The sequence below is a fragment of the Heterocephalus glaber genome, unplaced genomic scaffold (genome assembly GCF_053883595.1).
Source record: "Heterocephalus glaber isolate CG9 unplaced genomic scaffold, H.glaber_assembly_v1.0 deba00000470, whole genome shotgun sequence".
Lineage (NCBI taxonomy): Eukaryota > Metazoa > Chordata > Mammalia > Rodentia > Bathyergidae > Heterocephalus > Heterocephalus glaber.
The window spans coordinates 18,805,937-18,878,025 of record NW_028258145.1 but is presented as its reverse complement, the minus strand read 5'-3'; the positions used below and the strand labels follow the sequence as shown (position 1 = coordinate 18,878,025).

Sequence of the window (72,089 nt, the reverse complement as noted above, 5' to 3'; positions counted from 1 at the left end):
AGATAAGACTATTCATTTTGAGAAAAAGAATAACTTTTTTAATTCATTAAGTTTATTGGTACATTTTAGGTATACACTATAATCACATTCATCATTGGGTATTTGTACCTTTACATGATATATCTTCATTCTTATTTTTTCCCATTCCCTCCGTTCAACCCCTCCAACCCTCCCTATTTACAAAAGCATTGTTTCTGTTCTGTCCTCCTTTTCTCATTCTTTCTTTCCCTTCTATCCCTTTCCCCACCCTACCCCCATTCCACTTCCCCTTTGAACATTGTCTTCCTATTTCACAATATCTATTATACATTTTATTCCTCCTTTGCACTTGTTCCTCTGGTGTGACAAAAAAAGTGTGAAGGAGTAAGAGCATAACTTTAAATGAGTTGCTCAGCTTTGTCATTCTGTCTCCATCTTTCAGCTGTCCACTTGGTCACCACCCATCTCGAGGTGGGTATTCCACCCTGTTCTTGTTCGCTTAGTCTTTAACATAGAGTCTTTGATTAGGACTGAACCATGTGTCATAGGCCTGTGTTCTTAAGAATTGGGCCATGTGTTTCTTACATAATCAAAGACCAGAATAAAAAGAGCTTTATAAGGAAGTTCAACATTTGGATTATTTTTTGCTTTGTTTAAAACTTCATCTTGGCATTAAAGATTGCTGCCACCATTAAAGTACGAAAATAAATAAAACTGAATGCAATGACAGCCTGGTGAATAGTTCGGCTTTAAAGTTAACCAAATCAATGCTTGTTTTGGTTTGCAGACAACAATCCTAGAAACCCTAGAAGGATTAAAAGAGAACAAAGGAAGATCTTGAGGAAGGAGTCCATGAAATTGAGTCAAGACAGTCACATCACTGATTGGTCTTATACTGGGTTTCTCTTTTCGGTTGAGAGAAAATAAAAATAGCAAAGTCAGAAAAAGAAAACTACCAGGTCTTTTTTTCATTCTAGAATTGAATATGGTTTGTTTTGTTTGTTTGCATTTTATTTTATTTTTTCCCCATTAAGTTTATTGGTACATTTTAGGTATAAAATATAGTTACATACATTATTGGGATCTTGTACCTTTACATGAGTATTTTGGTTCTTATTTTTTCCCTTTCCCCTGCCCTCCCTTCATCCCATCCACCCTTCCCTATTTGCAAAGACTTTGTTTCCATTTTTTTTCCTTTTCTCATATTTTTTTTCTTTTCCCTTCTTTCCTTTCCCTTACCCCTCCCACTTCACCTGCTCCTTTAGACATTTACTTCCTATTACACAAAATCAATTATACATTTTTTTAAATTACAATATCAAGATCTAGGAGACATTACCACAGATTTTACAGAATTTAAAAGGATATAGAAAGCATATTTCAAAAATCTGTTTTGAAATAAATTTGACAACTTCTAAGAAGTACCTTGGAAGACAAATTAATGAAACTAACTCTGGAGGAAATATAAAATTTGAATAGCACCTATTAAAGAAAGTATATGCCTAACTTAAAAATCTACCTATATGACAACAACAGGCTCATATACATTTTAACTGATAAATTATATCAAACATTTGCAGCAGAACAAATAAGGAACACTTCTCCCCTCATTTTAGGAAATCAACATTGTGCTAATACTAAAACTGAGTAAAGATAATAGAAGAAAAAGTATGAACATAGATAGAAATTTGTTTAACAAAACAAACTATTAGAAGTCAGATCTGGCAGGATGTAGAAAATGGTTTTATTATAGGGATGGCAGTGTTGGTTCAGCATTGGAAGATCCACCCCCAAAAGTCATCATTTTAATAGAGGAAAGGAAAAAGCCATATGATCCTGTCACTTATTGGAGAAAAGGTATTGGACTAAATTCTACAGCTGTTCATGGTGAAAGCTATCAGGAGACTAGAAGTAGAACAGAGCCTTCTCAACAGATCAAAGACATGGGCTTCATACTTCCAGCAAAAATGCCTTATATGAATGGAGAAGATATGATGCTTTGTCGCTAAGGTGGGGAACAAGGGCAGATATGCCTATTAAAATTTGAAACATAGGCCTAAGCCAAAATAGTCTGGCAATAAAATGACACAACTAGGATAGGATTGGCAAGGTATAAGCAAAATCTTTATATTTAGATGAAATGATCATCTACAGAGAAAATACTAAAAAATCTCTAGGAGGCCCTAGAACCTGTATTTGAATTTAGCAGGATTAGAAAACGTAAGGTATATATAAAAATTCAGGTCTATGTATACTTGCTATAAATGAAGAATTGGATATTGAAATTTAAAAGATATGTAGGAATACATAGGTCCTAGAAAAGTAAAAAGAAAAAAAAACAAAAACAGTGTTAGAAGACACTTAGTACCTAATTTTAAGACTTCCTCTAAAGTTACAGTAATCAAAGCAGTGTTGGTATAAGGAAAGACATATAGATCATTGGAATAAAACAGAGAATCTAGAAATAGAACCATACATATATGGTCCAATGAGCTTTGAAAGATTATTTAACATTAACATTTTATAGAATATAAACTCAATTCAAGAGCAGAGGAAAAGATAGTGTTTTCAGTGAATGGCGCTAGAACACCTGGTATCCATATATAAAAAATTAACCTCAACCCTTTATTTCCATACATAAAAATAACTTGAAAGGATCTATGAACCTAAATATGAAAGATTAAAACTATAAAACTTTAAGAAGAAATTATAAGGGAAAATGTTTATGAATTTAGAGTAGGGAAGAACTTCCTAGGATACAAAAAACATGATGTATAAAAAAAATTGATAAATGAGATTCGATCAAAATGTAGAACTTTAAATGACATCATTAAAATGAAAAGTAGTCCTTAAACAGACCATATTTACAGTTCATATAACCTATAACCAGAATATATGAAGAACTCTTACAGCTTATCAATAGACAACCCAATTAAAAAGTAGACACAAGAAGATGATAAATAGCCAGTACAGCACAAGGAAAGGTGTGCAACACTAGAATCAGAAAAATGCTAATCAGTACAATAACAAGATTGAATTATACACTCATTAGGGAGATGGAGTTAAAAGTTTTAAAAGTCTTGTCATGACTTTTTCTTTTTGTTGGATTCTCCCTCTTTGCCTTTAATTTGTCATGCCTAACAGATTCATTCTGCTGGGCTTCCTGGGGTTGTGATCCTCATTGTCTTTTCCTAGGATATTGCCCAAAATTTTTTGGAGTGTTGGTTTGGTATTCATGAAGTTTCTACGGTGCTTTTTATCATGAAAGTATCTTATTTCTCCATCAATTTTGAAAGATAGTTTTGCAGAGTACATCAATCTAGGTTGGAGGCTGTTTTCTTTTAGGGCTTGAAATACATCACTCCAAGCTCTTCTTGCCTTGAGGGTTTGCATTGAGAAGTCTGCTGTGATTCTGATGGGCTTTCCTTTGTATGTGATTTGTTTTTTTTCTCTCACTGCTTGTAGAAGTTTGTTCTTCTGTTGGGTTTCTGGAATCCTAACTATTATATGCCTATGTGTAGATTTTTTTTTTGATTAAATTTAGCTGGAGTCCTATATGCCTCACTTATCTGTATGTCAAGTTCTTTTCCCCTGCTTGGGAAACTTTCTGCCATCACTTCTGTGAACAGTTTTTTTTTATGTCATCTGCACTCTCTCCTGTTTCTTCATTGACTCCAATCAGTCTGACGTTATTCTTCTTTGCATCATCTAGCAGCTGCTGGATTGCTTTCTCATGGTCCCTTAAATTTTAAAGCAATTTTTGTTTTCCTGTTCACTGATTGCAGTATTATCTTCTATATCTGAAATTCTATCCTCACATTGGGTCATTCTGCTGTGTAGACTTTCAATGGAGTTTTTAATCTCCTGGAAATATTTGCATCTGTTTTATGGATTCCATTTGTTTCCTATGTTGGGATTCCATCATGTTCCTCAGATCCTCTATTTTTTTATCTGTGTCCTCTCCAGATTTATTAATCATGTCTTGCACTGTGGGCACAATCTTTGCTGTTATCTGAGAAATTATTTCTGATTTCATTTTTTCCATATCCTCTTTTGTTTCTAGTTCAGTGAGTCCAGGTGGTTGAGTATCAGATTGTTCCATCTCCTTTCCCTTTAGCGTTACTGTAGGTGATCTGGAAGTCTGTTTTTGAGGCTTGTTTACATGTCTTCTCATTTCCACGGGAGGTGGGCTGCTGCTGCCGCCCATGGAGCTCACCTCCCCTGCCCTAGGAACAGTGGAATGGCGGCAGGGGAGCCTCCTCCTGGGTGCTGGGATTGGCTCACCTCCTCTGCCCTAGGAATGGTGGAATGGTGGTGAGGAAGCCTCCTCCTGGGTGCTGGGATTGGCTTAGAAGTGAATATGTTAATGCGGCTTCCCTACAATTGCAGGAATACAGTGGATGCTAACCTGAGTGATGAGATCCCAAGATACTCTTTTATAAGGAGTTAAGTCTATATGCTTTTTAACTTTACTAGCCCACAGTAGTGGTAGAGAGTAATAAAATTTGTTTTGGTATACTGATACATACATATGACACATTTTAATTGTTTTCATCCCTATTATTCCCTTCTTGTTCTACTCCTCTTTCCTTCAAACCCCCTTACTCACCCCTAGAATTCTACCTTCTAGTTTTCTGACACCTTTTCTTTATGTTTTATATGGCTCATACAAAGAAAGTATGCAATTCTTGACTTTAGTCTGGCATATTTGGCTTAACATGATGTTAACCAGTTTCATGTATTTTTTATTCTTTTTTTTTTTTTTACAAAACACCTTGCATTAAAGGTCATAGTTTACCTGTTAATGTATCCAAAATGTGAATAACTTTGTTCTTTGTCATGCACTGAATTTTGCTGAATCATTGAAAGAGGATGGAGTATTCGATAAAAACAACTTCCACGAAAGGCTCATTCTTATATTTATCAAAGAATTTGACAAATCACGCATCTTTTTTTCTCATTAAGTATTGGTACATTTTAACCATACAATACAGTTACATTCATCATTGGGATCTTTTACCTTCACACAATGTATCTTGGTTCTTCTTTTTTTCCCATTCCACTGCCCTCCTTTCACTCTCTCCTCCTTTCCCTATTTACAAAGACTTGGTTTCCATTTTTTTTCCTTTTCTCGTATTTTTTCATTTCCCTTCTTTTATTTCCCTTCCCCTCCCACTGACCCTACTCCTTTAGACTTTTTCTTCCTATTTAACAATATCAATTATACATTTTGATCCCCATTTATACTTTTAGTTTTTAACACCAGAGAAACTATTCAGTATTTACACTTGTGTGTCCTACTTGTTTCACTTAAGAGTATGGCCTCAATGTGCATCCACTTAGTTATAAATGTCTCTAGTTTCTCATTCTTTATGCCTGAGTAGTACTCCATTTTCAAGAAAAACTACATTTTCTTTATCCAATTTCCAGTCCATGGGGATCTGGGCTGTTTCCAAGTTTTAGCTATTATAAACTGTGCCACTATAAACATGGGTGCACATATATCACTGTGGTATGATTCTTTAAATTCTTTGGGGAAGATACCCAGCAGAAGAATAGCTGGGTCAAAGGGGACTTCTAATCCTAGTTGTTTGAGGTATCTCCATACTGATTTCCACAGTGGTTGCACCAGTCTGCACTCCCACCGACAGTGGAAAGGGGTTCCTTTCCCCCCACACCCCGGAAACATTTGTTATTAGTTGATTTATTTTTATTTTTATTTTTTGGGTACTGGGGATCAAACTTGGGACCTTGACCTTGCAAGGCAGGCAGCAGAACCACTGAGCTCAATCCGTGGCCCTGGTTGATTTCTTCATAGCATCCATTCTTACTGGGGTGAGGTGGAATCTCTGCATTTTCATCTGCATCTCTCAAATGACCAGTGATGTTGAACATGTTTTCATATGTGTATTTGCTGCTTTTACTTCTTTGTCTGAGAAATGTCTGTTCATTTCAGATGCTCATTTCAGATGCCCATTTTTGAATTTTGTCTTTATATTTGAGGGGTTTGATTTTTTTTTTTTTGAGTTCTTTATATATTCTAGATAGACCTTTGTCTGAGGAACAGCTGGTAAAAAATTTTTTCCACATTGGGGGTTGTCTCTCAGCTCTGTTGGTGGTTTCTCTTGCAGAGCAGAAGCTTTTTAATAAAATGAGATCCCTATTGTTGATTCTTTTTGCTAGTTCCGGTACTACTGAGGATTTGTTCATAAAGTCTTTTCCTATGCCAATGTCTTCAAGAGTTCTAAGTAACTTATCTTCTAGCAAGTTTATTGTTTCTGTTTTAATATTTAGATCTTCAATCAACTTCAATTTTAGTTTTGTGCATGGTGAAAGATAGGGGTCTAGTTTGAATCTTCGGAACGTTGAAATCTATTTTTTCCAGCACCATTTATTAAAGAGGCTGTCTTTCCTCCAGTGAGGATGGTTGGCTCCTTTGTAAAAGATGAAGTGGCTGAGTATGTCTGGAGTTGTTTCTGCAACTTCTAGTCTATTCCACTGACTGTTGGGTCTGTTTCTTTGCCATTACCATGCTGTTTTTATCACAGTAGCTTTGTAGTATAGTTGCAGCTTGGGGATTGTGATACCCCCTGCCATGTCTCTGTTACCTAGAATTGCTTTTGATATTCTGGGGCTCTTCTTGTTCCAAATGAATTTTTGGATTGTTTCCTCAAGGTCCATGAAGTATGCTGCTGGGATTTCAATTAGGATTGCATTAAATCTGTATAGTAGCTTTGGAATTATGGCCATTTTCACTATATTGATTCTTCCTATGCAGGAACAAGGGCTGTCTTTCCATTTTCTTATATACTCTTTGATCTCTTTTTTCAGAATGTTGTAATTCTCAATGTAGAGGTCTTTTGCTTCCTTCGTTAGATTCATTTCTAGATATTTCAATTTTTTGGATGCTATTGTAAAAGTGATTGTTTCCCTAATTTCTCTCTCAGTGAGACTATTTCTCTATAAGAAGGCTATTGATTTTTGAATGTTTATCTTGTATACAGCTACTCCACTGTATCTTCAATTAAGTCTAGAAGTCCTTTGGTGGAGTGTTTTGGGCCTTCAATGTACAGTATGATATCCTTACCAATAACAGTTTAACTTCTTCCTTTCCTATCTTTATTTCTTTTATTTTTTTCTCTTATCTAATTCCTGTGGTTAATGTTTCCAAAACTATATTGAACAGGAGTGGTGATAGTGGACATCCTTGTCTTGTTCCTGATTTTAGCGTGGAGGTTTTCAGTTTTTGACCACTTAGTATGATGTTGGCTGTTGGTTTTTCATAGATATTCTTTTTCTTTGTTGGTAGTTTTTTAATTATATTTTCAATTTCACTGATTGTATTTGGGGTGTTTAGACTTTTTATATCTTCTTCCTTCAACTTTGGTAATTCATATATATCTAGAAATCTGTCCATTTCTTCTGTGTTCTCCATTTTATTAGACTATATCTTCTCAAAGTAGGTATTAATGATCCTCTGGATTTTTGCTGGATTTACTGTGACTTCAACTTTTTCATTCCTAATTGCATGTATTTGTGCCTTTTCTTTTCTTCTTTTGATAAGGTTGGCTAAGGGTTTATCGATATTATTTATTCTTTCAAAAAACCAACTCTTCGATTTGTTGATTTTTTGTATCATTCGCTTAGTCTCCATTGCATTGATTTCTACTCTGATCTTTATAATTTCCTCTCTTGTACAAGCTTTGGGTTTGTTATGCTCTTTTTTTCTAGGAGCTTGAGGTTCTGCATTCGGTTATTAACGTGAGTTCTCTCTGTTTTTTATTATAATCATTCACTACTATGAATTTCCCACAAACAACTGCTTTCATTGTGTCCCATAGATTCCTCTATGTTGTACTGGCATTATAATTTAAATGCAAAAACTGAATAATTTCTTTAATTTCCGCTGTGACCCATTGGTTGTTCAGAAGAGTGTTATTCAATTTCCATGTGTTTGTGAATTTTTTGTGGTTTCTTCTTCTATTGATATCCAGTTTAATTGCACTATGGTCTGATCATACACATGGGATAACTTCGATTACTTTGCATTTACTTAAACACGTTCTATGAACTAGTATGTGGGCTATTTTAGAGAATGACCCATTTGCAACTGAAAAGAATATATATTCTGATTTTCTGGGGTTGAACACTCTGTAGACATCTATTTTTGTTGTTGTTGTTAAATTCTTTTTTGGTACATTTTAGGTATACAGCACAATTATATTTCTCATTGGGAATTGTACTTTACATAAAGCATCTTGGTTCTTATTTTTTCCCCATTCCTAGCCCTCCCTTCACGCCCTCCACCTTTCCCTATTTACAAAGACTTTATTTCCGTTTTTTCATTTCTCAGCATTTTTCCTTTCCCTTCTTTCCTTTCCCCTGCCCCTCACACTACCCCTATCCCTTTGGACCTTTTCTTCCTATTTTGCATTATCAATTATTCATTCTAATCATTGGTACATTTTAGGTATACAATACAATGACATTCATCAATGAAATTTGCACCTTTACATAATCTCTCTTGGTTCTTATTTTTTACCATTGCCCAGCCCTCCCTTCAACTCCTCCATTCCTCCCTATTTACGAAGATTTTGTTCCTATTTTTCCATTTTCACATATTAATCCCATTCCCTTCTATCTTTTCCCCTAGCCCTCTCACTTCCTTCCCCTTTGCCCCTTTTCTTCCTATTTCACATTACCTATTATACATTTTAGTCCTTATTTACACTTTCAGTTTCTCACACCAGAGAAACTATTTGGTATTTATACATGTGTGTCCTATTTATTTCACTTAAGAGTATTGCCTCAATGTGCATCCACTTAACTATAAATGTCTCTAATTTCTCATTTTTTATGGCTGAGTAGTACTCCATTTTATAAAAAAAACACATTTTCTTTATCCAGTCTCCAGTTCATGGGCATTTGGACTGTTTCCAAATTTTAGCTATCACAAACTGTGGTGCCATGAACACGGGGGCACATATATCATTGTGGTATGATAATTTTAATTCTTTGGGGAAGATCCCCAGAAGTGGAATAACAGGGTCAAATGGGACTTCCAGTGCTAGTTCTTTGAGGTATCTCCATACTGATTTCCACAGTGCTTGCACCAGTCTACACTCCCACTAGCAGTGGAGCAGGGTTCCTCTTTCCCCACAGCCCCGCCAGCATTTGTTATTGGTTGATTTCATGATAGCAACCATTCTTTCTGGAGTGAAGTGGAATCTCAGTGTTGTATTCATTTGCATCTCTCGAATGACCAGTGATGTTGAACATTTTTTCATGTATTTATTTACTATTTCTACTTCTTTGTCTGAGAAATATCTGTTCATTTCAGATGAGCATTTTCAGATTGGGTCTTTAAATTTGTGAGGCCTGATCTTTTTAAGTTCTTTATAGATTCAAGATAGTAGACCTTTGTCTGAGGAAGAGCAGGTGAAGATTTTTTCCCACATTGTGGGTTGTCTCTTCACACTGCTGGTGGTTTCTCTTGCTGTACAGAAGCTTTTTCATAAGAAGAGATCCCACTTGTTGATTGTTTGTGCTAGTTCATGGGCTAGTTCATGAGGTTTTGTTCATAATATATTTTCCGACACCAACGTCTTCAAGAGTTCTACCTCACCTCTGTTCCAACTGGTTCAGAGTCTCTATTTTAATATTTAGATCTTTAATCCATTTTGATTTTAGTTTAGTGCATGGTGAGAGATATAGGTCTAGTTTTAATCTTTGGCAAGATGAAAGCCAATTTTTCCAGCACCATTTATTAAAGAGGTTATCTTTCCTCCAGTGAGGGTGTTTGGCTCCTTTATCGAAGATGAGATGGCTGAGTGTGTCTGGTGTTGCATCTGCATTTTCTAATCTGTTCCACTGGTCCTCAGGTCTGTTTCTTTGCCAGTAACCTACTGGGTTTTTTTAATCACAGTAGATTTGTAGTACAGTTGCAGGATGGGTATTGTGATACCCCCTGCCATGTCTCTGTTACCTAGAATTGCTTTTGCTATTCTGGGTCTCTTCTTGTTCCAAATGAATTTTTGGATTGTTTTCTCAAGGTCCATGAAGTGTGCTTCTGGGATCTCAACTGGAATTGCATTAAATCTACATAGCAGTTTTGGAAGTATGGCCATTTTCACTATATTAATCCTTCCTACCCAGGAACAGGGGATGTCTGTCCATTTTCTGATAACATCTTCAACCTCTCTTTTCAGCATGTTATAGTTTTCAGAGAAGAGGTCTTTGATTTCTTTTGTTAGGTTGATTCCTAGGTATTTCAGTTTTTTGGATGCTATTTTGAAAGGAATTATTTGCCTTATTTCTCTCTCAGTGAGTTTGTCATTGGTGTAGAGGAAAGCTATTGATTTTTGTGTGTTGAGCTTGTAACCAGCTACTTGACTGAATTTGGTTATTAAGTCTAGAAGACTTTTGGTGGAGTTCTTGGGGTCTTCTACATAGAGTATCATGTCATCTGCAAATAATGACAATTTGACTTCTTCATTACCTATCTTTATTCCTTTTATTTCTTTCTCTTGTCTAATTGCCATGGCTAATGTTTCCAGAACTATATTGAACAAGAGTGGTGATAGTGGACATCCTTGTCTTGTTCCTGATTTTAGTGTGAAGGATTTCAGTTTTTGGCCATTTAGTATGATATTGGCTGTTGGTTTTTCATAGATGGCTTTTATCAGTTTGAGGTAGAGACCATCTATTCCAATTTTTTGTAGGGTTTTTATCATAAATGCATGTTGGATTTTGTCAAATGCTTTTTCTGCATCTATGGAGATAATCATATGGTTTTTTTCCTTGGCTCTATTGATATAGTGTATTACATTGATTGTTTTGTGTATGTTGAAACATTCATGAATCCCTGGGATGACCCACTTGATCAGGGTGTATGATCTTCTTGATGATCTTCTGCATTCTATTTGCCATTATCTTATTAAGTATTTTTGCATCTATGTTCATTAGTGAGATTGGCCTATAGTTCTCCTTTTCGGTTGGGTCTTTCTCTGCTTTGGGGATCAAAGTGATCCTTGCTTCCAGAAATGAATTTTGGAGTATTTCTTCCCTTTCAATTTCATTGAAGAATTTAAACAGTAGTAACAGCAGTTCCTCTCTAAATGTCTTGTAGAATTCAGCAGTGAAGCCATCAGGGCCCAGGCTTTTCTTAGTTGATAAGTTTGTAATTATGTTTTCAATTTCATTAGTTGATATTGGGTTGTTTAGACTTTTTAGGTCTTCTTCATTCAACTTTGGTAATTCATATATATCTAGGAATCTGTCCATTTCTTCTGTGTTGTCCATCTTATTGGCGTATAGGTTCTGGAAGTAGGTATTGATGATCCTCTGGATTTCTGCTGGGTCTGTTGTCATTTCACCCTTTTCATTCCTAATTGCATGGATTTGGGCCTTTTCTTTCCTTTTTCTGATAAGGTTGGCTAAGGATTTGTCCATTTTGTTGATTCTTTCAAAGAACCAACTCTTGGCTTCATTGATTTTTTTGTATTGTTCTCTTAGTCTCCATTGCATTGATTTCTCCTCTGATCTTTATAATTTCCTCCCTTGTATGAGCTCTGGGATTGTCCTGCTCTTCTTTTTCTAGAAGCTTGATGTGCACCATCAGGTTTAATTTGGCTTGTTCTGTTTTCCTAACATGTATATTCACTGCTTTGAATTTCCCTCGTAAGACTGCTTTCATTGTGTCCCATAGATTCTGATATGTTGTATTGTCATTGTCATTTAATTGAAGGAACAGTCTGATTTCTTTTTAATTTCCTCTGTGTCCCATTGGTTATTCAGAAGTGTGTTGTTCAATTTCCATGTGTTTATGAAAGTTTTCCAGTTTCTTTTGCTATGGATCTCCAATTTCATCGCACTATGATCTGATAATATATAGGAGATAATTTCAATTCCTTTGCACTTACTTAAACATGTTCTATGTGTGAGTATGTGGTCTATTTTGAAGAATGACCCATGTGCAGCTGAGAAGAATGTGTATTCTGATTTTGTGGGGTGGAAGACTCTGTAAACATCTGTTAAGTTCATTTGTTCAAGAGTTCTATTGAGTTCTAGTATTTCATTACTTATTTTTAGTCTAGTTGATCTATCTATTTGTGACAGTGGGGTGTTGAGGTCCCCCACTACAATTGTATTAGTGCATATATGACTTTTCATGTCCATTAGTATTTGTTTTATAAAGTTGGGTGCACTATTGTTTGGTGCATAGATATTTATGATTGTCATCTCTTCCACTTTAATTGTTCCCTTTGCAAGGATGTAGTGTCCTTCTTCATCGCTCTTAATCAGTATTTATTTGAAATCTACTTGATCTGCCAAGAGGATAGCTACTCCTGCTTTTTGTCAGGTTCCTGTCGCATGGAGTATTGTTTTCCACCCTTTAACTTTCAGTCTATGAGTTTCCTTTTGAATGAAGTGTGTTTCTTGTATGCAGCATAATGTTGTATTTTTCTTCTTGACCCTTTCTGCCAGTCTATTTCTTTTGATTGGTGACTTGAGACGAATAAAGTTGATGGTTATAACTGAAATGTATTGACTTGTCATGGCCATGACTTTTTTCTTTTTGTTGGGTTCTCCCCCTTTACATTTAATTTCTTGTCATGCCAGATGGGTTCATTCTGCTTTGCTTCCTGGGTTGTGATCCTCAATGTCTGTTCCTAGGATATTGTGTAAAATTTTTGGAGTGCTGGTTTGGTATTCATGAAGTTCCTAAGGTGCTCTTTGTCATGAAAGTATCTTATTTCTCCATCAATTTTGAAAGATAGCTTTGCAGTGTACATCAGTCTGGGTTGGAGGCTGTTTTCTTTTAGGGCTTGGAATATGTCACTCCAATGTCTTCTCGCCTTGATGGTTTGTGTTGAGAAGTCTGCTGTGATTCTGATGGGCTTTCCTTTGTATGTGATTTGTTTCTTTTCTCTGACTGCTTGGAGAACTTTGTTCTTCTGTTGAGTTTCTGGAATCTTAACAATTATATGCCTATGTGCAGATTTGTTTATGATCAAGGTTATTTGGATTCCTATATGCCTCACTTATCTGTATATCAAGTTCTTTTCCCCTGCTTGGGAAGTTTTCTACCATTATTTCTGTGAAGAGTTTTTTTATGTCATCTGCACTCTCTCCCATTTCTTCATTGACTCCAATCAGTCTTATGTTATTCTTCTTTGCATCATCTAGCAGCTGCTGGATTGATTTCTCGTGTTCCCTTATAATTTTGAAGCAATTTTTCTTTTCCTCCTCACTAATTGCAATCTTATCTTCTATATGTGAAATTCTATCCTCACATTGGGTCATTCTGCTGTGTAGACTTTCAATGGAGTTTTTCATCTCCTGGGAATCTATTTGCATCTGTTTTATGAATTCCATTTGTTTCCTATGTTGGGATTCCATCATGTTCCTGAGCTCCTCTCTAGATTTATTAATCATGTCTTGCACTAGGAGCACAATTTCTCTTGTTATCTGAGAAATTATTTCTGATTTCATTTTTTCCAGATCCCCTTTTGTTGCCAGTTCAGTGGGTCCAAGTGGTTGAGTATCAGAGTGTTCCGTCTCATTTCCCTTTGGGGTTGCTGTAGGTGATCTGGAAGTCTGGTTTTGATACTTATTTATGTGTTTTCACATTTTATTGGGGGGGCGGGGGGGTGCTTTTGGCACCTATGAGGATCACCTCCTCTGAGGTGGGAGAGGTGGGACAGGGGCTGGGAGTGGTGTTAGGGATGGTGGCCCAGAAGCCCCTTCTTCTGGGCTGGGAGAAGTGGGAGAGAAGGCACCCCAAAAACCCTTTCCTCTGGGCTGGGGGCAGCAGGAGGGATAGTGTCCAGGTAGTCACTTCCTCTGGACCAGGAGCAGTAGGACAGTGGCTTAGAAGCCCCTACCACTAGGCTGGGAGCAGTGGAAGGGATGGTGGCCTGGAAGCCCCTTCCTCTGGCTGGGAGCAGCATGAGGGCTGGTGGCCAGGAAGCCCCTTCCTCTGGACCAGGAGCAGTGGGACAGCAGCTCAGAAGCCCCTACCTGTGGGCCGGGAGTGGCAGGACCCAGTACCATGGTCTGGTGGTCCAGTGTCCTCTGCATCTTTGTAGTGTGGAACCAGGTGGTTGTACAGAGGAGCGGGGGGGGGGGTGTCCAGTGGATTGATGCTGGGGCACAGGCTGATTCGGCATGCTCTGCACAACTCACAACCTCAGTAGGGCATCCGCAGACCTGTCTGCGGCATGCTGATTCGGTGTGTTCCGCATGACATGTGACCTCAGTAAGGCATCTGCTGTAGACATCTATTAAGTCCATTTGTTCAAAAGCAGGTTCAGTTCTAGTATTTTGTTGTTGATTTTTTTGTCTAGATGATCTGTCTATTTGTGACAGTGAGGTATTAAGGTCCCCCACTACAATTATATTAGTGCTTATTTGGTTTTTTATGTTCCTTAATATTTATTTTGTATAGTTGGGGCATTAGTATTTGGTGCATGTATATTTATGATTGTCACCTCTTCCTCTTGGATTGTTCCCTTTACAGGTATCAAGTCCTTCTTTGTCTGTCTTAATTAGTTTTGGTTTGAAATTTACTTTGTCTGTAAACAAGATAGCTATCCCTGCTTTTTTCCAGGTTCCTGTTACATGGAAAACTGTCTTTCATCCTTTTACTTTCAGTCTATGTGTTTCTTTTTGAACTAGGTGTGTTTCTTCTATACAACATATTGTTGGATATTGGTTTCTAATCCATTCTGCCAGTCTGTTTCTTTTGATTGGTGAGTTGAGGCCATTAATATTGATGGTTATAACTGATATGTATTGACTTATCATTATCTTGTTATTTTCCTGGTTTTGTCTCTTTTTAATTTTTTCTCCCTCTCCTTTTAATTTCTTGCCTTGCTTGGTGGATTTGTTCTGTTGGGCCTCATGGAGTTGTGACCTTCATTCCGTTTTTCTAGGATATATTTTAGAATTGTTTGGAGTGCTGGTTTACTATTCATGAAGTTTCTCCGGTGTTCTTTGTCATGGAAGTATCTTATTTCCCTATCGATTTTGAAAGGTAATTTTAAAGGATACATCAGTCTAGGTTGGAGGTTGTTTTCTTTTAGGGAATGAAATACCTTACTCCAGGCTCTCTTTGATTTGTGGGTTTGTGTTGAAAAGTGTGCTGTGATTCTGATGGGCTTTACTTTGCTTGTGATTTGTTTCTTTTCTATAACTACTTGTAGTATTTTGTTCTTCTGCTGGTTTTCTGGGACCTTGATTATTACTATTATTTTTTTTTTGATCATGGCTAGTTGGAGCCCTATATGCCTCACTTATCTGTATGTCAAATTCTTTTCCTCTGTTTGGGAAGTTTGCTGTCATTATTTTTTGAACAGGTTTTTTATGTCATTTGTACTTCTGCTTTTTTGTGGACTTCTATCAGTCTTATATTATTCTTCTTTGCATTATCTAGGAGCTGTTCAATTGATGTCACATGATCCCTTACTAGTTTTAAGAGATCTCTCTTTTCATGGTCACTGACCACCATCCTGTCTTCTATATCTAATATTCCATCTTCAGATTGGCTCAGTTTGCTATGTATACTTTCAATACAGTTTTTAATCTCCTGGATATCTGTTTCATGGATTCCATTTCTTTCCTATATTGGGTATTCACAATTTCTATTTTTTTTCTTATGCTGGGCATTCATGGCTTCCATCATGGTCCTGAACTCATCTATTTTTTTTTATCTGTTTCTGTTCTAGAGTCTCTAATCATGTCTTTCATTCTGCTCACCATCTCTGAAGTTATCTGGGTAATTATTTCTGTTTTGAATTTTTCTAGAGCCTCATTCATCTGTTTTGTTACTTCCTGTGCTATCAGTTCAGGGTGTCCAGTTGGTTGATTATCAGACTTTTCCACCTTGTTTCCCCCAGAGTTTGCCCTTGGTGAGCTGGAAGTCTGGGTTTGTGCCTTGCTTAAATGTCTTCTCATTTCTATTTTTGTTGTTGGTACTGTCCTTTGTTTAGTTCTTGGGTTGATACTTTGATATTGCTTATTGTAGGTATCTTTGTTGCTTGTATTTAGAACCCTTAAGGAATGATTGCCTCTCAGAGATGTCTTCCAGATGTAGCTGGTCTTAAGGTCTTGAGTCTCTAATGACTCTGGGGGAATCTCATTTTCATTATACCAGAAGGATAACTGATTAGATTGATCACAACACCTTAGCCCAAGTGATACATTCAGCAATAACAATAGTATAAAGTACAGCTTAGAAAATGACAATTTGTGGTAGTTATTAATCTATCACTTTTAACTGTGTGAATTAAATCAAAATCAAGGACCAGCCCAAAATATGTTTATGGTGAATAAACTCCTCAATATAGCAACTTTACCCTTCAGGATGGGGACTTAGAAGAAGCTGGGAAAGGAGGGATAGGTAAAAGGATAGGGAAAGGTTAGAAGTGAGGCCAGAGGACACATGAAGATCATACAAACTCTAAGGAACTGTTGAAGACAAGGAGAAAAGACAAAATTAAGGAACAAAGACAAGAACAGAACAACCTATCCACAATAGGGAAGATAGAAACTGTATTCACTTTCCTTTGAAAGTAATGACAATCCAGAGAAGGAAAAAGAGAGAAGAATAGAAAAAAAAAGGAAGAAATCTGAATTAGGGCAGGAACATGAACAAAAGGGGAGATGAAGAACAATGCGAGAAACCAAGACAATGAGAGTAAGAGAGACAGAAAAGGAAAAAAAAAAGAGAAGAAAAAAAATTGAAAAGAATAGAAAAAAAGTAACTAAAAATTAAAAATAAGAGAAAAAAATAATTTTGAAAATAAAAAATAAAAATGAATGGCCTCCTTTAGGGTATGTCTCTGCTGTCACAATAGAAAATGTGGGTATCAGTGTGCAGATCTAAGTCAATTAGTCTCAGCAAGCCAGCAGCAGATCCCTGAGATTCAGGTTGATTTCTGGCTGCAAGACCCAAGTTGAGCTCTGACCTCCTGCAGGGTTGAAATCTGCAAGGCTCTACTGCAGGTTCCAGCTGCTCTTCCCCTGAAGATAGTCCAGGTTCTGATAGGAGGTGGTGATCCCTCCAATTTACCAAATATGGTGGTCTGGTGTGCCTTTATTGCAGAGATTCTCTTCACTTTTCCAGTGGGCTTGAATTGTCAAGGAGCCTGACAAAAGACCCTCTTTCTGTTGTTCACTTCTGATCTATCTTCTGGAGCTCAGGACAATGGCCTTTATGACTCCGCTGTGCCTCTGGGCTGTGGATCCAGGTACAGGCACAACCAGGAGGCCAAACGCAGGGAAGGGCTGGGGCTGGAGTGGTGCTGCAGGTGCCTGTGTGGCTCCACTCCTCATGGGTGCACCCCTGGCTGGGAGGCCCACAAGGGGGCAGTGCAGCCAGAGGGCTCCAAGTGGTTCCACTCCTCCAAGTCATGCAACTTTTATAAAAGTTATTTCTAATTATGTTCCATAGTTAGATATTCCTAGGATATGCCACACAGGTAAGTCTGTCATTTCCTATTTTTTGATTTTTTGATTTAACATATTAAAATATAGTGAGGAAGCAGGTTGTAACCAGACACAGGAGAAAGGAAAGGCTAGTACTTCTGGGTGGCAGGATGCACACTCAGATGAGAGCTGAGCAGAGGAGGAAGCCACAGTGCTGAATAAGGTTTGGTTCTGTGGCATCTTTTTCCATCACTTTCTTCAGGACTTATCCAGGAAAGGTCCTATAATATATGATCAAAATAAACAATTCAATATTTTAAAATATGTAATACATCTTAACTGGCCCAAGACATCATGTCTGAGACCTAGAATTGCATCTGGCCAAGCTGCAGCCCAAACCATTTGAGTGATGATGTCTTTATAATTTTACATATTTTTCAAACAAGACATTCAATTAGTGCTTATTATGATGGAAGAGATATCTTGGCAGCATATTCTTCCTCCTTTTGCTGCCTCCAAGCAGTCACAGAGACCCCAGGACATCTTTCTTCTACAAATTCATGTGAGACATGTGTTACTGAGCCATTATAGCCATACTGGATAAATCTAGGGGAAGAAAACATTCTGGACTCAAAAATCACAAGTTACAGATGGTCCTATCACACTTCTATTCCCAACACATTTTTCAGGTCTGAAGAGGAAAGGTACTGGGCTAAATGTTTGATAATGGCCAAAAAGAAGTAATTTCCTTTTCAAGCATTTAACTTCCTGTTCTACTGGAGTTTAGAACCAAACAATCAACAATCATACAGATAGCCACTGCCAATTTAGGATGCACCATTTGCCAGGCATTGTGCTCTGAGTTCAACACAGCTGTTGATGTGGCACATGGTGACATTGGTCTTAGCAGTGTCATGAACACATGCTAAAATCGTGAGCCAAGTAAACATCTTCTCCTTTAAGCTCCATGAATTTTGCCCCAGCCATGGGAAGTTAATATAATATTAATGGGGTACCATGTGAATGTATGTGAATTTATTTATTTATTTATTTATATGAATATATGTGAATATATATAATATATAATGTAATATGCAAATTAGGTTAAGTATAGCTATCTCCTCATATTTATCATTTTTTGTATTGCTTTACAGTGAAGACATTCAAAATTTCCTTTTCTAGTAGTTTTTAATATACATATCTATCTATATGTACCCTACTATCCAATAGAACATCACAATTTATTTTTCCTATTTAAATGTAACTTAATACTCATTGATCAACTTCTCACCATTTGTTTTTCCTCTCTTCTCCCCAACCTGTTAACCACTACTCTCTCAACTTCTATGTGACAAGTTTTTCTTAGATTCTATATATGAGATTATTCAATATTTGTCTTTATAGCTCTGCCTTGTTTCACTTAACATACTGCCCTCCAGTACCATCCGTGTTGTCACAAATGATACAATTTCCTCATATTTTATGGCTGAATAGTATTTAATGTATGTGTATATATTCCTATGCATATCTATACATAGTGTATATTTATATATACATATATGTATATATACTGTATATCTATAACCACATTTTTTTAATCTAGCACTTAAGGTTGATTCTATTTCTTTGCTATTGAAAAAGTTGCTGCAATAAGCAAGAAAGTGTAGATGTCTCCTTGACATACACACTTTATTTTCTTGGGCTATATCATTTTTTTCTTTTACATTTTATTTATTTTTTATTTTATTTTGTATTTTTTATTCACTGAGTAGATTAGTGCATTTTAGGTATACAATATGATGAGATTCATCATTGGGAATTTGTACCTTTACATAATATATCTTGGTTCTGATTTTTTCCCCATTCCCCTTCCCCCTTCTCCCCCTCCACCCCTCCCTATTTACAGACTTTGTTTCCATTTTTTCTCCAGAAATCAACCAATAACAAATGCTGGCAGGGTTATGGTCAAAAAGGAACACTTCTCCACTGTTGGTGGGAGTGTTGACTGGTGCAACCTCAAAACAACTAGAATTAGAGGTTGACCCATTTGACCCAACTATTCCTCTGCTGGGTATCTTCCCAAAAGAGTTTTTAAAAAATCATACCATAGCGATATATGTGTACCCATGTTTATAGCGGCACAGTTTGTAATAGCTAAAACTTGGAAACAGCCCAATTGCCCATCAACTGGAGACTGGATAAAGAAGATGTGGGTTTGGTTTTTTTTATTAAAATGGAGTACTACTCAGCCATAAAGAATGAGAAACTAGAGACATTTATAGCTAAATGGTTGCATGTTGAGACCATACTCTTAAGTGAAATAAATAGGACACACGTGTAAATACTGAATAGTTTCTCTGGTGTGAGAAACTGAAAGTGTAAATGAGAACCAAAACGTATAATAGACAATGTGAAATAGAAAGAAAAGGTCCAAAAGGGAATGGAAATGGGGAGGTGTAGGGGAAAGTAAAAAAGTGATATATCATTTGTTAAACCATAATATTCTACCTTATTCGTGCATTCATTTTAAAACCTTGGTGCAAAGTCTAAAATAATAACATTTATTCCTTCCATTGGTTTGGTATATAAATATTTCACAAAATTTTGTGAATTTTGAAACATTTTAAGCTTCTTAAAAATACATAAATTAAATTTCAAATTCAACCTTCTATATAGATGAAATTCTACAGCAATTATAGGTTTAGAAATCTATACTCTGAAGGCTGAAATGGCTATGCTGCCATGGACCATGCAGACAGAGAGCCTCACTAATACCTCCCAGAATGAAAGATCGCATCTCCTTCCCACTGTACACAATATCCTAGCACAGCTCCTACCATACTGCCTTTCCTCTAGCCTTAGTCTCTCTCAGCCCATTTTGTACTTCTGCAATACAATAACTGATACTGCATAGTTTATAAAGAATATAAATTCACCTCAGTTCTGGAGTCTTCAAAGTCCAAGTTCACAGTGTCAGCATAAGCAAGGGCCTTCTTGCCTTATCATCCTTGAGAAAAGAAGGCAATTGAGCTTGTATGGCAGAAAAATGAGAGGAAAGGAGGCTGATCTCATCCTTTTAATTAGGTACCCACTCCCACCATCACTAACTCACTCCTGTGATAATGGCCTTAGTCCTTTCATGAGGGCAGATTTCTCAGGATCTACTCGCTTCTTAAGGTCCCATTTCTCACGTGTTACAATGGGAATTAAATTTTTTCTCTTTTTTATGAGTATATACTTGCAGCAAATTCTAAATACAGTGAACCCTTCACGTATGAACTCTATCAGTTCCCCAAGGCTGGTTGTAACTAAGTCAATACAGCTGATATCTGGATGTTTACCTGGGTCTGTGCTATCAATAACAAGAGGCAGATAAATCTTCCAATAATGTAATTAATCCAAGTTGTTCATATGTCAGGCCAGTCCTAATTTGAGGGTCCACTGTATAATCGTCACCGGGAATTGGATAGAATATTTAATCAGAAAATTTAATGGCTTTAAAAACAGAACATTTTAACCTTTGTATCAAACATGTTTGTTACAAATATTTCTTTATAGTAAATCTTTAAGTTTTTACAAGATATTTGACAAGCACTTTATGTTTTTGCACTGTCAAATCTATTGATTTACCATTTTTAATTCAAATCCCAAAGATACTAACATAACTTTTTAACTTAAAATATTTTTACTCCAAATTGCTTTACCACATGCCTTTTTTAAAAAGTATTTTTCTTTCATACAGATTATGTTTTCTCTTTTCCTGACATTTTATTATTTCTTTGTTAATATATTGTTCTCTTTAACATAATAATTTCTAAGGGAATGCTATTGTTTCACCTTATATAAAAAAACTTTACTGGTGAATTCTTTGTATGTTTATTGGTTTTAGTTGATTTTCCTAGCATTTCTATATTTAAAAAATCTGATATTGCTATCATTTTTACCCTCAACCTTCTGTAGATCATAACTTTTTTACTATCACATTACGCTGATCAGAATGACTGGAAGAAGTTTAAAAGTATTAATGTTAAAGGTGAACTGATTTTATTTGGAAATGTAATGTAACCATTTTTAGCACTTCTCTGATCAAAATGAGACTATAAAAGCTTGATTTAAAAATACAAATTTTGGAGAGAAGAAAAAATACTTTAGCATTCTCCACATTTCTACCTCAGTAACTGTTAGACATTAAGTTATTCTCTAAAAGGAGAGACATTCCACCTACAGACTTCTCTTTGGCTCTGTTAATATATTATGACACTCTCACTTGTCTGAAAATTGCTAGTCAAGGATATACAGCCAAAATTTTGCATATTGAATTTTATAGGCTACTTAAGACCTGCTCAGAGTTAATCAGCAGAGCCATGGTAATATGAACCTTTTAAACTAACATTAGAACACAACACAACTCTTTCTACACATAAATAAACACCTCAAAGCTTATACCGCATAGCACTTCGCACAGTTGTTATTTTCTACTGCTATTCATTTTTATTCAAGGATAATTTGCTCTCCTACCAGACTCTATGCACATTGAGGCCAGAATTCATGTTTTCTTTAATCCCTAGTTATGCCTGTATTAGTTTTCAACTGCTGCCATAACAAATTTCCCTACATTTTCTGCAAAGAAAAATATAGATCATCATAAATTCTGTAGCTCATTTGTCTGACATAGGTCTCATTGGGCTAAAATCAGGTGTCTGCAGGGTTATGTTGCTTTTTGAAGGCTCCAGGGAAGAATTGGTTTCTTTTTCTTTTCTGGCTTCTAGGGGCTCTGTACATTTGATTACTGACTCCCTCTCTTTCTTTAAAGCCAGCAAAAATAGGTCCAATCTTTCTCCCTCAGACCTCTTCTTCTACTTTGTTCATACTTTTATTCTTTATTTTTTAAAGTTTTATTTGTGCATATTTGCCATACATAAATATCACATTCATCATAGGGAATTTGTACCTGTACATAATATGTCTTCATTCTTCCTTTTCTTCCCTCCCCTCCTTTTAACCATTCTTCTGTTTCCCATTTACAAAAGTTTTGTGTACATGTTTCCTTTCCATTCTGTCTTTTTAATCTCATTTACCTTCTTTCCCCCTTCCTTCTCCCTTGTTTCTCTTCCCATTTGAACATGTTCTTCCCACTTCTCAATATCTATTCTCTGTTTTGCTCCTTATTTACCCTTTGGGGTTCTCACACAAAAGAAATTACACAATATTTAAACTTGTGTGTCTGATTTATTTCCTTTAACATTACAGTTTTGATGTGCAACCACTTACATAAAAAAGACTCAAATTCATCCTTATGGAAAAGCAGTACTTCATTTTATATAAATACCACATTTTCTTTATTCATTAATCCACTGATGAGCATATGGGCTCTTTCTAAGATTTAGCTATTATAAATTGTACTGCTATAAACATGGGTGTACATATACAACTGTGGTATGATGCTTTTAACCCAGAAGGCATTTAGAAAGAGTACGGCTGGACCAAATGGAACCTCTTATTTTAGATTTTTGAGGAATCTTTATACTCATTTTATAGTGGTTGTATCAATTTACATTCCCACCAACAATGGAGAAGGGTTCCTTTTTTCTCCAAAGCCTCGCCAGCATTTGTTATTGGTTGATTTCTTGATGATAGTCATTTTCTTTGGAATGGGATAGAATCTCAGTGTTGTTTAAATTTGTATTTATCTAAAGACCAATATGTTGAACATTTTTTCATTTTAAGAACACTTGCAATTTGTGAAAGCCCACTCAAATTATCCAGGATAATCTTTTCCATTTTAAGTTTAGTTGATTATCAATCTTAATTTCATCTGCAACCTTAATTTTCTTTTATATAGCATATTCACAAATTCTAGAGATTAAGATGTAGACATATTTAGGTTACATTATTCTACTTATCACATGCCAAAAATGCTTGGCATAATTGGTACAAAGTGTTGGACAAACGACAGCAATAGAGTTGATATATGCTTTAAATTATAGAAAACTTTCTCAGTATTTTTTGATTTTTGAAAAACTTTTAACAATAATAGCTGAAAGAAATTAATTTTAAGTATCGTATGATTATCAACTTAACAGCATTTAATAATGAAATAATTAATTGACTATTAAACTATTTTATGTTCTTATATAATCTTGGTAATGTGTGAATAGTTGGTTCTTAATTTCTTTAAGATGCTTCCATATATCATCCCAGGCTCCTAGGGCAGTGAAGCTCAGCCAGTCCCAGCACCTGGAAGGAAGCTCCCCCACTGCCATCTCAGGTTCCAAGGGCCAAGAAGGTGAGCTGGTCCCAGCACCCGGAAGGAAGCTCCCCACCTCCATCCCAGGCTCCTAGGGCAGAGAAGCTCAGCTAGTCTCAGCACCCAGAAGGAAGCTTCCCCACTGCCATCCCAAGCTCCTAGGGTAGAGAAGGTGAGCTGTGTGGGTGCCAGAAGCACCCCCCCCCGTGGAAATGAGAAGACACATAAACAAGCCTCAAAAACAGACTTCCAAATCACCTACAGCAACCCCAAAAGGGAAAGAGATGGAACACTCTGATGCTCAACCACCTGGACTCTCTGAACTGGCAACAAAAGAGGATCTGGGAAAAATGAAATCAGAAATAATTACTGAGATAACAGCAAAGATTTTGCTCATGGTGCAAGACATGATTAATAAATGTAGAGAGGACACAGATAAAAAAATAGAGGATCTGAGGAACATGATGGAATCCCAACATAGGAAACAAATGGAACTCATAAAGCAAATACAAACAGATTTCCAAGAGATTAAAAACTCCATTGAAAGACTGCGCAGCAGAATGAACCAATGTGAGGATAGAATTTCAGATATAGAAGATAAGATTGCAATGAGTGAGGAGGAAAAGAAAAATTGCTTTAAAATTGTAAGGGACCATGAGAAATCAATCCAGCAGCTGCTGGATGATGCAAAGAAGAATAACATAAGACTGATTGGAGTCAATGAAGAAACAGGAGAAAGTGCAGATGACAAAAAAAAACTCTCCACAGAAGTGATGGCAGAAAACTTCCCAAGGAAGGGAAAAGAACTTGACATACAGATAAGTGAGGCATATAGGACTCCAGCTAGCCTTAATCAAAAAAATCTACACATAGGCATATAGTAGTTGGGATTTCAGAAATCCAACAGAAGAATAAAATTCTACAAGCAGTGAGAGAGAAGGAACAAATCACATACAAAGGAAAGTCCATCAGAATCACAGTAGACTTCTCAGTGCAAACCCTCAAGGCAAGAAGAGCTTGGAGTGATGTATTTCAACCCCTAAAGGAAAACAGCCTCCAACCCAGATTGATGTACCCTGCAAAACTATCTTTCAAAATTGATGGAGAAATAAGATACTTTCATGATAAAGAGCACCTCAGGAACTTCATGAATATCAAACCGGCACTACAAAAAATTTTAGACAATACCCTAGGAAAAGACAGTGAGGATTACAACCCCAGGAAACCCAGCAGAATGAATCCATTGGGCGTGACAAATTAAACGCAAAGGAGGGGAATCCAACAAAAACAAAAAATCATGAAAAGGCTTTTAAAACTTTTGACTTCATCTCCCTAATGAATGTATAATTCAATCTTATTATTGTACTGATTAGTATTTTTCTGATTCTAGAATTGCACACCATTCCTTGTGCTATACTGGCTATTTATTATCTTCTTATGTCTACTTTTAATTGGGTTGTCTATTAATGAGCTCTAAGAATTCTTTATATATTCTGCTCATAGGTTATATGTATTGTAAATATGGTCTGTTTAAGGACTACTTTTCATTTTAGTGATGTCATTTTAAAGTTCTAAATTTTGATGGAATCTCATTTATCAATTTTTTTTCTTTTATACATCACGTTTTTTGTATCCCAGTTAGTTCTTGCCTACCCTGAATTTCATAAATATTTTCCCTTATAATTTCTTCTTAAAGTTTTATACTTTTAGGCTTTCTTATTTAGGTTCATAGATCCCTTCAAGCTATTTTCATGTATGGAAAAAAAGGGTTGAGGTTAATTTTTTATTTACGGATACCAGGTGTCCTAGTGCTGTTTGCTGAAGCCACTATCTCTTCCTCGGTTCTTGAATCGAGTTTATATTCTATATAATGCTAATGTTAAATAGTCTTTCAAAACTCAGTGGACCATATATGTGTGGTTCTATTCCTAGATTCTCTGTTTTACTCCAATGATCTATATGCCGTTCCTTACACCAACACTGCCTTGATTACTGTAGCTTTAGAAGAAGTCTTAAAATTGGGTGCTAAACATCTTCCAACACTGTTTTTGTTTTTGTTTTTGGCTTTTCTGGGTCCTTTGTACTCCTACATAACTTTTAAAGTTCAATATCCAATTCTTCATTTATAGCAAGTATACACAGGCCTTAATTTTTATATATACCTTATGTTTTCTAATCCTGCTAAATTCAAGTACAAGTTCTAGGGGCTCCTAGAGATTTCTTAGTATTTTCTCTGTAGATGATCATTTCATCTACATATAAAGATTTTGCTTCTGCCATGCCAATCCTATCCTAGTTGTGTCATTTTATTGCCAGACTATTTTGGTTTAGACCTATGTTTCAAAGTCTAATGGACAGATGAAGAGTAGGCATATATGCCCTTGTTCCCCACTTTAGGGAGAAAGCATTGTATCGTCTCCATTCATAGAAGGAGATTTTGTTGGAAGTATGGAGTACATGTCTTTGATCTGTTGAGAAGGTTCTGTTCTACTTCTAGTCTCCTGATAGCTTTTCCCATGAACAGCTGTAGAATTTAGTCCAAAACTCTTTCTCCAACTAGTGATAGGATCATATGGCTTTCTCCTTTCCTCTATTAAAATGATGACTTTTGGGGGTGGATCTTCCAATGCTGAACCAACACTGCCATCCCTATAATAAAACAGCTTTCTACATACTGCAAAAAAAAAAAAAAGATGCTTCCATATTTATAATGTGATCAAAATGTGGTTTGGAAAAATCCAATGGCAGACAGATGAGGAGAGAGAGAGAGAGAAATGTTGAAGAGGAGGAGAAGTTTTATTGAGGATACTAGCAACTTAGAAGGAGGCAGATATCCGGTACCACCTTCATCTTCTTAGGAAAGTGGGGGCTATTTATATGGGATCAGGTTGGGGGCTGCATGCACAAATCAGCCTTTCCCAGAAGCTTAAATTAAGCAATGTGGTGATTTGGTGCTGACCAGAGATGGTGAACTTCTTATTTTGAACTCAGATATTCCCATTTTGTGTCAGCAGCTAGTAAGTGGAAACAGCTCAAAAAACAAGCAAAGGCCTGGGATTTAGCTCAGTGGTGCCACCACCTGCCTCACAAGAAAGCACAATGTCCTGAGTTTGGTCCCAGGTACCAAAAAAAAATAAATAAGAAAGGAATGCAGGGTGAAGGACACAGTATAACATGAGAAAGGAAATAGGAATGGAGCAAGAATTTTTGCCTGAGAACAGTTTTATCCCATTACGCATCTTCAATTAGAGCTGTCATCTATAGCAAAGTGAGTGGGAGACGAGAAATATATCATTCAGCTATGTGACCTCCAAAATTAGCAATTTTTAAGGTCAGATAATGTAAGTGAAGCTGGAAAGTTTATTTAGGTTTTCTCTAGGTTACAGGAAGACATGTGTGATGTTGGATTTTAGTATCAATAAAATCAGTTTAAAGAGGTTTATTCATGTAATATAAGAAGATACTAATAGCCTATATATGATAAATGTTTATTATCTGCCCCATATCAAGATAAATTACAAACACTGTAAATATTTCCTAACTGTTCGCTATATATTCTGCCATGTCCAATTCATGTAAAATTTTATAAGTAGAGCTCACAATAACTCCAGCAAGCTTTATTGCCGTTATGTTATGGGAGAATAAAAAGAATTTTATACAAGCTAAATATTTTACCGGTTATAACCCCGATAATAATAGATACAACACACCATCTCTATGCTATTAATTATAATCTTCTGTCAGTCAGTACATTTCCTACCATGTTCTGTGTTTAGACATAGGGTGGACAGCATCATTTTTTAGAAAATTTAAGAGTTCACTTTTAAAGCATGGAGTCAGCCTTTCTAGGAAAAAATTCTATGATAACCTTGTCAGTAATTTGCTTTTTTTTGTGGGGGGTGGGGGGATCAACCTGGGCTCTCCTCATGACTGACTAGTTCATAATCAGTTCAATAAAACTTTCCACGATTTTATCAAATAGTTACTTTTTCCAAAAAATATGTTGGGTATTACAATGTCACTTTCTTCATAGGGTTAGGTTTATTATAAGTCCTAGAGAATAAAATGAAAAGAACAACTAAATACTAATTACATTTATAGTTACTATTGTGAAGGAAATTGAAAGGGAATGCAATAAAAAGGCTGATCTAATTTACAGAGAAGTCAGAAAGTCTCTCCCACTCCTTATACTTTTGGTAGATTATTTTTGAGCTGAGAGCAAAAGAATAAGAAACCAACCCAATGAGAAGGAGCTTTCTGAGTTTTCCATCTTCTCATGCCTGTAGAATGATGGTTTAAATTGTTTGTTTGTTTGTTTTAGTTGATGAAGCAAAAATAAAATTCTAAGCATATTTTCCCTAAGAATTATCTGTGATGAACAGATAATTTTCTATTATCTTTTTTTTGCAATCTGTTTTACATGCTTCCATATTGGTTTTGCATTTGTTCATTTTGAAATGTATAAAAGCTTACCTTGATCCCATTTTTGCCAAGAGATGGTATAAATTCATTCTCTTGTGGTTTTGTTCTCTGATAGGTCAGGATTAGGTCATAATGAACTTTCACTTATAATGTGAAGCTGGACCTGTGAAAATATAATCAACTTAGGTAAAAGATTCATCCTACAAGTTTAGATACTAAAATATCTTTACATTAAATAAATCACAGTATGTCTACATCTTCAAAATACAGCATGTATCACTTTGTTCTTTCATGTTTGCTTTAAGAAGACATTTCATAGGATGTGATGACCTTTTTGTAGGGACAGTAGCAATGATATTACTTAAATGTAATCCTATCAAAGTTTGATAATAAATCTGAGCCTTTTTCTCTTGTCAGTTTTTCTTTCATTTTTTAAAAAATTCTCACTGAGTGGCTAATACAATCTTTTGCAATGGAGCACTTAAGTCTACAATGGCAGTTATTTATGATCCAACAAGCTAGATTGATCCAAGATGTGTGCTGGGAAGGTAAGCATCATTATATGCACTTCCTGATAGATTAGGTTGGTTTTAAAACACTAATATTGGTATAGCATTGGAGGACTGCAAGTCAATAAAAGAAATCTGAAGCAGCACAATTAACAGTATACATATTTATTTAGGAAATTAATTACAAATGGCAGAATATAGATATTATGTTTTCACATATTTTACCTGTTTCAATAAATTAAAGAGAATTCTGCTGATATAAGTAAATGAGATTCATGCTGTTTGTGTGCCAATAGTGAAATTTTTGGAAGGCAATAGAGTCAAGGAAACCAACAACCTATTATGGTTAGCTATAAAAATTCCATTCAGCGTTAGAGAATCATTTTAAAGAGAATTATATATTATATGCATGTATGAAAATGCCATAATGAAGTCCAATATTTTATAAAATTACTATAAAATGTTTAAATACAAAAATTAAAATTAAAAAGAAAATTAAAAGCTAAATTGAAGTATCAAGTGAAATATTTATAAACTAACAATCATATTCTGGATTTTTATGATTGGAAAATTCCAAAAAGGGACCTCAAGGATTACACATGAAATGTTCGCTTGTGGTTGAGAGAGAACGGTTTCAAGAATTAGATGAGTTTCATAGAAGTCATTCATGGGACCTTAAAATGCTTTCTTTTTTCATAAATATAATGGCACTCAGTCAAATAGATAAATGTCAAAAATACTAAAAAGTAACAAATTTTTCAAAATAACCGTGTAAGTCAATGAATAATGTATTCATAAAATTTACTGGGTCTTGGAGCAACCATTTCCTCATTTTTAATAGAGGAAACAATACATATTTCATATAGAAAAGTTAGAAGCATCCTAATTAGCCAATGCATTTGTAGACTGAGCAGAAAGTCAGGCTTATTGAAAGTGCTCAACAAATATTAACCCAATGATGAGTTCAAAGCCTCAACCTGCTATTTCTTTTCTTTATAAAATTTTAAAATGTTTTGCTTCAAAAGGAATTATAAACAAAATTAAATACAAACCACAGACTTGGATAAAATATCTACAAAATACATATTTAGTATATTTTAAGTAAGGAATACAGTTAGAGAAACTGTCACAGAATTGATGAATAAAGTTTAATCAACAATGAGATTTGTTGGTATAAATATAAAATAATATAAGTAAATTATCTACATAAAGGGCCCCAAATGTCTTTACTGTCCATAATTACTCTATACAGTGCTTTGATGTAGCGATTACTTTATATGTAATGATTAATTTTTTTTTTTTTTTTTGGTACTGGGGATTGAACTCAGTCCTTGCACCTGCTCAGCAGGTGGAGAAACCACTGAGCTAAATCCCCTGCCCGGAATGATTAAATTTTAATTTTAAAATCTCTAGAAAATAAACCACTCTATCAGTTTGATAATTATTGAAGTAACTGTTTTCCCAAAAAGAAAAAAAAATAGGTGAAACTATTAATATTACATCATAGAATGGTGAGGTGGATTTTTCTTACAGCATGCATATTCGTATGTAAAATTTCTTTTTTTCATGCTGTGAAGACACATTGCCTTAAAGTGATGAGAACTTTATAAGGACTTTTGTGTTCTGAAACTCTGGAAACACAAACATCTGCTCCCCAGGCCTGACCCCATGTCTGCATGTTTAGTACTTGTGTGGTTATTTTGAACTAAGGAAATATTCCCTGAAGTTCAATACTATATAGGGTACTCTGAAAATAATGGAAGGCATGGTGGATAAGCACTTGGCCTTAAAGTCAAAACAGGTGGGTTTGGGCTGGGGTGTGGCTCAGTGGTACAGCAGGTGCATAGTACATATAGATTCCTTATTCTTTCAATTTCAGCCCAAAAATCATCTACCAAAAGTATATAGATTGGGTGAGACTTTCCTGACCTCTCTGTAAATTAGGTCAGGATTGGATCAAATCTCCCTCACTGCAAAAAACAAACAAAAAATTGAGCCTTGCGGTTGGCAGAATAGTGGCCCATTAGATAAACCTACAGTTTTAATCCCCAGATGCTATGATGAATATATTAGCTAACAAAGCAAGAGGGACACTTCAGATGTGATTAGGGTTAAGAATCTTGAAGTAGGGAGATCATGATGAATTATCTGGGTGAGTTGAATCTAATAATATGAGTCCTTAATATTGGAAGAATATGCAGAGGTGAGTAAGAAATGGTCCCATCAGAAGATTGCACACTGGTGCTAAAGATGTCAGCCATTAGGACAGGAAAGGGAACTCCAGAATTTAGGGGAGAACCTCAATTTACAGCCAGCAAGAAGAGGGAGACTTTAGGCTTGCAAACTGAGCATCTGAATTTCCTCAGCAGTACAGTAAGTAAGAAACAGATCCTCTCATAGACCTTCCGGAGCGTGACAGTAACGAAACCTTGCAACTCAGTGAGACCAACTTAGACTTCTGGCCCAAAGCACAAAATGATAAGCTTGCTTTATTTTAAATTTTCTGTTTGCCTCAATAATACTTGCTGGTAGTGCTTGTAGCTGCAACATTTATCTTGAGCTAACTTATGGATTAAAGTCCTAACTTTACATCCAAATTTGCCACCAAATACTACACTTTTATCCTCATTTTCTCATTGCTCTAGTATGCTGATACTCTTTGGAAGCAAAAGAAATTATTTGGCTTTTAGTAGTGGTATTCCCATTTACAAATTATAATTCTCTATTGCTAAAAATTAAAAGAACACTGACTCAACTTTTTTTAAACAGGAAATGGGTTAAACTATAAACCACTAAGTTTACAAAAATTCACCACTGAGGCAAAGGAAAAATATTACAAGCTCAAACCCTGGTCTTCCACTACTTACTGTTTGGCCTCAGAGTGATCTCTGAGATTCAGTCTTCTTATCATAAAATGATGGTAATAACAGTACATACCTGTGGGGTATGAGATAAAATTAGAAGATATAAAAATGCTTCTTTCATATAATGTCTAGCATATAATAAAAGCTTAATTAATATTAATTTTATAATTATATGAAACCAATATTTAAGAACCATGGCTAAAGAAGTCCAATGTTTATAAAAGAATGAGAAGTGATGGATTAAATTATTTTTAAATTAGCCTTACTGAGGTATAATTGAGGTACAAAACACATATTTTAATGTATACTGCTTGATGAGTTTTACGTAGAATTGCACTAGTAATAACATCACTACACTGGAGATAATAGTTAGCAGACATTGAAGTAACCTCTTTATTTTAGACCTTCTTAGAGAATTTATTATATGGAACACACCTTTTGAATTTCCAGAAGGACATATGCTTTGCCTTATTTTCCAAGCTTTACCAAGAAAACTTTATTTTTCAAAGAATCAATTTAAGCCACTAGAACATGTTTTAGTAAATAATGGACTAAAATTTTAGGACTCTCATTGCCATGCACTGAATGTCTGTGACCCACATAAATTCATAATTTGAAACTGTAATCCCCAGTGTACTGACATGCAGATGTAAGGCCATTAGGAGAAAATAAGATTTAGATAAGGCCATGAGAGTTTAGCCTCCATGACAGACATAGTGCCCTTAAAATAAGCAGACACCAGAGCATCCCCCATCTCTCTATCATACGAAAATACAAAAAGAAGGTGATCATCTGCCAACCAGGAACAAGACTTTAACCAGACCTCAAATCTGCTAGAACCTAATCTCAGATCTCTCAGCCTCTGACACAGTGAGAAATTAATGATTTGTGGTTTAAAACACTCAATCTATGATACTTTCTTACAGCAACCCAAACTGACTAAAACACATAACATGCAAGGATTCTCTAGAAAATGTAATAAAGCCATTAAGTATTTATTTTATTGATAGAGGAATATCAAGACTTTAATAAATTAGAAGTAGAATTAATTCTCTATGTTGATGAAAACATTTGGCTGGAATTTTCATTACAGTTAAAAAGGACAGTAGTTATTCTAAACACATTAATCACTGCAATAGAGGGTAAAAATGTTATACTTGGCTAGTTCATGGATCGGGATAGTATAGAGATTGCCCTGTTGTTCAGCTCAGGAACTATAGGAGGAAGATTTCATTCCCAAAATTAACTAAGACTTAAGGATACAGGTGATGTCAAAAGCCTTTGAAAAGTGATGTCCTACAGTACAAAATGTTTTCTTTCAAAGTACTTTTATGATATAAATTAGGTTACATGCATTTGAAAGCCGCTGAAGAAAAAGACTCTAGTGCAATTTTTCCTCAGTGCAAAATCAGTATCTTTTCCCTGAAATAAACAAATATGTATTTCTAGAGTCAGGCTAATCCCTGGAATGGCCAAGTTTTAGCTTATGACAATGGGAAAATAATTGGTATCACTCAGCCTCAATTCGTGCATTTATGAGCTAGAGAAGCATATCATCCTGTAGAGTCCAGTAAAAATGAAGTGAGACCTGCATGGTAAACACAGTGAACTGGCCTGATAGAACATCTATTACAGTTCAAAACATGAAAACAGTGAATAAAATACAAGATAACAATGACAAAAATTAAACACACATAGCTAAATTAGAAACCTATAAATATAAATTGCCATGTAACAAAAATAAAAATGCCAAGTGAGAACAGTAAAACAAAAAATGAATCAGAAGACCATGATTGCATTTGAACCAAAAACTATGCCTTAGCATCTTATTGGTTTTCAGGAACAGAATACAAGGCCTCCAGGTCATTCCAAAAAAGGTATTGCATTCAAAATAATTGCAACAAAACAATAGGACAAGGAATTGTCACTCTGTGAAATAAAAACCAAAAAGAAAAAAAATGATCCCACTACCTTAAGAAGGGACAAAAAGTGTGTTAGATTTACAAAGTAGCTTATCAAGGGCTGTTGGAAAAAGGACCATCTGGGGAAGAATAGAACAACATATCAGGGCAACACAAGGAGCCACATTTACAATGTCCCACTCAATAGTAACAAGGGAACAGCAGAACTGATCCAAATCTGATGAAAAGTGGAAGGACTTTACCTTCCACAGTTAGACTAGAAACTTGCCTGGTAGTGGACTTGCTTTGATTATTGCCAGTGTTATCCCTATAGAAAACAAAACCATAGAAAATAAATTTTAAAATAAATAACATACATGAGGAAATGAGTCAGAGTGGTTGAGCAATGAGCAAATCAACAATCTTCAAAAGTTACACCCCAGGAAGTACTGATTAAAACCAAAAGAATCAGAAAAAATTTATGAATATGTATTTGAAAAATATTCATTATATAAAGATAAGAGGAGAAAAAAGAGTAAAAAGAGTGAAAGCAAAAATTAAATTTACAAATAAACCAAATAAATACACATATATAAATATACATATACACATGTATGGAAATGAACAAAAACAACTGTATATGAATATTTGAAACAGTGGACTAGACAGAGTTGAAGACAAATAAATGAACAAGATGATAGTTTTCCAAAATCACACGTTATTGTGCACATTGATGGGATATAAGTGGAATCAAGTGATATGAAGATGAGTAAAAACACACACACAAACACACACACACCCATAATGACAGGTAATTTCAGAAGACTCTGAGATTATGATATTTCTAAGCAGACTATTGAAGGTGTGGTCTGATTGCTTCAAGCTTATTATAGAAAAATAGATGTGGAAAGAAAGAAATTGAGGGAAGATTTATTAAGATAAAAGAGACCAGAACTTGATTTAAGAATTTCTCAGCCTAATCAGATTGCAAGAAAACCTAGTATTAGGAGATTCATTGTCTGGAGTGCACGCTTTATAAAAAAATAAAATAAAATAAAATTATATTAGTGTCTCAAAGGACCCAAAATCAGAGTATGCAGCCACAAAGAGGACTTTTCAGAGATTAGGCTTGACCCATGGATTCCTTCAGCCATCTCAGCAGATACTAGGAATAGAGTTGAAATTATCCAAGAGACATCTGTGGAGGATCCTCGTTTAACTGGATGAATCTCTGTGCCAGACACGAAAGATCCGAAGGCACTGGAGAATCCCATCAACTGAAAACTGGATAAAGAAGATGTGGGGTTTTTTTTAATATAAAATGGAGTACTATTCAGCAATAAAGAATGAGAAAGAGACATTTATAGCTAAATGGATGCATATTGAGGCCATACTCTTAAGTGAAACAAGTAGGACACACATGTAAATAGCGAATAGTTTCTCTAGTATGAGAAACTGAAAGTGTAAATAAGGATTAAAATGAATAATTCATAATTTGAAATAGGAAAATGTCCAGAGGTGTAGGGGTGGTGGGAGGGGAAGGGGAAAGGGAAGAAGGGAAAGGAAAAACTATGATAAAAGAAAAAAATGGAAAAGTAATTTATGTAAATAGGGAAGGGTGGAAGGGGTGAAGGGCGCACAGGCAATGGGGGAAAAAATAAGAACTAAGATGCATCATGTACAGGTACAAGAACCCAATGATACATGTAAACATATTGTATACCTAAAATGTACCAATAAAAGAATTTAAAAAAAAAGAAAGAAACACTGTGATCTTGGAACTAAATGGACAGAGTGAGGATACAATAAACGAAGACTACCAGAGCCCCCCAAAATCTACAGGCAGAAAAAGACTGATGAAACTACCCAGCTGACCCCAGGTGTTGCACTTCATGGAAAAGGAAAGATGACTCCCATACTAAAATAGTGAGTCACTTATTCTCAGACCTTAAAACCTAATGGGAATTTCACCTCTGGATTTCAAAATTATTTTAGAAAGAGTGACAAGGTTATTCTGCCCATTCTCCCCTTTGGAATGTCCAAAACTGTTTTCCTCTGCCTATCTGATTATTATATTTTGAAGAAAGATTAACTTGTCCACTTTTACAGATTCACAGAGCAAATTTGCCTCAGTGTTGACAATAGAGTATCACACACATCTAATTTAGACATTTAAATGTTGGAATATAGGATGGATGATATGTAGATAATAACTTGAAATTTGAGTGGATGATTAATGGGTTGAGAATGTTGAAGTGTGTTGGGGTAGGATAAATATATTTTATATGTGAGGTTGCTATGAATCTAAGCTCATTGACACAGTTTAACAATTATTGCTATGAAGTTGTCTATTTTTTTTTTTTGTACCAGGGATCGAACTCGGGTCCTTGCGCTTGTGGAGCAGGTGGTGGAACCACTGAGCCAAATCCCTGGCCTGCAGTTATCTATTAAAACAGATTTGTGAGGGCTGGGGATGTACACCAGTGCCATGCCTGCCTGGCAAGCACAAGGTCCTGCGTTCCATCCCTGGTACCAGAAAATAAAACAACAAACCAGATTTGCATTTGTACTGTCCTTTATAAAACAAATGCATGTATAATACTAGTTCTGTTTTTACACTACCTTTGTGTATATATCCTTTTCCATAGTTCTTTAAATATATTTGAATATTTATACATTTAAACAGCTTATTTTAAATCCTCTATTAAGTCCAAAATCTGGCCCTCCTCAGGAGAATTTTCTTCTAGCTACATTTTCCCCACGCATATAGACAATATTTTTGTTTCTTCTTATGTTTTATATTTTTCTTTGTTCCAAACAAAGATATTTGTAACTATTGTAAAACTCCTGCATTCCCACTCTATGAATGACCACCTAAGAACAAACATAATTTTGCAGGGCAAAATATTGGTTTTGCATGAGGGATGACTTTTTAGTGGAGCTCCAAAAGAGGTCTGATCTTTTAGTTTCTACAATCCTTCCAGCTATTGCCTACCACACTATTAAACTGAAGAGACATGAAAAAGAGAATGTTCCTAAATGGAACATAACAAACCCTATTTTCTTTAAAAGTTTGGTAGTTTTACTTCGATAGATGATTTTCTCCAGTGCATTCTGCGGCTTTGTCATAGTTCTGAAGTGATTGATTTCAGTTTGTTTGTTTTAAAAGGGGGAATGATACCATCAATGCTGTCTTTTTTATGAGTTGATCCTTCCCTTATTAACAACTGCTTTAAATTGTATATATAGCCCATTATATTATTAGTCATTGTACAATGTCTATAAACTGGAAAATCTAGCTGAATCTGAGGCTGATATTTTTGGAAAGCCTATCCTGATTTAGAAGGAAGAAGGACAAATGGAAAATCTAAATAGTATAGTTAACCAGGAAGAAGCAAAGATACATAGACAGAATTTCCTGCCATTTATTGGCATGCAGTTAAACTTCATTAAAAAAAGAAATGAATAGGCCTTAAAAGGGATATTATATGCTAATCTTCAATAAGATTTATCAAATGGCGGAGCCAGCAGCCTCTTCTGGATCTTAACTTACTTTTCAATTTTACAATTCATAAGATACTCACTAAGGCATGACACAAGTTTGGAGTTCAAGCACAGTGCATTTTATGTTTCAAGATCCATTAAAAGTAATAATTTGTAATATCTTCAATAGGAAAGTATGCTTTAAAAATACTTCAAAGAGGGAACAGGACCCCTTAATCCAATTTTATGTGAGCATAATCTCATTTTCATCTGTGGCTGCTTCTCTCCCACATTACCATTGAACTTGGAATACTAAACACAAGGAGCAGTGCCCCTGCTGTCAGTGGTTCTTCTCCACGAGTATGAAATACTGATTTGGCTTTCTCCCAGTGAGGCTGTAGTAAATCTCACTCTCTGGGCAGAAATGGAGGAGACTTTGATCATGCACTCATCCTGCTCTGTGTCACATCCCTCTATCATTTTCTTCAATTACTTAAAGTTCAGAGTATGAGCATGTCTGTTAGACAAGATCCATTCATTTAGGATTGTTACCTTAGTGACATCTTTCCTCCTTCAAAAGTAGAATTCTAATGCACATAGTCAGTGCCAGAGTGATGAGTTTGGAAACGTAATGATCAGGGTTGCAAGTTCTGCCCTGCTCTGCACATTCCTGGGTCTCTGAACTTGGGTCTCACTCCTCCAAAGCTTCACTGTTCTCATTCATAAACTGTTTCTTTTACATGACTTTTATTAGATTATTAAATGAGATGATATATGGTTGAAAGTACTACTAAATACATCACTCAATACAAATAGAAAGTCTTGTGCATACTGAATTAGCACAATTTCATTAGAAATATTTTGATAAAATGAACTCGATCTTTGCATTCATATTTAATATACTGTACAGACTTGTTTCAGACAATAAGATTTTCTGATTATCTGTACTCTTACTTCTCATTATTGCTTCATTTATTTGCTATTTATTTAAGTCATTAAAACAAAATTGCACAAAATATTACACACAGTTTGTAGAAATTCAAATGTAAGAACAATGTACAATAAATTCCACAAAGTCAGGTTAGCTTATCGAAGAATACAGTGAAGTTTCACTGGATCCCACTTTTCCCCAGTCTTGTTTGGAAAAAGAGACACATGAAAAAATTGACATTAGCATACATGGGTTTTATCCACAATCCTTTTTTAAAAAATGAAAATATTACACTAATGTTCTAGTTGATAAATTAATGAAAGGTAGACAAAGAAATGGCTTTTACAGTTTATAAATCAATGCATATCAAAGAACTAGCAAAAAAACAAACAAGTGAAAGAAAAATGTGTCATATTCGTGTCAATTTTTCTGTGATCTTCTATCTATTTGGCAAGATGTGGAAAGATGACACTACCACATTCCTTTAAAGTCATATACATTCTAAAGAAATATGTCTAAATCATGAACTTCTTAAGTTGACCTTTAATTCCTGAAATTAAATATGGAGCTTCTATGAATTTCCGCATGCTCTTCAGCATGACAGTAATATAATGTCAATTCAAGATAATAGAGATATCACCCAGATCTCTCTCCTTCATGAAGTCCCTTTATTCTCTACTCTCCCCTACCCCGTCACACTCCAGGACTCCAATCCCCTTCCTCTGTAGTTGTTTTGTTTTATTATCTTATATCTCAAAACTTTATCTTAATCTTCTACCTTTTGTTGCAATTACCTGTGAGAATGTTTTACCTTCCCTAGTTTCTTGCAATCTCCAGAGGGCAGGTTGCATACCTGATTCATTTTCCAGGACATCTTATATATACATGGTGCATTACATACCAACATAATTCTCCCTCTTATGACTGTTGGAACATTGCCTAGAACATAAAAGGTGCTCAATAAATATTGAATCCAATTATCGATTGCATTATGTCAGGTTAAATTGAAGAAAATGCATATGTAAACGAATGATGTACTTGTTAGTCCTATTAACAAATTTGAAGATTGGAATAATGACTTCGGATTTCTAAATATCTATATTTTCCAGACAAGAGACAAAGAAGAAAATTTTAAGACTTTTTAAAAATTCCAGATACAAAGTAAACATGCAAAACTATCTGATAAACTTAAAATGAAAATAATAAGATATTTGAAAAATCATTACCTTGACAGGAGATTAGATTTGTTTGTTTGTTTGTTTGTTTGTAAAATTTAAATCTATGGACAAAATCTGAGGTCCTACATCATTTATATACATACTGGTGGAAAGTAGAGGAAATTAGTTAAATAAGAATATTGTTGAGCCCTCAAAGACAGCCAGGAGCTCTCTGACAAATTAAAGGCAGTACTTTTTCTCAGTTACTTTCAGAGAGAATGAAAATTGCACTTTAGCGGACTCTCAGCACTTCACTTCCTCAGTTTGGGTTATCATAGAATAACTGGGAAATTCCTTAAAGTAAAGTAACTTCCTTGCTGTGTATTTTGTGCTCCATAAGTCTGCTGCACTAAAGAAAGATCATAATTTCTAATGGAAGCTTTTCTACTCAAAATTGGGTTCCTCTATTTATTAAATTAGCAATTGTTCTGATTCCTTCACTGCATCTCATAAGAAATGTGACTGGTATTATTGTTTAATCTTCATAGAGATCATAGTGTCTGTCCCTTAAGTTTGAATGTCTACTCTTTGTAGCTACCATACTGACCAACATTAACTTCCCAGTGAGCATCAGGTCATCTGTCTTATGTGTATCTGTGCAATAACTGGTGAGTATAATGAAGTTCAGAGCCCCAGCAGGATGAGAAGGATGTTCCACACAAGAGAGTGGATGATACCAGCAATGAGAAATGGATTACATGGCAAAGCATTAGTCAAGTAAGTATGTAACTGAAGCAAAATTAGAGTCAGGTTTATGACTATTGAAGAAGGAATTTACAAATATGAAAAAATTGGAATAATTCCTGTAATATTAGATTGAGATTGGAATTAGGAGAAGTATAAATGGCCAATAAATATATGAAAGAAAGTTCAACATCTCTGGTCATTAGAGAAATGCAAATTAAACAACACTGAGATCCCATCTTACTCCAGAAAGAATGGCTATCATCAAAAAATCAAATTGTAACAAATGCTGGCAGAGCTGCAGGGAGAAAGGAACCCTTCTATATTGCTGGTGGAAATGTAAACTAGTACAACCACTATGTAAAATAGTATGGGAATTCCTTACGAAACTAAAACTAGGTATTTCATTTGACCTACCTATTCCCTTTCTAGGTATCTTCCTGAAAGAATTAAAGACATTATATTATACTGATCCATGCATACATACCCATGTTTATAGCAGCACAATTCATAAGAGCGAAATCTTAAAAGTGGCCTATATGTCCATCAACAGATGAATAGATAAAGAAAATGGATATTTATACACAAACATGGGCACTACTCTGACATAAAGAAAGATAAACTTGAGTATTTGTAGGAAAATGGATATACATTGAGACCATAATATTAAATGAAATAAATAAAACACACAAGTTTAAATATTACATGTTTTTTCTTATATGAGAAACATGAAAAACAAAGAGCAATATAAAAGGTAGATAATAGGAAATAGGGAGATAGATTTACTCAAATGGAAAAAGGACAAAGAGATGGAGGGAGGGGGAGGGAAGTGAGAGGAAGGGGATGAAAAAAGAATCCAGCTGTGTTGTGGCCATCTGGAACTCCTCATGCGGAATCTGATCATTATGTACGGCAAACACATACTAATAAAGAATAAAAATTGAAGGGAAATGAAAGAATAGTGACACCCTAATAGCAATGAGTACATCTTGCATCAAGCTTTTAATTTTTAAATTTTAGTTTCTGCTAAAAAGGAATTGAAGATGCTTGGAGAAAAGGCTGATTCATAGACTGGGGCAAGCAAGGATGGGCTGTGTGTAGAAAAATCTTGCTGTGCCAGAAGGTTAAAAAACATTCAAAGAGTATAACATAATCCATTGAAGCAAATGGTTATTGTGGAGCAAGTACAATATAAAGAAGTTGTGGTTTATATCACAGATAAAGCTAAATGAATGAATAAATCAAAGTCTTTTTAAGGCTTGTTTTGTGTTGTCAAGAGTAAAGCTTTTATTAAATCTATTAATTGTATGTATTAATAGGGTTCAGTGTGATATTTCCATACATACAGACAGCATGTGTTGATCAACCCCAACCATTATTTTTCCTTTGCCAGAGCTCCTATTAATACCTTTCCAATTTCTAGTAATCACCATTCTACTTTCAGGTTGACGTTATTAAGTATCTACATGTGAGAGAGACATGTAGTACTTCCCTTTCTGTGCCTAATTTATTTATCAAAATACCCTCCATTCCCATGCATTTTGTCACAAATGAGGATGTTTCATTATTCCTTATTTCTAAATAATATTCTGTTGCTTGTGGGGGTTTTTGTGTGTGTTTCCTTTATCTATCCATCTGTTGATAGGTACTCTGGGTGATTCCATATCTCAGCCCTAGTGAATAAAGAGAGCCACGATGAACATGCACATGTAGTTATCTCCTTGATATCTTAATTTCATTTCTTTCTGATATATATAAATTTGATAAAAATAAGATGATTGCATAGTTTTAAGAAACTTCCCACAAAATTATTCCCAATGACAATGGGGAAAAATAGTAATTTCAAAATGAAAAGGCCTGAAAGACCCCATCTTAATGAAATGATAAAAGTGAACATTATCAATAATAACATAAATTAAAATTGTGCACTTCCTGACCAAATGCCACGCAATGTCAATTCTGTGATAGTCCTGCCAAGGCAATATAATATAACTCTAATCATAAGAAGACCTCAGACAAACCCAATTTGAGAGACATTCTACTAATTAATTGTTCCATGCTCTTTAAAAGTATCAAGATCATAAAAGTCAGGAAAAATATGAACTTGTCCAGAATTCAGAATGAAAGATATGACAACTAAACACAATATATGATCCTGAAATGAATCTTTTCACTAAAAATTACATTATTGGGACCATTGTAACAATTTGGGTGAAGTTTGATGTTTATATAATAGTAACAAATTAATATTAATTTTCTAATTTTGATGATTATAGTGGCCTTGTAGAAATGTACATGTTTTTGCAGGAAGCACACACTAACCAATTCAGTGGTGTAGGAATATCACATTAACAAACTTCTTTGGATTGCACTTGCAACTATTCTCTAAGTATAAGATTGCTTCAAAACAAAATGAAAGTCAAATAATGTACATATTATTTGATCAGTCTCACTCCTGGAAATCTACAGAGACACTAAACAACAGTATCAGGGTATTTTTATAAATATATTCACTTCATGGTAACATTATTGTATGGAGCAATTGGAGATAGTCTACTTCTTAACAATAGAAGGATTGTTGAATTATGGTAAGTTTATGCCATACAATACCATAATGCTGTCATAATAATATTGATCTATATATGTAGGAGACATAGCTGAGTGAAAAAAATGCAGGATTTAGAACAAAGTGTATAGTATGATCTAATTTTCTTGTAAAAATAACACCAAAACTGTCACATCTAAATGTATCCTGTTGAAAGGTTCATGAGCAAATTAAACTGCAAAATATACAATCATGTATTCACTTAGGCTGCATAGTCCTGCACCATTTTCAATTTATTTCCAAACTTATTCCAGTAGAAATGTAAATGGAAGTTAGTCCCCCAAAAAATCTCAGGATTTGCCTTATTTATCTTTCAATTTTGCAGATCAAATAATCTTTTCACATCTCCATAATCAGTAAATACTACTACCTGTCTTCAATCCAAAAGTCAAAGCATTATCCTCTTTACTACTTCAAGATTTTCTTAGAAGAGAAACAATAATGTTTTTATAACATTGAGAAAAGAATTAATAATTTTTGCAGTGGCCAGTTTCCTTTTTTCCTTCTTTTTCTTCAATTCATCTTCACATAATAGGAGCTTTTTATGAGAAGGTAAACAGAGGGAAAAAATTACTTTTGATATCTCTTTTCTGCTTAGAAGAATAGCCCAGGCACAGCCAAGTTCTTCTATTAATTCAAAACTCAGTACTTAGCTAAGAACCTATAATGTTTTATGAAAGCAAAAACAGTCCTCTTCAAATTTTACACAGAGATGCTGCTAAGCCTTTCCAAGCTCAGAAAATAGTCCCTAATTCAACTTTTTCTAAACTCACATCTTAAGGCAATTTCATGGAGAACATCAGGTGAACTGCTCCTTCCTAGAGGAGAAAGTCCCATGGTTCTTAGAAAAGTATTCAGTTGAACACTGGGTTTACGAGTTAATCAGGCTACCTTGAATGAAAAATGCTTTTACTCAGTCACCTGTATGTATGTGGGTGACAGCCCACAAGGTAAAGTGACCCACTTATCCTGTTTACGTTCCTACTCATGATTTAGAGTTCTTTCTTTTAAAAGTAACATTTACAGTATGCTAAGCACTTTGAGCATACAATTTTAATTACCACCACAACTATTTCCCCAATAAGGGGAAATATCATCACCCACCTTTCACTGATGGGTAGCCAGAGGCTCAAAGACAATATGTAGTTTGACAAAATTGCTCTCATGACCTCTATTTTTTCTTTGAGTTTTAAAATCTCTCCTATTTAAAATCTATATTGTCTGAGAGTACGCCATCTTTACTCTCTCTCTCATTTTAGTTTATTAGCACATTTGTGTACTACATAATGTTTACATTTTTGTGGGAAATCGGTTCATGTACATAACACATCTTCATTCCTTCTTTCATCCCCTTTTCCACCCCTTTCTCCCCTTCAACCTTTCATTTGATCCCTTTCCCTTTTTTTGTACATGTTTCCAGTCCATAATGTTTATATTCCTTGTGTGGAAATAGGTACATGTACATAACACATCTCAATTTTTAATTTTTTTACTATTTTATCATGGTAGCAGCATTCATTCATTTATTATACAAATATATATTATTTTGTACATGTTTTAGTCTTAGGAATATGACATAGATTTAGCAGTGAAAATAGAATGTATGTGCTGACGCAGCTTACAGCTTATGATTCTTTGACTCCCTCCTAATATTCGAGCTAAGCTACTTTTGATAAGGCCTGTATCCTGTCTTAAAAAGATTATATTTTAAATTGCAATTGTTTATTTAAATATATGTAACCCTCATTCTGTAAGTATGGAATGGTGAAGGTGTTATTTATTACTGATTTCCTCACCTAAGGCTCATGATCTATGAACTCTACAATGATTTATTACTTTTTCAAGAACTGGTAGAGAGGATATTCTAATCAGAGAGCTTAAGATCACAGACTTTTGTCTTTGTCAATCACCTTTGTCTTTGTCTTTGTCAAATTATCCTTTGATTCTACCTTCTGTGTCTCTTTGCGTGTAAATCCAAGCCATTCTAGAAAAGCATTTGATTCAGTAAAGAAGACAAGTGAAAATCCTTACCATGAAGAATCCAATGTCACTCTCAGATGGAAGAGTGTTTTGCACCAGCAGTAGGTAGGATGTTTTACTTGAACAAGATGAGTAAGTTCCAAGAAGTCTGCTGCACAGTGTTGTGCTTATAGTTCAAAATATTTTATGTACCCTTAAAGATTTAAGAGAGAAGTTTTCATAATATCTTCTCTCTCTGTCTCTGTCTGTCTCTCTCTGTCTCTGTCTCTGTCTCTGTCTCTCTCTCTCTCTCTCTCTCTATATATATATATACATATATATATACATACACATACATATATATATATATGCATGTGTGTCAGTGTTTGTAGGATCTATTTAGGACCTTTATGTTTATGTTTGCCAGTTTGGGACATGTGTTGGATTAGCTGTGTCCCCTGGAAGAAGCCACATGATGAGCAGACACAGCAGGCCCCAGTGAAGGACATGATTTGGCGAGAAAACATTTGACAGTTTCAAATTGGTCCTTAGAAAAAAAAGAAGCCTCCTATAAATATCTAGAATAAATTGAGCAGATTTTCTTCATTAAGCAAAGATCCTATGTGAGCATGTAAAGGCACAGGAGACAACAATAACACAGAAAAGGAATTACATGTGCACATTTGACCTCATTTCTATCTACAGACTGGAGATTCCTTGCATTTGGTAGGACTGCATTTGGATTTCAAAGAACAATATTGAGAACCAGGAGATAAAATATCTTCACTATTGCACAGGAGAAAGGCTTAAGACCAGGTCTCCACACATGAAGCCTGGCAGTTATCACCATATTCCAATTCCATTGCTTCATTGGCTCATGGTTCTCTGCCTGGATTATTTTTCATTATCTTCACCAGTGTAAATTCTCTCCATTCCTCAAAATTCTGGCAATGTTAATATTCCATTGCATTTTAGCAGACTCAGTCTGGTGATAGGATTTACTTCTAATCACCTCCAAGCTTCATATATATTTTGATAATAAATTATACTCTTATCAATACTTTTAAATAATTTAAAAATTAGAACAACTTCCCTCCTACATAGGAAACATTACATAGGCACTCACTGGCCAGCTTGTACATGCCAGAAACAATTCTAGTACAGTATTGTTCACAGATAGAGAGAAGAAAAACATGAATTGATTGCCTAATACACACTGTGAATAATTGCAATGCATTACTCACCCACAGTGAGAAACAAATGTGTACTGAGTAATTCCTATATGCTAGTGAGTATTCTAGAATATAAATCACAAATAAGTGGAAAGAAACAGGCATGAGTCCAGCATCCAGTGTATGTCAATTATTACTCTAGCACAACATTCCCACAGGTGGGGGAAGGAACAAGCAGGCACTGAGTTCCCATATTTGACAGGCACAATTAATGAGCATATACTGACTGCCTAGTGTGTCCCACCTATTACTTTGGAAAAACATTCTTCATAGATAGGAGAAGAAAGCAAGCATGCATTGAACACATATTGTATACCATGAGCTATTCTAATACAGCCTTACTAGCACAGATAGAATAAAAATAAGCTTTCATTAAATGCCTGGTATGTCTATTCATTACAAACTTAGTCATACAGAGGTGAGCATATATTGAGCAACACATATATGCCAGTTACTATGTCAGTAAAACATAGTTTACACACAAAAGAAATGAAACAAGTATCCTTTAAACATCTAGTATATGATAGATACTAATATAGTACTTCATTCATACATGAATGGAAAGTAAAGAGGAGGCATCAGAGATCTAGTACATGCCTGTGAGAAGCCAAGTGTGCACCTTACACGAGGTGTTCCAGGGTGTTCCAGGAGTGGAACTGAGCACTCATCAAAATCTGATTATACAGCAGATACTATTCTTAAAAAAGCATTACTCAAGGAGACAAGAATTCATTGATCACCTACTAATGCCTGAAGAATTTGAGAACATATTTATACAAAAGTGGAACTAAAGAAACAAACAGTACCAAGTATAATTCACATAATATTCTAGTCCACAAATTGTACACTTAGAATATATAATAATGCATGGACCCCTATCCTATGCTGAACACTATTATAATAAAACATTATTATAAGATACAATGTGGACATACCTACTATGTGATAGCAAACATTCTAGCTAAACCTTACTCACCCAAAGGGGAAGTAAATAAACATATACTTAGGTCTTGGCATGTGCCAGGTACAATCCTAATGCAACTGTACTCACACAGAGAGAAAAGAGCAACAATGCATAGACCACATACTACATAGCAAATGTTATTCTAGCACAATACTCCTCACATACTGGGAAAAAAATGAATATGCGTGGAACACCTAGTATATACCAGACACCATTATAATACAATAATACTCACATACCTCAAGAAATAAGTAATGTAATGCTAGTTACTATTCCCTTCCACATATGGGGACGATATTATCGTGAACTAAGCACTGGTGATTGAGAGGCAATATAATACTATATACCTTCTCAAACATACAGGAAATACATGGGTATGTACTAACTATCTTGCATATGCCAAGTACTGTTCTAACACAAAACCGCGTTTGCAAAGCAGGGTTAAACAAATATGCATTTACTGTCTAGTATACACTTGGCACTAGTCTAGCACAAACTCATACATAATCTTGGGAAATTAATATGTATGAAACTTCTAGTATATACCTCCTATTAATTCCAGTAACAAACTCACATAGTAAGAAGGAAATGAGTATGCTTTAGGCAACTACCATATTCTGGAAAATTTTTATTATAATATAACACAAGTTAAGTTGATAGCAACAAGCAAAGTTTGAGCACTTATATGTCATTTAGTATTGTACTGTAACTTTACTCACACATAAAACAGGTGGCAAGTATACAAAGCATATATAGTACATGCCATGTATAATTTAGTAGGTTGTTGTTCTAACACAAGTGATGGGAGTTAAGCATGTATTATTGGTCTCCTACCATGATATCTACTGTATTCTAATACAATTTCTCTCACATCTAGAAGGAGAGGAACAACCATGCATTGAGACATAATCATGTATTGGGTCCTATTCCTGCATAGACTTATACATCGGAAAAGGGGCCAAGCATACATTGAGCATTTACTGTATTCCAGGAACAATTTTAGTACATCATTAATCACATATAGGGGTAAAAATAAGTATACATTAAGAATGTTTATACTCTGTCAAAAATTTTCTAGTAGATTTCTAACATGGAGGTAAGGAGTAAGTGTGCATTGAGCACCTATTGTGTGCCAGAGGCTATACTAGTAAAACATTACCTACAAATAGCAAAAGGAAATGATACTTGTGAGCAAGTATGTATTATGAGGCAACATGATAGCACAGTGTTCCTCATATTTAAAAGAAAAGAAGTAATTATGTATTGAACATGGATATATGCCAGATACTATTCTAGTACATAGCTACTCAAACATAGGAAATTGAAATGAGCATGAATAAAGCATGCCAGTCAGTAAACCACTCAGCACTATCATATACATACAGTAAGAAAAAGCTTTCATTGAAGGCCTATAATATTTCCACTTTTCCAAAACAATTTACCAATAAATAAAATAACTCAAAAAGATTCACTGAATATTCAGTATATTCTATATTATATTGCATTACAACATTACATTTACATTGAGGTGAGAAAACAAGCGTGAGCTCCTAATATATCCCATTTACTATTCTAGTACAACCTTAACTAAACACAGAGATGAGGAAACAATGCACCACCGAGCTAAACATGTATTCCAGGCACTATCAAATACAGGTATATGCAGGTAGGAGGGCTATAAGACAAGCATAAATTGAAAGCTGAGTATATGCCAGGTAATATACTAGTAGAACATTTTAGTGAGGAAAAAATAACTGTGTGAAAGGAGTACATGCTATATTCCAAGGTCCGTTTAAATACAACATTGATCACAAACATGAGAAAGGAAAAGATCTTACTATATTCCAGCTACCATTACAGTAAATTGTTCACAAATCGGAAAAAGGAAGAAACAGACTAGATCACAAAACAAATGTCAGATTCTGTTGTAGTAAACATTACATACCCATAGCTGAAAAGAAGAAAACATACATTGAGTTTCTAATACCAGTTACACAGTGTTCTAGTAATACATTACTGGCAGTAAAAATAAGCATGAATTGACCATTTAGAATATGCAAGGCATTATTCTAGCATAAGTAATATAACTGGAGAGGAAAGGAAAAGAACATGAATCAAAGACCATAAATAGGAGAGCCACTATTTTTATACAATAAGTAATGTAGAGGAAAAAGGGATGCATACACTAGGATGAAGATTATATAAGACATTTCTAATAAAATATTTGTACTATAATATGAAGAAATTATGATTCATTGTTGTCTACTATATGCCTAGTATTCTTAGTATATCTTATATCTACACATAGGGAAACAGCATGCATAATAATGCAGAATATATATAAAATGTAGAAAGAAAATATATAGAAATATAGAATAATGTAATGACAATATCTCAATTACTTTTAACACTAATATAAAGGTTAAAAGTAAAAACGTTAATAGGTGCATCATATAAAAGGAGGTAAATTCTACAGAAACAGTACAGGTGGGAAGTAAAAAGGTAGAATTTTGTATGCATTTAAAATTATTTTTTAATTATAACTCAATTTATATAATAACTATCGGATATTTTATACAAGATCTAAGATAATCATAAAAAATAAACTTGCAGTAGTTATACAAAAGGCAAAGAAAAAAGAATTAAACCAAATCATTACAAAAATAATCAAATAAAGCAAAAGAAAAAGAGGGAAAATAAACAGCTTCAAAACAAACAGAAAATAAAAAATTGCAACAGTAAGTCCTCACCTATCAATAATTACTTTAAATGTAAATAAGTAAAACTTTTCAATTAAAAAGCTTAGAGTGACTGAATAATGAATGAAAAATAAAAAGATCTGGTATTGCTAGATACATGACATCACTTTAGATTGGAGAACAGACATAGATTGAAAGCAAGGGGATGGAAAATGGTATCCTATGCAAATGATAACTAAAAGAAAGAAGAGGTGGCCATACGGTCATTATATAAGACAAAATACATGCAGTCCCCAACTTAAAAATGGGTCAATTTAAGAATTTCTCAACTGTACGATGATGTGAAAACAAAAATGTATTCAGTAGATATTGTATTTTGAATTTCGATCTTTCCTAGGCTAGTGATATCAGTGTGTTACTCTCAACATCCTGAACAGCAGCAGGGAGCAGCAGGTCCTGGCAAGCATGAGAACAAAAAGATGCACAACTGATCCTCTCCAGTGTGCTGTTTTACTAGGTATGAAGTCCTGTAGGGTAGGCATATTAAATGCATTTCTGACTGATGATATTTTTAACTTATAATGGGCTAATCAGAAAGCAACTTCATCATAAGTAAAAGTATCTGTATATTGTAAATTAAGAAATGTAGACAAAGAGTGTTATAATATAATTACAAAAGGGTATATTAAGTAAGAAGGTATAACAATTATACATATATATGCACCTTCTGTAGAACACATGAATATATAAACCTAATACTGACTGAAATAAAGAAATTAATTAACAGTAATAACAATAATAGTAGAAAACCTCAATAACCTACATTCAGTAATGGATAATATGTTCAGATTGAAAAATCAATTTAAAAATTGACTTGAACAACACTATAGATCAAACTGGCCTAAATGCCATGTAGAATCTTCTTCTCAACAGCAAAAAAATACACATTGTTCTCAAGTGCACACAGAAAATTCTGAAATAAATTATGTGTTAGGTAACAAAGCAAATCTTAATAACCATAAGAAGATCAAAATAACTATATTTTCCAACCACAATTAAATGAAAGTAGAAATTAGTAAGCATAAACAAAGAATAAAAACTGAAAAAAGGAGAGGAGTGAGACCCTCTAAACTAAACAAGACACTCTTGAACAATAATTGGATCACAGAGGAAATTAATTGGGAGTTTAAAGAAATAAAAGGACATTAAAGTAGTAAATAAATACTTTCCATCAAAGAGAAACCAGGACAGCATGACTTCATGGCTGAATTCTATAAAACATTCAATGCAGAATTAATACCAATCATTTTAAACTCTTCCAAGACTTATAAAAGAAAACATTTCCAAGCTCATTTATTTTTTTAACAACACTACCTTTCTTTCAGGTGGCATTCAACAGAAATATTCACCTTTTTTTTTTTTTTTTTGGTATTAGGGATCAAACTTGCACTTGCAAGGCAGGCACAGTACCACTGAGCTAAATCCCCAGCCCATTCACCATATTTTATCACACCTCATAAAGACACTAATGAAAGCAAACTTCTAGAACTGCTTCAGAAACTGGCAAGAACAGTGGTATAAGTATATTCTAAGAGAGGAGGAGTATTTTGAGGTGGATTAATGGCAATTGCATATTTTACTGTAACACATTTTTATTTAAACATTGACCATAGTTTTCAATCACACTTTGCATCTATGGACAATGAAATATTATTCAATCTTTAAAAGAAAATGATCCTGCAATTTGTAGCAACATAGGTGAACCTGCAGGCCTCTTACTAATCCCGTAAGCCAGACACAGAAAGAAAGTTACCAAATGACTTCACTTGTATGTAGAATCTAAAGTAGTCAAACTTGTTCATAGAAGCAGGGTAATACACTGGTCACTGGTGTTTTGGAGGATGCGCTATTTTCAGTGGAAAATGAGGAGATGTTGGACAAAGTTTCAGTTATGTGATATGAATAACTTCTTGAATGAAATGTAGAGCAGTATGACTAGAGTTAACAGTACTGTACTGCACTCTTGAAACTTGCTAATAGGATAGATGTTAAGGTTTCTCAACCCCTTTCCCCCAAAAACAAAACAACAAAAACAAAAAATAATAATAAAGAAAATGTTAACAATATGAGAGGATTCATATGTTAATTATTTTGATTGTGGTGATCATGTCATAATCTATATGCATAACAAAACATCAAGTTATATACCATAAATGTACATAATTTTTATTTTTCAATGCTTAAACAAAAGAGAGAAAATGTGCATGTACAGATAATCTCTATGTTTTAGGTATCATTCTAGTACATTAATTACACAATTTGCAAAAATAGAAGATTGCATGGAACACCTAACACTGCCAGGCAATATTTTCAAACAATATTTTCTCATAGGCAAGGACACAGGTATGAACAGAATGCCTATTTATCTGAGGCTCAATTTCTAGTCCAACATTACATTCACAGAAATAAGTATTTACCGACTGTCTAGTATAAGCCCAATTCTAATAAGATATTATATGTGTAGGAAGGAACCAAGTATGTATTAAGTCCCTTCTGCATTCAAACACTATCTCAAAGAGTATCACTTAAAATAATGGAGGAAATATGCTTGCAATGAATACCTGACATATGCCAGATATTACTCTAGTTCAAAATTTACTCATAGAGGGAAAGAAAAAAAGCCTATATGTAGTACATTCCAGGTAGAAGTCTAGGGAAATTTTATTTGCACATATAAAAAATAAAGGAAATTACCATATCTTCAAACTTTAGTATATGCCAAGTATTACTTTACAATATCCCTTTCTATGATGTCACCCACCACTACAAACTTTCTTACATATAAAGGAAAAACAGGAAAATACGTGGAGCAGAAAGTGCTTATGAAGCACACTTCTAATGCAACATTATTCACATATACTGGGAACAAATAAACATGGTGAAGCCACCAGTAAACATCAGGAACATTATTTACTATAATTTTATTTACATGTAGGAGGAAATAAATGAGCATGCACTGAGTGCTTTGTGAATGCCAGGTACTCTTCTAGTACAAAATTACTTACATATGGTAAAAGAAACAAGCAAGCACTGAATACTCATAATATACAAGCTACTATTTTTGCACAGTATTACTTACACAGGTGGAAGGAAACAAGCATGCACTAAGCATTGAATGTAAGCCAGCTGCCTTTCTATTAAAATGTATTTAATACATTAATACATTTAAAAGAGGAAAAGAGCATTCACTGAACATCCAGTATATGTCAAGGTACTGTTCTAGAGCAACGCTACTTACACTTAGGAAGGAAAGAAACATACATACAATGTTACATTAGCATACATCAATGCCTAGCAAATGCCAGATAGCTTTAAAGTACAACCTGGTTAGACAGTAAAGAAATGAGCATGCACCAGATGTCTAGGGTATACCAAGCAGTACTTTGGCACATTAGTCTACAAAGGAAAAAGAAATGACAATGCATTCAGAGTAAAGTATAAGCCAAGTATTATTCTACTACAGCTATATTCAAATATAAGGGTAGGTGACAAGCATGTATTGTGCAGCTAGTATGTTCCTGGAAGCATTTTAGTACAACATTAACCCCACATGAGAAAGAATTAAGCATGTATTTAGCTCTTAGTGTGTGTAATCTTGGAAAAAGCATACCATCATACTTGTACAACATAACTTATAAATTGACTTAGAAAAGAAGCATGCAATGAAATTTTCACATATGCTAGGCTCCTACAGAATATAACACTAGATACTGATAGGGGGAATGAAACAAGCATCCCTTAAGCATTAAATATGACATCCAGTGTTCTGTTACATTAGTCATAAATAGGCAGAATGAAAGAAACGGGGGTTTTGTTAGTTTTTTGTTTTGTAGTACTGGGTAAACCTCCCTAGTGCTTTTTATTTATTTATTCTTTTTTTTGAGACAGGTTGCTCTTACTAAGTAGACCAGACTGACCTCAAACTTGCAGTCCTCCTACTCAGCCTCCCAAGTAGCTGGGATTACAAGTATACACCACTGTGCCTAGCCAACAAGCATTTATTGAGTGCCAAATAAGTACCATACCTGCTATTCTCGTACAAACTGACTCACACAAAGGGTGTAATATGAAGATATACTAAATGACCAGGCACTATAATATACCGTTCCAGTACAAAATTACAGAGTAAGAAAGTAAATCATATAGAATGACAAGGATATGCCAAGCACTGCCCTATAACATTACTCACAGCAGGAAGAAAGCAAGCATCCATTCAACATATAGTATATATGTGAAAAGTCATGGTCCAGCACAACACTGTCACACCCATAAGGGAAATGAGACTACATGCAGCACCTAGTATGTGCCAAGAATTGTTCTAGCCAAACAAAACTCACACATGTGGGAAAGGAACTCAGAATGCACTGAGCACCCAATATATGCTACCTGGTATCCTACAACCTTAATCACATCCAGAGAATAAGAACTGAACATGAATTTAGCTCCAAATATATGCTAAGTACTTTTATAATATTACTTAAAAGAAGTGAACAAAGTGTGTAGAGTACTTAGTGTGTGCCAGACACTATTCTAAGACTTTGCTAAGATGGAGGATACGAGTGAGTATACCTTGTGTGTCTGTGCCAAGTACTAGTCCACTACAACATTATTCTCATTTAGGTCAAAATAAATAAGCATATATTGAGCATGTAATATATGTAGGTACTAGTTTAGTATGAAATTATTGACACATGGAGTAAGAGAAAGTGCACTGAAGACTTCTAAATAAAATCTTATGTTAGTGCAATATTACACACACTATGGTTGCACATATCAGTACTCTAATGAGTATCTCATATGTGATAGATAATATTCTGGGACATTACTCACATATACAAGTATGCACAAATATACATTAAGTGCCTGGTACATGTATTGGTAGTAGTTCTTCTACAATATATTATCTACATAGAAAGGAATTAAACAACCATCTGGGGTCTTCCCAGTATATTTTAGCATTGTCCTGTATGACCTTACTCACACACAGGGAAAGGAAACATGCGGGTACTATTCTAAAAGAAGAAAATGAATAGACATGGGGTACATATTGTATGTATTTTATTCATATCTATACTAGTACAATATTACTTGCAGAAAAAAGAAACAATCATGGATTTAGTATCATATATATGTTATATAGGATTATAGAGCACTATTCACACATGTAAGGAAAGAAATTATCACACATTGAACATGTAGTATATACCAAGCCCTATTAAAATAACATTGAACATGTTGTATATACAAAACACTGTTTGAATAATCTTATCCAGGCACAAAAGAAACAAAGATATATGGTCACCTTATATAAGCCAGAAATATTATAGTAAAATAATACTCGAGTGTAGAAAAAAGGAAGTAAGAATATATTAGATGCCCAGTATGTACCAAGTAAAAGACAGTAAATATTAGAGAAAGATAAAGGGAAATCAAGCACAAATTTGCTCTTAGTATATGCCTAATATTGGTCTAGGTAGACACTACCAACACGTAAGGTAAATGACTATACTGAATACTTTGTTGATGTCAAGCACCAATGTGGCATTTACTAGGTACTCAGTGAGTGAAGGACAAAAGCAAGCATTCATTCAATACATGTATATGCCAGGTAATAGTTTCAAGAAATTAGCAAATACGATGCACGTGGTATATTTCAATTACAATTATAGTAAAGGCTGCTTACATTTAAATGATAGTAATAACCATGCACAAACCACCAACTATATGAAAAGCACAATTACAGCATAAGATCATTTATGGTCAGGAAAGTTCCAAGGATGGATAAAAGCCCTAGTAAATTCTAGGCACTATTCTATTATTCAAAAGATAGGAAGCAAACACCCTAATACATGTGAAATATAATCTGTTATGACATTATTCAAACACAAGAAAACTAGCATACTTATATATAAATTCACTAGTCCAATATGATACTCATATATACAAAAACTAACTAGCATAACAGCTGCTGATACCTACCAGTCACTGCTCTAGTATAACAGTACAAACATACATAGAAAGAAAAGAAACTGTACTGAGAGTGTACTACAACCAGGGACTAATCCAGCATATTACTCACATACATAGAAGAATAAAGCCTATGTAGAACATCCAATATATACCAGGCATTATTTTAGTACAACTTTACTCCTACTCAGGAAGAAAGATACTAGCACATTAATTGCCTAGTATTTAATAGATACTATTACACACTTACCTATGAAAGAGAAAATGAGAATGTACTTATAGCCTTGTATATGCTACTATACTGTTTTAAAATGTTATTCACCCAGAAGGTCAGGAACTGATTCAGGGCTTAGTTTAGGCCAGACACTATTCTACTATGATATTACTCATAACTAGGAGGAAAAAGTAAGATTACTATGAGCACCTAAATTTTTACCACAATATTATTCACAATAAAGAGAAGAAAACAAGCTTAAATGAATTATCTAATACATGCGGGTACTATTTTAGTACAATCTTATTTACATATACAGTAAGAAAATATGCACACATGAATACCTAGTGTATTCTAAGTACTATTCCCAGAAAACATCATCTTCATACAAAAGAAAGTTAAAAGTGTTCACTGAGTAAGCAGTTTACACCAGGGACAATTATCATTTATCCTAACTTCAGTAAAACTAGAAGGAAAATTGCAATAAACACTTAGAGTATCTAAAGCCCTGTTTTAATAAAAATTTGCAGGTAGAGGAAGAAAATAAGGGTGCATGAAGCACCTAACTCACATGTAGGGGAGAAGAAGCTATCATACATTGAATGTTTATAATATGCCAAGTCCTGTCCTAGCAAAACATCATTAACACATACAAGAAGGAAAACAAGATTGCTTTAAGCATAACTTATATGCCAGGCACTGGTCTAGAATATTATTCACATAGGTGGAAGAAATGAGCATTCTTTGTTTATCAAGTAAACAAATGTTGCAATGCAACATTACTCACACACAGGGAATGGAAATAAGCCACCAGTCTATGCAAAGCACCATTCTTGCACAACCTTATTCTAAGAGAAGGAAATGGGTGCACCAGGCATACCTGGTATTATTACTGGAACAGTAGTGCAACATCTTCTACAATAAGAAGAAAAGGACCAAGTATACATTACGTACTTGTTTATACAAGCCAGTATTTTTTTTTCTTTTTCTTTTTTTGGTACCGGGGATCGAACTCGGGTCCTTGCGCCTGCGCAGCAGGCAGTGAAACCACTGAGCTAAATCCCCGGCCCAAGCCAGTATTTTTTAATATTTGTTTTCAGGTACCAGGAATCAAACTTAGGACCTTGCACTTGCCAGGTAGTAACGGTGCCACTGAGCTACATTCCTGGCCCTAGCCAGTATTTCTTGCATCGTTTTGTTCCTACTTAGAACAAATGGCCTAAGACTGCACTGAGTATCTAAAATATGCCTATTGTATTGTAGTAAAATATACTTAAACACACAGAGAGGGAAACATTTTCCATAGATCTCCTTGAAACTGGCAGGTGTGGAATTCACACTAGGGTAAAGGAAGCAATCATCTATATATACTTTTCATGAGACCAGTAGTAATCTAGCACAAATTTAGTCACTAGGAAAAAGAAGTCATCATGGGTGAAGCAAGTTGTATGTGAGATATGATCAAAATATATAATGAATGTTTAAATTAAAAATTATACCAGTAAAAGAAACATTGTCATTCATTTTCCTTAAAATAGTCAATTTAAACATATTTATACCATTATTCTGCCACTTTGTGAAGCAGTTATGGAAGTCCTCTTTCATGAGCATCTTTGCAAGGAGTTATCATAAATATGGTAAGTGCTATTGCTAAGTCTCATCCAACTGAAAGGAAGGCTCAGAAAAACATAAGTGTGTCCTCATCCACCTTATTCACTGAATCTGGAACTGTGCAACTTTTAGCTCTTCCCCAAGGTCAAAATGACCATGACCATGAAAAGTAAATTAATTGATTGCAGACATTGAGGGAGCCACAAGAGCACTGTGCATGGCGGGGGGGGGGGGGGGGGGCTGGGGTAGAAATCCAGACACCCTATCTTGTCTCCATTGACACTGCTGGATGGGAGTGACCTCAGGATCATCTGAAAGGAATAAAATCTTGGTTTTGTCCTTGACCTTCTCTCATCACCCTGGTGGCAATATTTCATTCTCTTATTGCCTCTATATTAGGGAGGAAATCTAGGCTCCCTATTCAGCCTGGTGTAAGTCAGGTTGGGCTGGTAGTCTTTTTCTGTGACATTTGGCTAGAGTAGAACAGATATTGTCTCAAAGTTCTTGTCTTGCCTAATGTTCTTGTCTTTCTCAGCCACTGGCTAGAACACAAGCTTTTTCTGGCACTTTACCAGTTGCTTTAATGAGCCCGTTGGCCTTTGTGAATTGTTGGTTTCTTCAGCTCCAAGACTAGGTTAAAACAGAACAAAACAAAACCTGCTACCTAGACAGCACATTATTACTTGGATCTTAAGATTCTCTAGCAAGTTTAGCTCCTTTTCTCCACCCTTGAGCTTTCTTGAGTTTCCTTTAGATACAATGCCTAACATTTTCACTTGTTCATCATTATAATGTTAATACTTTGCCTATTCACCTTAATCTCTTTACTTTCATTTATTCATACATATACACTTTATAATTTTTTTCTTTTCTAATTGCCATATAAAATTGTGTATCTTTAAGGTTACAACATAATGTTTCAATACATTCATGCATTGTGTAATGTTCAAATCAGGGTAAGTATATATAACCTTTTAAATAGTCACCGCTTTATAATTTGAAAAAGATTTACAGTTAAAATTTTTGCTCCCTTCATTTATTTAAGTCAACTCTTATTTTATATAAATATTCCAAATAACCACATAATATTCACTGAATAAAATCTTTTCTTTCTTCAGTTCTTCCTAACAACAGGAAAAATTAACACAATATTTTTCACTGATGAAATATGTAATTATTCTCATTTTGTATCCTAATATTGAATTCAGTCTTTTGTATCTCATGACTCTTTAGGACATATTAATAGCCTCTGTAAATGACATTTGTATTATAAGTCTCATTATTAATTTGTGATTTAACCGCATTTCTGAATTTAAAGATTCCTTGATGTTTGCAGTGAGCTCCTATTTCAGCTTTTCTTTTACTCTGCTCTTTCTCCTCATCTAAACCACTCTGGTTAACTGTATTTCTGTGTTTTGTTAATTTTGGGAAGAGTTATAACATAGTGTGATATAAACATTATAATACAGTGCCAGTGTAATTGCTTGGCATCTTCTAGCCCCTTCACCTATAATAATACTACTGGATGCCTTGGCCTTGCCCAGTAGGTGATTAAAAGTACAAAGTTTGACCTTCATTTAGTAAAACTCTGGATCAAATTCTTCTCAGTTCTGCAATAGATGGGCATGTTATCATTTAGGGAATGCCTAAAAGTTGGCAGAACAAAGTTTATTAGCCCTAAATTTATCTACTCTATCTCATCTTTCCTCAGGATGAAGTACAACAAGATAGCAGTAGCTAAAGTCATTTTCAGTATTCACAGGACATCTGATTACCAGCATTTATAATATCCTGTTCCACACCCCTCTTTCAGCAAGGCTTAGAAGTCTCCAGCCTTGCTGTAAACCTATGATCACCTGAATTCCAGGGGGAGCAGAGCCTCACATGACTGAGACAGGCCCAGAGCAGAAACAATCATTTCACAGGAAAAGAATCAATCATAATTGAAAGCATGAGGATTCCCCCCAAGCTACAAAACCAGGACTAAGATAATGATCAAAACCAAATTCTTGCTGAGTTCAGCTAATCCTTACAAGCTGGCGTCTTTTTCAGATGGGCTAGTTTGAACCCCTGCTTCAGATGGTACCCTTTCCAGCTACTCCAACTGGAGAACTTATCTTGTTCGTTCTTGCTTTCCATGTTAGGCGACCAGCTTGTTCTTTACCAGAGCTATGCTCCACTTTAGTTTCTCTGACTTCAATTGGAGATTTCTCGTGCACATTTGTGCTTTGGATTTAATTCCCAGTGTCATTGAAGCAAGGACACATGCTAGATGGTGAGAGCTTCACCCCAAGTGAATTTGTTGGTGCTAACTTCAAAACTGTAATTTCTAAAGTCGATCTTGTTCCCTTTACATTGGATTTCTCTGCTCTCTAAAGTGCAGGGAGAGAGGCAGGCAGTTAACGGTTACTAAAGAATTGATAGGAAAAAAGTACAGAATAACCATTTGGAGATACTATCTCATTCCATCTCCTCAATAACTCCTTGAAGAATTTGTAACACTGCCTCTGTTTCCAAAAGAATCACTTTTGAAAGATGCATACTCATAGTGTTTTGTGGTTTCTTTGGAAGGTGCTTCATTGAGGTATGCATCCAGCAAAAGGGATGCCTGTCATCCGACAATTCTAGGATATGGCTCTGTAATTCTATGACAGTCAAAAATCACTTTTCCTCTTACACATTTACTTAATATTTTAACCACCTTTTAGGGTGTATGATCAACATATAGAAAAATATACATAATGTATACAACTTTATTTGTATGAAGATAAGTATAAATTCAGGATGCCATAGTCAATGCCATAAATGTATCCTTCTCCAAAGAGATCACTGTTAATGCATAATTATTTACCTTATGTAAGTCTCTGAGCAACCCTGGTGTTCTCCATCAGGCTCACTTTTATGCCAGGAAACACTTCTATTCATGGATCTATACTAACTGGCTATGATTCAAAGTAAAAGGCCTAATTTTCCCCTTGTTAGTTTAATTTGAGATGCCAAGTAATGGGAAACTTTTTGAGAACAACTTTGGACCATGTTCAGGACTGTGTGTCCCTCTGGAGGGAGACATGAGTTTTCTTCCTCTATCATTCAAAGCACTGAATGAAGACTCTGCATATCTCTGGATGTCTTCTCCTTCGCTAGTCAAATTTTACTTCTTCTCTGGGGTTTTAAAAGTCAAATTGCATATCCTTTTTCTGGCCTTGTATATTTCTCAATGAGTAAACAACTCTAAATGGTTTTGTGGTTTCAAAATGTTTATTTTGGAGTAAAACAATCTGGATTTAAATTTCAGCTTTATTACTTCACATCTGTTTCACCTGGGAAGTTTATTTAACCCATCCAAACTTTAGTTTATTCATCTATAAATGACCATGATTATAGGATTTTCTCCTTATGTGGTATACAAGAATAAAATGGAGATTTTGTGTAAAGTTCTTGGTCAGAATAAGGGCCCAAGAAATGTTAGCTGCCACTACAGCTCTGCCACAGTGACTTTATCTGTAACTATTGCTCTTACATTATGCACAAATGTATCTCTTCCAATTCCAACAGCAACAGTGATTATCCTGTCTAATTAATGAAGTATTAGATGCAAACAAGTCAAACAATTTACTCTGGGTCACACAGCAATGAATTATATCCCATGGATCAATACCTGTCTTGAAATGAAAACCAATACTTTTTCTCCTCTCTTATGTCACCATTCTGTTTCACTGAGGTTGTCTGGGTCCTCTCATCTTCTCTTGTTTTCTTTCCCTCCTCTTTAATCTCTTACAGGAAGCAACCAAGGGATCAGCTTGCTTCTATTTTCCATTCTCCTTCCCACTGTTCCACATTGTTTTTCCCCGGGGCCATTCTTCCATTTACAACAGATGGTTATGATTCACCTTACTCCAGCTATTACAAAAGAAAGTTAATTTCAGAAATGCACCCTTCTAATGGTATGTGTCCAACCATGGAGTGTTATTTTAATTGTCTTTTTTCCCCTTCAGGTTCTGCATTACTCTAGGCCACACTGTATGTTTATCAATTTTTGCACTCACTGGGCTATCAGGAGCATTAGTGGAAATCTCCCCTCCTTTTCTTCACTTAAGGTGTCCTATATTCAGCAACTGCTGTAAACTGTTCCAATCTCTCCCCTTTTAAGAAAATAATGTCTATTTGATGAACACAATGGAAGAGAAGTAAGGGATGTTGTTCAGATAGAAGTAGAGGGTTCCCAAGCTTGAGGCCATTAATTTTTAAGTCAACTCGGCACAGCAATCACCCACTAACTCAGCAATAACACATATTGACCATTAGCTACATGGCAGATTCACTGCTAGGATGGATGTCTGCTAAGGCTCAACCTGTGTCTATGTGTCCCAATATCATATTCAGGAGAGGAGATCTTGTTTGATGAGACAGAAGAAAAATTATGAAGTCCTAGTAAGCCAAACCATTGGATGATGACCCATATCATGAGTCCAGCACTTTATGGTAAGAAGAGATTCAAGAAACAAGTAACAAGAAATGGTAGAGAGGAAAGAAATAACCAATAGTTATCCAGAAGATTAAAGGGTCACCTCATAGAGGAGGCTGAATTCCCAATGATTCAGTACCAGGCCAGACAGCATTTTCTAAATTTATCTCCATGATGCACTATTTCAAAGGACCTAACCTAAAAGTTGCAATCATATGTTCTAGAGTCAAATAAATATCACAATTCTGAATTAAACAAAATTAAAGTGCATTTTTTGCCTCTAAGGAAACCATCTCAGAGCTTTTAATATGCTAACATACAGTATGTTTCTTCAAGAGGAAGAAAAAGGAAGTATTCCCAAACGTAATGATACAAGAACATCTACCCATACCCACATCTTCCAGAACTTACATTTTATGAACTAATATTTGAGAGATGCTCATTTATAATCTGTTTAATATTTAAACTACAAAACAGGCAATAAAATAAAATCAAAGGCAAGTAGTTCTGTCCTATGAAATTCCAATATTAAGTAGGTATTAAGAGTATAACTTTCTAAACTGGTCTGTCACAGCAGTGCTTCAGGGGAAGCAGAAAAAAAAAACTGGAAAGAACTTGAGGTACTGGAGCAAGATCTTTCAGTTAGAATTCTATCCAAATGGGACTTAGAGTAGAATTAATCTATGAAGGAAATTCTAAGCTAGAAAGTGAGTCCAATAAAGAAAGCAAGAAATAAGCAGTGGTCCCTCATGTCAGGGTAGGAGTAAGTACTCTGTACAACTCCAGATCTGTAGTGTTCTGCCCAGGTTACTTCTTGGGCCCAGCAAATAGCAAATCTATAAATAATTCATTACATCTTCTCTAACTAAATGGTAGCTAAAAAGTGAATGGCATATGCCTTGCCCTAATTTTAACTCAGGAGCTGGGGGACATATTCTGTATATGTTGTATCCACCGGTAGATAAAGCAGTGGAAAGCTTGGAAGATAACCAGAAAAAAAATTAGGGAAGAGCTGACAGCTAGAGTTCTTAGTGTGGCCTCAGTTTGTTTGCTTACATTACTTTTAAAGACCTACCTAATGAATTAGAAAACTCAATTGATCAAATAGGTTTGTTCACATATTTATTTGAATGGCACATGAAGTTACAATCATGTACAGAAAAATTTTCCCATTTTCTGAGTGAAAAATAGAACAGGATATATGCTATTTACGTCTTCTACTCTCTAGTTAGAGATGATGTAAGTAAAGTGTTAGTTGGTTTGCTATTTGCTGTGACACATGTAGGTTAGGAATGAGTATAGGTTTAGGGTTACATCATTTTCTCTACCCCTGACATACTGATTTTATAAGCATTTTAAATCATACACTGAATTCTTAGAACTGAATATATGATATTGTCCTATTCTTCAAGATATCAACTTTAATGAATTACAAAAGTTACTTTTGAAAATATAAATTCCTGTACTTTGGAACAAAAGCCAACAGTTCTGTTGCTTATAGTTTTATGTCGTTCTGCAGGTGATTTCCAGACGCCTGTAGTCTGTGCCTTAACAGACACACAGCCATGGCAGTTGCCTATATTAGTGCTTATGTATTTATAATCCTTTCTGGAATTCACTATAGAACTGATTAACTGGAATATTAATCAACTAATAATGGTAGTAGATAACGTTTGTAACTCAGTTGCTGTCATATTTTCATTTTAAATATAGAGAAACAAAATATTAGAGAAATAAGTAACTTACCTGAAGTTCCTCAGGTAGGAATTCCAAGATTTGAACCCAGGCACTATAAATCCAAAACCCAACAAATTCTAAACCACTAAATCATCCAGTTACATCACTAAGCCTCAGTTATCTAGCTAGCTATTTTATACTCCCTTAATTTTGGTTGATAGCATTGATACTAGACAAAACAGAATTTCTACTTTTACTAAAACCTTTAGTCTTCCAAAAAGAAGATGCCAGGCTTCACTCCCAAATAGGCATGATCTACATTAATTATACTCATTAGTAGGCTAAGCATGGCACTCATTATCAAATATATCGATAATAATGCTTATACAGACATTTCAGCAAGCCAAAATCTCACTAAATAACAAACTAAATACATTTCTGTAATTTGCTTCCAGATTTTGCTTTTGTTCTGTTCTCTGTCTCCTATTTTAGACCTCTTGATCCTGTGAGTTATTCTAAGGTTTGAACAAGTCCAGCCCTGGGGACCCTCTTTGCCCTCATTTGCACTCTCTCTGCTTAGTAGAGCTTTTGTTCATATCCTCAGGGAGTCTTAGTTGTTCCCTAGCAAAGCCCCAGGCAGAGGAAGTTTTTCAACCAAGCACACTTAAAAATTAAGACAATGCCCTTTGGCATGCTTCCACTCCTGCTCCCTCAGTTATATAAAGAATAGAGCCATTTATAGAATTTCAGATTTGATAGAATCTGCAACTGAGTTGTTATGTACTAGCATATTTCCTATGATTTTCCAAAAAACAACTGATTCTAAGTCTCCCCCTTCAATGATACAGCCTCTTAGTAGATGGAGGTGGTAGAATTTACTGCTTAATACAATCATAATGAAGATAGATAACAAATTTGATTCTTAAAGTGAAGAACTTATTAGAGGAATACGATGGTTTTAATTGAAAAATTGACCAAATGAAGGGTCCTTGCATAGATAATCCATGAACAGATACAGAACACAATTTCTGGAGAATAATAAAAATATAGCCTGGCTCTGTTCAGTTTAGCAGGGCTGCTTCAGTTTCCAAATTATACAATTCAGAAAAATGTTAGCTATAAACATTTCAATGTCTCTGATATTAACAACACATGTGGAGCTCTGAGTTCCAACATAATAGAGGGTTCTGTTTGGCAAAACACCACTCCAGATATTTCTTAACCATTTTTATATTCCATGTGAAATTTGCAATTTGATCTTCAATCTGGTAAGGAGAGAAATGAAGAAGACTAAGAATGGTAAACTGAAACATCAGTGGTTAAGAATTGTGTGAGTTCTGTCAAAAGATTGAGTAAATAGTTACATGCAGAAGTGTTTTACTAGACTAAAAGATCACACACTTGAATATTTTGAAGACTTTGGTATCTCATCTACTCACTAATAGAATCTCTATGCAGCCCTCAACATTCTACAACTTGAGTTCCACTGTATCTTTCCTTCCTTTTGAATGTCTGCTCTCTGTTCCTACTGTTACTGCCACTTACTCAACTTAGAGACCACGCCAGGATCAATAGTCTATTTTTGACAATAGATATTTAATAATTATTTGCTCAAAATTACTGAATCATTGCCACCTTACTTAACTAGTTGCCGCCTGCCATCTACTTTTCCACTCTAGACTCCCAAGTAGGTCATTTTAATTCCACCTTTCCCGTGGTTTGTTCCACATTCAAAAATTCTAACTGTCCATTAGTAATGATACTTTGCCATAGAATAAGGCTTTTGAATTTATTACAAAAATTACAACAAACAGCTCATATGGCAGACCATAGCCTAACATCAGAAATCTTAACATGGCCCAGTACACTTCCTGGGCTAGAGCCCACAGCGAGGTTGGATGATCCTGCAAAAGGACAAACTTGATTATTGAACGTGTGGGTCCACTGTTCCTGTTCAGTTGTTATACTGTGTCCTCTTGTGTTCATTCATTGATACAACATATTCTGTAGTTGAGAATTTCCAGTATGTTTTCTAAACAAAATGAAAGAGTGCTATGAATCTTTAGCAAATTTTCAGTGAAGAAAGGATATGAACTAGAAAGAAAGTTCTTGCTCAAAGTTTGCAATAAGTGCTCTTCACTTATCTTAAACCACCACCACTAACACAAACAACATATTTTCCCAAGTCAAAGCTATGTAATAATATAAACAGAAAGGGAGAATATCTATAGGGAACATTTTAATTGTCAGGTGACTGCTTACTTTGAAGAATTAGAGCCAAATAGAACAACAAAACAAGCTGTGATAATTCTAATGAGACTCTGGAATTACCTGTTTTCTTTTCTTTTTTTTTTTTTTTTGGTACTGGGGATCGAACTCAGGTCCTTGTGCTTGTGGGGCAGGTGGTGGAACCACTGAGCTAAATCCCCAGCCCCTATTACCCATTTTCTTAAAGACTGATATAAAAAATATTTTCTTCACAGAAAAGAACAATTTCTTTTAACTCTATGAAAACGAAATTGTCTTCAGTGAATAAGTTTATCAAAGATAGCTAGATTTCTTTTATTTATTCTTAGTTATGGCCTCATAATAGATTCTTATTTATGGTATGTAGAAATTATGAGTGTAAGAAGAAAAAGTAATAGATGTGTAGATGGCATTTCTCATGTAATAATAAGCAAACCAATGAACTGTCTAAACTTTTTAAAAAATGTCCTTAAATGAAATATAAATAAATGCTGTTTCTTCTTAGAGTCGTGTACTAGTCATCATCCTATCTTGGATTATTTCAATCCTTTTTTTCTAATATCAGCATGTTATGCAGTTTCATTAATGAATAATTCACACCACAAAGTGGGAAAGGATTTTGCTCTGAATGATGATAAGCCTGAGGTGAGATAAACCAGTGAGTCTGTTTTACCTTAAAGCCCAAAGTACTATACATTTCAAAAAGCCAGAAGAAAGGATTTTGAAAGTTTTTCCTACAAAGAAATGATAAATGTTTGAAGAGATGGCTTTAAAGATTATGCCATGTGTGGATATATCAAGACATTCCATTGTTACACACAATTTTAATGCTTCTAATGTATCAGCTAAAATAAATTTAATTAACTGGTATGGTGGCACATGATTATAATCCCAGCTACTCAGTAGGCTGAGATGCTAAGTTTGAGCCCAACCTGGGCAACTTAGTGAAAACCTGTCTCAAAATAAAAAAATAAAAAGGGTTAGGGATATAGCTCAGCAGTTGAACCCTACTGGATTCAATCCCCAATGTCACAACTGATACATTATTTAAGTTAAAAAAAAAAAAAGCTTGATGTTGGAGAATCCTTAAAAATAATATCTCACCTTCTAGGCCTCCATACCACAGTCCCAACTGCAGAGGAGCAGAGCTGCCCCCAGCACAGAGGAAGTGAACCTTCTGGGCTGGGCTGCAGTACCACCACCACAAGTGCTGAGGAGGTGAGCTGCATGGGTGCCAGCAGCACACATTCTCCCCCCGCCCCCTTGAAATGAGAAGATCCATAAAAAAGTCTCAAAAACAGAATTCCAGACCACCTAAACCAACCCCAAAATGAAACAAGATGTAACAATATGATACCCAACTACCCATACTCTATGAACTAGCAAAAAAAGAGGATCTGGAAAAAATAAAATCAGAAATAAGTTCTCAGATATCAGCACAGATTATGGCCATTGTTCAACACATGATTAATAAATCTAAAGCAGACACAGAGAAAAAATAGAGGAGCTGAGGAACATGATGGAATCCCAACATAGGAAACAAATGGAATCCATAAAAGGGATGTAAACAGATATCCAGGAGATTAAACACTCCATTGAAAGTTTACCCAGCAGAATGAGCCAATGTGAGGACAGAATTTCAGATATAGAAGATAACACTGCAATCAGTGAACAGGAAAAGAAAAATTGCTTTAAAATAGCAAGGGACCATGAGAAATCAGTCCATCAGCTGCTAGATGATGCAAAGAAGAATAACATAAGATTAATTGGAGTCAATGAAGAAACAGGAGCAAGTACAGATGACATTAAAAAACTGTTCACAGAAGTAATGGCAGAAAATGTCCCAAGCAGGGAAAAAGAACTTCACATACAGATAAGTGGGGCATATAGGACTCCAACTAGCCTTGATCAAAAAAAATCTATACATAAGCATATAATTGTTAAGGTTCCAGAAACCCAACAGGAGAACAAAATTCTACAAGTAGTTAGATAAAAGAAACAAATCACATACAAAGCAAAGCCCATCAGAATCACAGCAGACTTCTCAATGAAAACCCTCAAGGCAAGAAGAGCTTGGAGTAACGTATTTCAAGCCCTAAAGGAAAACAGCCTCCAACCCAGATTGATGTATCCTGCAAAACTATCCTTTGAAACTTATGCAGAAAAAAGATATTTTCATGACTAAAAACACCTGAGGTACTTCATGAATACCAAACCAGGACAGCAAAAAATTTTCGACAATATCCTAGGAAAAGACAATGAGAATCACAACCCCAGGAAGCCCACCAGAATGAATCAATTGGGCATGACAAGAAATTAAACACAAAGAGGGAGAATCCAATAGAAAGAAAAAGTTATGACAAGGAAAAGTCAATACATATTACTTATAATCATCAGTGTTAATGGTCCCAATTCACCAATCAAAAGAAAAAGATTGGCAGAATGGATCAAGAAGCAAGATCCAACAGTATGCTGCATACAAGAAACACACTTAATTCAAAAAGAAACTCCCAGACTGAAAGTTAAAGGGTGGAAAACAAAACTCCATGCAACAGGAACCCCCAAAAAAGCAGGAGTGGCTATCCCTTTTGCAAATCAAGTGGAATTCAAACAGATTAAGATAGACAAAGATGGACACTACATCCTTGTTAAGGGAACAATCCAAGAGGAAGAGATGACAATTCTAAACATATATGCACCAAACACTAGTGTGCCCAACTATTTAAAACAAATACTAATGGACATGAAAAATCATATAAGCACTAATACAATAGTAGTGGGAGACTTCAATACTCCACTGTCACAAATAGATCAACTAGACAAAAAAAAAGCAACAAAATATTAGAACTCATTCAAACTCTTGAACAAATGAACTTAACAGATGTTTTACAGAGCATTCCACCCCACAAAATCAGAATACACATTCTTTTCAGCTGCACACAGGTCGGTCTCCAAAACAGATCACATACTTGCTCATAGAACATGTTAAGTCAGTGTAAAGGAACTGAAGTTATCTCCTGTATATTATCAGACCACAGCGCAATGAAATTGGACATCAATAGCAAAAGAAACTGCAAAAATTTCATGAGCACATGGAAGTTGAACAACACACTTCTGAATAACCAATGGGTCACAGAGAAAATTAAAGAAGAAAACAGACAGTTCCTACAATTAAATGACCATGAAAATACAACATACAAGAATCTATGGGACACAATGAAAGCTGTCTTACAAGCGAAATTTATAACAGTGAGCACTCATATTAGGAAAACAGTGAAGCCAATTAAACAACCTGATGCTGAAACTCAAGCTTCTAGAAAAAGAAGACCAGGACAAACCCAACGCTCATAGAAGGGAGGAAATTGTAAAGATCAGAGCAGAAATCAATTCAATGGAGACTAAGAGAACGATAAAAAAATCAATTAAGTCAAGAGTTGGTTCTTCAAAAGAATAAACAAAATTGACAACCACTTAGCCAACCTCATCAGAAAAATGATAGAAAAGGCCCAAATCAATGCAGTTATGAATGAAAAGGATTAAATTACAATGGATCCAGCAGAAATCCAGAGGATCATCAATACCTACGTCTAGAACCTATATGCCAATAAGATGGACAACACAGAAGAAATGGACAGATTCCTAGATACATATGAATTACCAAAGTTGAACGAAGAAAACCTAAAAGTTCTAAAGGCCCCAATATCAATCAGTGAAATTGAAAATGTAATTAAAAGCTTAAACCAACTAAGAAAAGCCCGGGCACTGATGGCTTCACTGCTGAATTCTACAAGACATTTAGAGAGGAACTGCTGCCACTACTGTTTAAACTCTTCAATGAAATTGAAAGGGAAGCAATACTCCCAAATTCATTCCTGGAAGCAAGCATCACCTTGATCGCCAAAGCACAGAAAGACCCAACAGAAAAAGAGAACTATACTCTAATCTCACGAGTGATCACAGATGCAAAAATCCTCAGTAAGATACTGGCAAACACAATGCAGAAGATCATCAAGAAGATCATACACCCTGATCAAGTGGGATTCATCCCAGGGATGCAGGGATGGTTCAATATATGAAAATCAATCAATATAATACACTATATCAATAGAGCCAAGGACAAAAACCATATAATTACCTCCATAGATGCAGAAAAAGCATTTGACAAAATCCAACATGCATTTATGATAAAAACCCTACAAAAAATTGGAATAGATGGTCTCTACCTCAATCTGATAAAAGCCATCTATGAAAAACTAACAGCCAATACCATACTAAATGGTCAAAAACTGCAATCCTTCACACTAAAATCAGGAACAAGGCAAGGATGTCCACTATCACCACTCCTCTTCAATATAGTCTTGGAAACATTAGCCACAGCAATTGGACAAGAGAAAGAAATAAAAGGAATAAAAATAGGAAATGAAGAAGGCAAATTGTCCTTTTTGCAGATGACATGATACTCTATATAGAAGACCCCAAGAACTCCACCAAAAGTCTTCTAGACTTAATAACCAAATTCAGTCAAGTAGCTGGATACCTGGTCAACACACAAAAATCAACAGCTTTCCTTTACATGAACAAAAAACTCACTGAGAGAGAAATAGAGCAAACAATTCTTTTCATAATAGCATCCAAGAAACTGAAATACCTAGGAATCAACCTAACAAAAGAAATCAAAGACCTCTTTTCTGAAAACTATAGCATTCTAAAAAGAGAGATTGAAGATGATATCAGAAAATGCTCCTGGGTAGGAAGAACCAACATAGTGAAAATGGCCATACTTCCAAAATTGCTATATAGATTCAATGCAATCCCAATTGTAATCCCAGAAGCATACATCATAGACCTTTAGAAAACAATCCAAAAATTCATTTGGAACAAGAAGAGACCCAGAATAGCAAAAGCAATTCTAGGTAACAGAGACATGGCAAGGGGTATCAAAACCCCCAACTTGAAACTATACTACAAAACTACTGTGATTTAAAAAAAGAAAAGAAAAAAAAAAAAAAACAGCATGGTACTGGCAAAGAAACAGACCTAAAGACCAGTGGAATAGATTAGAAGATGCAGAAACAACTCCAGATACACTCAGCCACCTCATCTTTGACAAAGGAGCCAAACACCCTCACTGGAGGAAAGATAGCCTCTTTAATAAATGGTGCTGGAAAAATTGGCTTTCAATTTGCCAAAGATTAAAACTAGACCTACATCTCTCACCATACACTAAACTAAAATCAAAATGGATTAAAGATCTAAATATTAAAACAGAAATCCTGAACTGGCTGGAACAGAGGTTAGGTAGAACTCTTGAAGACTTTGGTGTAGGAAAAGATTTTATGAACAAAACCTCAATTGCCTGTGAACTAGCATAAACAATTAGCAAGTGGGATCTCTTCTTACTAAAAAGCTTCTGCACAGCAAGAGAAACCATCAACAGTGTGAAGAGACAACCCACAATATGGGAAAAAAAATTTTATCTGCTGTTCCTCAGACAAAGGTCTACTACCTAGAATCTATAAAGAACTTTAAAAAATCAGAAATCCCAAATTTAATGACCCAATCCAAAAGTGGGCATTTGAGATGAACAGACATTTCTCAGACAAAGAAGTAGAAACAGCAAATAAACATATGAAAAAATGTTGAACATCATTGCTCATTCGAGAGATGCAAATGAAAACAATGCTGAGATTCCACCTCACCCCAGAAAGAATGGCTGCTCTCATGAAATCAACCAATAACAAATGCTGGCAGGGCTCTGGGGAAAGAGGAACACTGCTCCACTGCTGATGGGAGTGTGGACTGGTGCAACCACTGTGAAAATCAGTATGGAGATACCTCAAAGAACTAGGACTGGAAGTCCCATTTGAGCCAGCTATTCCTTTGCTGGGTATCTTCCCCAAAGAATTAAAAGAATCATACCACAGTGATATATGTGTGCCCATGTTCATAGCAGCACAGTTTGTAATAGCTAAAACTTGGAAACAGCCCAAATGCCCATCAACTGGAGACTGGATAAAGAAAATGTGGGTTTTTAAATAAAATGGAGTACTACTCAGCCATAAAAAATGAGAAATTAGAGACATTTATAGCTAAATGGATGCACATTGAGGTGATACTCTTAAGTGAAATAAATAGGACATACATGTGTAAATACCGAACAGTTTCTCTAATGTGAAAACTGAAAGTGTAAATAAGGACTAAAAGGTATAATAGATAATGTGAAATAGGAAGAAAAGGTCCAAAGGGGAAAGGGAAGTGGGAGGGGTAGGGGAAAAGAAAAAAGGGAATGGAATTGACATGAGAAAAGGAAAAAATAGAAACAAGGTCTTTGTAAATAGGGAGGGATGGGGGGGTTGAAGGGAGGGCAGGGGAATGGGTAAAAATAAGACCTAAGAGAAATTGTGTAAAGGTGCAAATTTCCAATGATGAATGTCATTACATTGTATACCTAAAATGTACCAATAAAATTAACTTAAAAATAATATTTCAATAAGATCTGATATTAGAAGACTGACAAGGACACTAGAACTAAAATTCAGAATATTCTCTTAAAACAAGAAGTTTTCTCCAAAAATCCATAAATATTCCTCACCCTTTTTTCCCATATCAATAAATTCCTACAGTTGTTAAATGACTGCTAAAATGCTGACTATGCTGATAGAGCCTAAGAATGAGAGTGTGTGTATGCATACATGTGTGTATGTGTGTGTACGTGTGTGTGT

At 35.0% G+C, this 72,089-nt stretch overlaps 1 long non-coding RNA gene across 1 annotated transcript; it reads right to left on the bottom strand.

The window, feature by feature from the left end:
• Positions 1–12,074: 12,074 nt before the first annotated feature.
• Positions 12,075–63,764, bottom strand: LOC147829800 (uncharacterized). Its single transcript, XR_015448544.1, has 5 exons — positions 63,190–63,764; positions 31,455–31,524; positions 28,130–28,241; positions 20,346–20,416; positions 12,075–17,690 (listed from the first exon to the last, which is right to left on the bottom strand). It is a non-coding gene; the product is annotated as an uncharacterized LOC147829800 (long non-coding RNA).
• Positions 63,765–72,089: the final 8,325 nt, after the last annotated feature.